A 72,089-nucleotide genomic window follows, 5' to 3' on the forward strand; every position below is an offset into this window, starting at 1 on the left:
ATATCAGGTTTAGATCTAAAATATCTAATGTTATCTTAAATTGCAACGCAGTGTAATTTGGGTGTGAAGTTCAGAATAGCTTCCGGTAGTTGCTTTGTCACTACTTTGTGAGTAAAGTGGAACCACGTGATGATCAGTAACTCTAACTAAGATCGTCAATCTTAAATGCGAATGTGCGTGAGATTATAACGTCTCGTCTTGACAATATTTTTCAATATAGCAACTTTTCTATATTTTCAACCCACGTGGGGTGTACTTTGTGAGACCAGTACCACATGCTTATACAATTGTTTGACCCATCATGTTAATAGTAAGACGATATAAACCAGTTCTAGGTTTTCTTTTGTAAATTGCGTTTCGATGTAATTTATTTTAATTAACAAAATTATTGTGGAGTTACGCTCTATGTGTAAGCCAAGTTGACCACGTTGAGCATGTGGTGTAATCATCAACGTAGCGCTCAGGTATTCTTTTCGGGAAGATTTCACAGAGAGTTAGTACGAATGTAGTATACCAGTGAGTGGTAATTTCATGACAGACAGGACTGCGCTACGAGCGTAGCTTCTTTGGGTGAAAACTGAATCGGTTGGTTGCGGTTAATTTCCTCTTGCATATGTTTCAACATTCTTCGTGTGTTATTTTATGAATGCAGTGTTGTACGCAGTCTCCCAATCTTGGCTCCATATTTGATGTGTTTCGTAAGATTACAAACTCACATTTTCACAATCCTAAATGAGGCACCAGTTTAGTTATGAATCAAGTTTAATATGCTGAAATTTTAACGGTACAATGATCAGTGTAAAAATAAATGTCCAGATCTAATCTGATTTATTTCTTTTTATTTAAATTCTCTTTTTATATACAGGGTGAGTCACCTAACGTTACCGCCGGATATATTTCGTAAACCACATCAAATACTGACGAACCGATTCCACAGACCGAACGTGAGGAGAGGGGCTAGTGTAATTGTTTAATACAAACCATACAAAAGTGCACGGAAGTATGTTTTTTAACACAAACCTACGTTTTTTTAAATGGTACCACGTTAGTTTTGTTAGCACATCTGAACATATAAACAAATACGTATTCAGTGCCGTTTGTTGCATTGTAAAATGTTAATTACATCCGGAGATATTGTAACCTAAAGTTGACGCTTGAAACCTCCGACGTTCAGTTGCGTGTTGTAACAAACACTTCACTACAGGGGCCCAAACAGCTGCTACATACATCGCGTTTCTACAGAATGATCTGCCAACGTTGCTCGAAAATTCCCACTGGAAACGCATCGACGTATGTGGTATCAGCATGCTAGTGCACCTGCACATTCCGCAATTAACACTAGGCTGACCCTTGACAGGATGTTCGACGGGCGTTTCATAGGACGTGGAGGACGCATAAGTTGGGCAGCCCGTTCGCCTGATCTTACATCTCTGGACTTCTTTCTGTGGGGTACGTTAAAGGAGAATGTGTACCGTGATGTGCCTACAACCCCAGAGGATATGAAACAACGCATTGTGGCAGCCTGTGGCGACATTACACCAGATGTACTGCGGCGTGTACGACATTCATTACGCCAGAGATTGCAATTGTGTGCAGCAAATGATGGCCACCACATTGAACATCTATTGGCCTGACATGTCGGGACACACTCTATTCCACTCCGTAATTGAAAACGGAAACCACGTGTGTAACTGTACCTCACCCCTCACTGTAATGTACATGTGCGTCAGTGAAAAAGACCAATAAAAAGGTGTTAGCATGTGGACGTAATGTGCTGTTCCAGTCTCTTCTGTACCTAAGGTCCATCACCGTTCCCTTTGGATCCCTACGTAATTCGGTGCTCTCCGATACACACGATCGAACAGCGGAGGAGTGGTACTGAAGCGTCAACTTTAGGTTACAATATCTCCGTATATAATTAACATTTTACAATGCAACAAACGGCACTGATTACGTATTTGTTTATATGTTCAGATGTGCTAAAAAAACTAACGGGGTTCCATTTAAAAAAACGTAGGTTTGTGTTAAAAAACATACTTCCGTGCATTTTTTTATGGTTTGTATTAACCAGTTACACTAGCCCCTCTCCTCACGTTCGGTCTGTGGAATCGATTCGTCAGTATTTGATGTGGTTTACGAAATATATCCAGCGGTAACGTTAGGTGACTCACCCTGTATATATCACCGATTGTCGTAAGATGACTATTAAAAGACTATAATTAATTTTAGTCTGGTTGTGAATTTGGTAAGCTAGACTGGATAACTGGTGAAAGAGTTGCTCAGTAATGCAAGGTTAACTTCCTCAGATAGCTCACAGCTTTTTACCCGCTTTTATTGTCTTGAATATCAGCACCGCTTTCAGAACAACTTAATGCAGCAACTTTACAATATTACGCCGCGATTCTCATTATTTGGAGTCGATTGCCACTTTTCGCACCATACAGTTATCTAATGTAAACTATCTTCCAATTTGTTTTGACCTTGTGATGACTTTACTAGACAATGAATGACTGCATCATCTGCAGACCACATAAGACGGCTGCTAAGACTGTATCCCAAATTGATTATATAGATGACGGACAACGGAGGGCCTATAGCAGGGGTTGCCAAGCTTTCGGCTCAGGAGCCGTGCTTTATTAACATTCACCATAGCTCTCAGTGAGACAGCATACGTGTATGATCCACTACCATGGCACCCACGGCGCGCTGTGTGATAGGGAGGAGTGATAAACGGCGGACGCTCCGATTTTAAATGGCAGTGCAGTCGTGCCGCACACGGTTTGGTTTCATATTTCTCAACCACGTACATCAAAAAAGAAACAAACTTTCAATATTAGTTAATTATTTTTGGTACGCCGAAGACGTAATATAATTATTATATGGTACAAACTGTCGGCACACAAACCGACGGAGAGTATTTCCCGGAATTTCGCTGCCATCATCATGACTTCTTTAGTTTCATAATCGAAAGAAATCTTTTCACACACATAATCTAGTTGACATATTCTATCACATTTGCAAACTCATTATGGAGACGTGTAAACTCTTCCTAAGGAGAACAATGTAGACGTCCTGGGCAGTTTGAACGTGGAAGGATTTGTCTTTAAAACGAGAATTATATTTCTGATCCGTTTCAACTGCACAAGCAAAGGGGAACTTTCAACTGAAACGGCAGTTGGTCTCAAAAATAGTTGGAACGCGGATGCAAGGCTGGCAGTGTCCTCAAAACATTTAGAAAGTATTCTTGTAATTCTCTCAAGGCTACAATGAATTCTTCAAAACTCGCACTTTGCTTAAGGCCTGTGAGCTTAGGGAAGTCCACTGTGTCTTTCGTCAGATTTGGTCCTTTCTACTATTCGAGTTTCTTTTTAGATGCACTCACATCAAATCACTAAATATATTTCTCCAGCTGTAATGTCTTACAATGGGGGGCGCTCAGTTAACTTAAAATGCTTGGTCATCAATCCATTCTGGATGCTCTAATTTTCGTCCCAGGAATATTTTTCTTCATAAGTTCAACGATAGTGGAAGGCATGCCTCTTGATTTCCCATTAAGATATAAAGTCTCTGAACTCTTCGCTCCGTCCATCGAAATCTGTTACAACGAACAGTGGAATGGCTCGTTCGACTTCATAAATTCAGTTCAGTTTCTGCACGAGCTCCATGCCTGCAAGTCCTTCTCGATACACAGCACAATGAACCCCGTCCGTCGATCATTGTAATATTTTCATTGTCAAATGGATCTTTTATTTCATTCTCAATGTTGTAGTGTCGTTTCTTAGCACGTCCAATTATGCGACTCTGTAATAAATATCGAGAATTCTCATCCCTCTTTCCTCTCATTGACATTTGTTTTTGAAGGTTCATGACGATGGATTTCCAGACTGCTTCATTCTGCGTAGACAGTGGACCTGTGAGCGTCCACCATACCACGAAAAAATAGCGAATAGAAAATTGTGCTGTCACCACGATTCTGATTCTGACGAACTGAAGACAGTCGGGCCAGCCAAATTAGCAGTACCGCAATGCTGACAGAAATGTCCCGCTGTACTTGGTACTTCAGGGAAGGAACGAGCAATATTTATTTCGTCCTCTTGGCCCTCTCGCAGCCCGCTCACCACGCGTGCGTGCCGTTTTGCACACCGTGGCCGGCTCTTGCTGTAGCACTTCTTCGGAGCACGCCAGATATCATTCCCGTATTACCCGACGACTTTCCGTCAATTAGCTGGGTGACATTTCAGATAGGAAATCAGGAGCCCAGTCGCACATCTGAGACGATACTCTATCGGCATCCAATTTTATTAGCAGTCTCTAGTGAGGAACGGTGTCAAAAGACTTGTGGAAATCTAGATATATGGAATCAATTTAAGACACGCTGTCGATGGCACACATTACTTCGTGTGGATAAAGAGCTAGTTGTGTATCACAAAAACAGTATTTTCTGAATCCATGCTAGCCGGCCCTTGTGACCGAGAGATTCGAGGCGCTTCATCCAGAACCGCATTGCTGCTACGGCCTCAAGTTAGAATTCTGCCTGGGGCATGGGTGTGTTTGATGTCCTTAGGTTTGTTAGGTTTATGTAGTTCTAAGTCTAGGGGACTGATCACCTCAGATGTTGGGTCCCATAGTGCTTAGAACCACGTGAACCATTTGAAATTGAATCCGTGCTGTTTTTCAATGTATCGTTTTCTTCGAGGTAATTCATAATGTTCTTATACGGTGTATGCTCCAAATTCCTACCACAAATCACTAAACATGGTATGTAATTCAGAGGTTTACTTATATTTCGTTTCTGAGTGTTGGCGTAATCTGTGCAGCCTTCTAGTATTTCACTATGAGTCTTTCATCGAGCTAGAGGTTGTATCTGACTGCTAAGTATGGAGCCATTTTAACAGCATACTCTGAAAGTAACAAACTGATACGGACCGGACCGGACGACATGATCTTATTATGTGATTTAATCTGCTTCTCTACACTGACGACTTCGACTTGTATGTTACTCATGTTGGTAACTAATCTTCATTTTAACTACGGCATACTTACTTCTTTTTCTATAGTGAAGGTATTTCGGAAACTGTGTTTAGTAAAAAAATTGTTCAAATGGCTCTGAGCACTATGGTACTTAACATCTGTGGTCATCAGTCCCCTAGACTTAGAACTACTTAAACCTAACTAACCTAAGGACATCACACACATCCATGCCCGAGGCAGGATTCGAACCTGCTACCGTAGCAGCAGCGCGGCTCTGAAATGAAGCGCCTAGAACCGCTCGCCCACGGCGGCCGGCTGTGTTTAGTATCTCTACTTTAGTGGTACTGTAATCGGTAAGATTACCATTGCTGTATGCTAACACGCAGTGCAGGTAGAGGTCTTTCCGATGTTTTACTTTAATACAATCAGAACCTCTTTGGATTTTCTGCCAGATTACGAGTCAGAGTTTCGTTCTGGATACTGTTAAAAGCATCTCTTATTGAAGTCCCCAATAAATTTTGAGCTTCTGTAAAACATCGAAAATCTTGGATATTTTGCGCCTTTTTCGTTAATTCTGCAACAGTGTTTTGCCTTGTCTTTGTACCGCAGCAGATACGTACCATTTCCTTTTACTGCATTTGGTATATATTTCTCATTTGCGATCTGTACTGTTTCGTTGAATTCAAGTGCCGCCGGTCCATGCTTACATACTTACTGACGAAGAAGCGGAGACTGTATCCTTGGAAGGCATAAAATAATACTTTCTACTTTTTTAAGAGACATAAATTTTGCGCATATTTTTGGTGGATTTCAACGACTTTATTGTCCTAAGTCCCCGTATCCGTTATGATGTCCCCTGCTGACTCAGGCTGATCTCGCGCGAGATTCGGCATAAATACCGTGACTGCACCTGGGCTCTTCGGTAGTTGTGTACTCACCTGATGATGGCCGGACTTCTCTGGGCCGAAGTATCGTGGCAGAATGTCGACGGGATCCGGCTGCAAAACCGGAAATTATTAGAAGATGATAAGATGCTATCTAAAAAGCTTATATTACGTAAATGAACTTCTAAGATACTTCCGTATTCCATAGATAAACTACTTAAAAGCATATTATGTCACTAAGCTAATAATACGCGCAACAATTAATAAATTATTTAAAACCATACGTGTTATTATCCCGTTTCTTGAAAGGCTTGTCATTGTTTATTTACATTAGGCAATAAAAACCTGAAAATTACGAAACCGCCGCTAGAAAAACTCATGTGAATAATACTGTCGCGAAATGTTGCGTCAACCAGTCTGAATTAAGCGTGAGAATGACGGGCTGAAATAAGCAGAAAGACAGCAAAACCACGTATGCAGAACAAAATACTATCAACTTCTGAATCCTTCACGAGAACTGATGAACTTCATGCTGTTTTAACCAAAAATAAATTTTCTACAAGATATGTTTATGAAGAAAACGCAGTAAAACATTTTCTATTAGCTAGGAATACGTGACCTTTCTGCTAAAAATTACCATTACACAAATTTTCGTGGTAGTTTAATCTTCAGTGTCGTCATAGATAGAGCTGTATATGTTCGGTCAAACAGTAGCCTACATCATTTTGCACAGGGCTCGATGTGACTAGGGTCCGTTAGATACATTTTTTTGCACGTCCAAGGATTTTCCAATGAATTTTAGCCACTGGTGAATAAAATCGTCAGTGTATGAGCATCGAAACGATAATCAACTACAACAAGTTTTTTTAGTCATACAAAAATGCGGCTCTTAAAATGCAACATGTTTCTACGAAACACAGTTTCATGTGCAAATACTTGATTTTTTTCATACGTAAAACACGAACGATGAAAATTTTTTCCTAAAGCGGCTCATAATTGCCGTAAGAATAAATTTTTATTATCATCTTTACCGCTTTGAATAGTGTAGCACGTGCCATTCACATAAAACCGGATTTCATTGCAACTTTCGACTGCTATAACGTGACAACGGATAAAACTTACACAGAACAACATGACGACCATTAATTACATGTACTTGGCTGCCTTCTTGCAAAATTTGAACCGATTCACTCAAGTATGAAACACAGAAATGCCGTGATATCCGAGTGAAGCTAGATTTTTGAAAGCGAGCTTTTAATTTTATCGTAAGTTTGTATTTTTTATTTATTTGAATTACTTTGAACCGTTTTACAGCATTCAATTCTCGTAACTGCTACCCTTAGCTCGACTTTAAACCATCGTATCTAGACAAGGGGTAAGATTATTGGGGAAAAAAGACTTTAATTTAGACTATATCCATTTATCTATCTTCGCACGTAGTTTGAGCCGTTTTGTAATAGTTCAAAACGTCGAAGTGGCGCGCTTCAGAAGCCTTCTAGTAAAACGCGTTTATTGCACATAAATTCCAAATGATGCAAGATTTTTTCAAACTTTTAAAACTTACCTTAGACCAAAATCCCATTTACCGTGTGAAAAGGACTGAACAATCAGTCTTTCTCCATGAGATAAGATTATTTCCAGGTGGTTAATACTTACTTTAGACCAAGAACCGATAAACCGGTAGACTGAATTCGAACAACCAGTCTCGCTGCCTTAAATAAGTTTTTAAGAATGTTTTTGTACGTAAATTCCGAACGAGACCGACCGTTTTTTGCATCTAAAACCCGACCAGCGCACATACAGATGGTACCCTTAGTCTGACACTAATTTCTGCCCAATTAAAACATTTAGCAAAAGGATTTCATCGATTCGCACAATTTGGCTGGGCGCCAATTCCAGTTCGTAATTCAAATCCTACTTAATACACTGCTACACAGCTAAATGTTCGAATGGCTATTCAAATGGCCGCTTCTCCATGATAAATCAAAAACGTTTCACGCCGTAGTCCTATTCCTAGTTGCAATACGGGTCGAGTACCGAGGCCCCCCGCCCCAAAACCACGACCCTGGTCACTGCCTTCTCATATATATATATATATATATATATATATATATTTTTGTTTTCAACTTGAGAACTACATGTAAGTATCGCGTGTGTGCGAGCTCGGCACTCGTATGTGTCTGTGGAGTGGAGTGTAGTGTTTGTGTTGTATGATTATGGTGATGATATTGAGACAAGGAAGAGGGTGCAACCTGGTGTCAGCACATAGGCTACTCCTCGTGAATAGCACCAAGAGGGGCACCAAGCTTAACGTGCCCATCCGACGGATGGATTATCGTTAACAGTGTCACTTGCCCCACTTCATGGGAAACTGCAGAGACGTTTGCTATTCAAACAGCGACATTGGGCCAAAATCTGGTGGTCAGGAACTTCAACGGCACTGCTTCTCCTCCACTTGCCAGCCCAATAGTGACAATGTATATATTTTTTCCATTATCATGAGTCAAACTGTCTTATCCCCGGGTCGAGGGCAAACGTACAAGTGTATGCTAGCAACCATGTGATTATATTTTTATTTTCTTTAATACCAAGTTCCTCACATCACTGAACCCTACAAAGAGTAAGCTCAAGTCACCACCACTTTCACTCTGAACTTAAGAAGAAACCCCCCCAAAAACTCCACCACTTCAGGCGTTGGCCGCTGTCAGTAAGGCCCCCAATAAAATCTTCCGCCGGCCGCTGTGACCGAGCGGCTCTAGGCTCTTGAATCTGGAACCGCGCTGTTGCTACTGTCGCAGGTTCGCATCCTGCCTCGGGCATGGATGTGTGTGGTGTCCTTAAGTTAGTTCGGTTTAAGTAGTCTAGGGGACTGATGACTAAAGCTGTTAAGTCCCATAGTGCTTAGAGCCATCTGAACCATTTAAAATCTGCCAAACAAGAAAGCAGGACACAAGGAAGATTTTCTTATTTGTCTTTTTTATTCTTTTCTCATTTCTTAGTCGCACTGTCACATACCCGTAAAGACTGGCGATCGCCTTCGACATCAGTGGAACCATATTCGCATGTATCGAGCCACTAGTAGATAATCGATGCATGTCTTCTGGTAAGTGTGTATGAATGACCGTAAAGAGGATAGGACATGTAAACTGAAGGGGAACAACGTATGTCAGCTGCTCCTAGCATGGATGTTTCAGCTGAGAGGGGGTTGCAGAGATTGCTCCGAAGAAAGTCCGAGGATTATTGTTGGCACTTCGGATTCTTGTCAACTGCACAAAATCGGTCGTTACAGTATTTCCAGATATCCAAGGCTGATTTACGTCGCTGTCAAAGTGGGTCTTATCCCATGGGAAATTGTCCGTGTCTGGAAAGAGAAGCATTTGAACTGTGATGCTGCCAGGAGTTGGCGGTGATCGCCAACATCAAGCGGACCAAAATCATCATATTAGTCGCCTTATCGCAGATAAGTCGATGGCCATAGCCGTCTAGCAAACCACACTTGGTACATAATGGCGATGCCGCCAGCTGTATGCGGTGAAGACTGGACTGGCATACTTGGTTCCCATTGTCCCTCAAGTACCAAGTGGACTGGACATCTTATGCAAGAGTATGGGCGTGCACTGTTCACCACACGGCATTCCACCGGACCATGAATGGTTTTTTTCAATTACATTCGGCAGAAACTTTAACTCAAGCGACGTATACACCGTCTTGGCCGTCGGTAGACGTGGTCCTGAAATAGCTGCACAAAGGAAAGAAGTAGTTCAAGCACAAAAAGGGCGCTGAGGCGTTTGTCAGCGGCACTGAAGCAACGAGTGAGCTTGGGGTAAGGGCCTTATCAGTAGGCTGGTGAGGCACACCACATTATATGTCAAGCATGCTATCAAAGAGTGCTGCTGCTCGATGCTAGACATGACAAAAATGGATGCCTCCTTTGCCCTTTGAGAGGGTGAGAGGCTCTTAGCTGACCTTAAATAATACGCCTGGACTCACAAAGGAACCCTGTGTAACTAACATCCGTCCCGCCATCAGCGGTGGGGTGGGGAAAGTCTGGGCCACGTGCGGGATTCGCGACGTGACGTAAACGTTAGCGTTAACGTTGCAGTATGTCCAAGGTTCGGAGTCGTTCGTCAAGTAGCTCCACCCGGATCCGATGTAATAAGCACCTATTGTAAAGAGCCACATCTCACCACAAGTATGCCGTATAGTCAATGCCCGGACAGCTTATCATGTCGTAGTGGAGCACCACATTCATCGGGCAGCCCACATCCTATAGGTGGCGCGCGAGAATTGCAAATGTTAATGATGCTGTCTGAAGCATCCCCACAGGACTCTGTCCACTCCAACACTGCCAGAATATCGACGCCGCTGGGCAAAGGAGAATCAGATCAGTAGCGTAGGCCATGCAAGAAATAGTGAGGCCGCCAATGGTTATCCCGGTGAGGTGTTGGCCGAGGCCGCAAAATAACGGTTACATGACGAGAGCGTCTATATTCGCGAGAAGAGGGCATACCTGCGCACCGATGGTTGAACCAGGACAGGTGGTGTGCGGCGACTATTGTACAGAATCCTACATCTTACGCCACACAGCAGATGCACTTTTACCCACGAAGCTGCCTGGGAATCCTATATTCCACATCACTGCTGCCAGAAAGATGTGATCAATTCAGTGGAAAGCACGGCTGCGAATCAAGGGATAGTAGTTTAGTCCCTTTTAACAACAAACAAACAAACAAAATGAAGGAAGGTCAATACCCCTGTCACGCGCCGTGTCCGTGCAAGCACGATAGTGCCATTAAATCGACATAAGACAGTCGAGAGTTGTGATCGCCTGCTAAAGACGCCTTATCGTAGGAGACCACGTAGCGGACGACCATTCGGAGCTAAAAGCCAGGTAAAGATTTTATTGCCAGAGTTCAGGAGCGACAGGGGATTTTGTTACTGACGCTGGTTTCACTATTCGGCTTATGGACAGGAACAAGCACCGATTCGAGGAGGACACCAGGACGTTGTACCGTAGAGGACATCAGGTTACAGAATATGTCTGTCCAGGCATGCGTAAGTAACCGGCAGAAGGTAATGTAAAATTGTAATGGGAGGCCGACGGTTCCTGGCGACTTGTGTGGTGCCCCGGCGATTATAGGTGCAGTGACCACCTCCTCCGTCACATCCTCAATTAACTGCATTTGCAGGACCCACGGTAGAGTTCCATATGTAAGGTGAGAGAAAACCTCATTCGAGACTGGGTGATGACGGTGGTCTACGAACAGTTGACTGTAGTGAGCGTGAAGAACATGTCGGATCTCTTGTTCAGTGACACAGCGAACATCGCGCAAAGTTACAGCATAGATCAGCACATGTCACCGACGCCGGCTTTCAGCGATGATGGGATACATCGACGGCCCTTCGTGGCCCATTCTCTCCATGGTGCGCGCTCGAGCAATCGTCCCTTCGATGTGCCCTTTCATGAGTTCCGTGATCCGCACTTCTCTGCGAGCCGTTGCTTGCAGACGGGCACGTGAGTGCGGCATTGCGATACAATGCAGAATGCGGCAATGGAGATCTACATATTTACGCTTCTGACGCCATGGAGAGTGAGCGGCACCCCGCTTGCGTCAGGGAAGAAAGTGACGTCTTCTACCGTCACTTATAAGGATTGCCACAAAACTGCCGGTGGCAGACATGTGGGGGGTACGAGCGATAAATCCGAAAGGGTCGACAAAATCTGCACATAAACCTCGTCTAGGAGGGCTATGTCTGCATCTTCCGCGTACAGAGTATCCTGTAACATCGTCAGTTTATTGGGCTCTCTGATGTTACTGTAAATGAGAGTGGCTAGTCGACGACCGTCCGTGATGGACAGGCTGCAGCATCCATCGCGCTGTCAGTCTATGTGTCGTTGCTGTGCCCGACATCTCCATTGGGGCACTCCCTTCTGCATCATCAGGCGACAGCGCGGTGTCGTCCTCTGCCTCATACCCCGAGGAGCTCGTCAGTACAGATGATATTTCCTTCGGTGGGCCCTATACTGCGCACGCAGGTGGAGCCGGCACCGCTGGAGGGAAACCACCCGTGACACAAGCGGTAGATATCGACGCCGGTGCGTCGTTACGATGTGAAGTGGTCGTGGGCTGAGGTGGTGGAACATTACCGTCCTACAACTGAGTGTCAGACGACTTGGCGTCATTAGGCATTTGGTCATCACAATGTGGCCCCATTCGTCGAAGGTAATCATTCGAGGGCACACGGTGCCGCTTTCTGCACATCCTCGTGGTTTTTTGTTAATATACAAGCTGTTTAGAGTCACAATGGTAGCGGTTGTCCCCCGCCTTCTTGTAGGGTGGAAGGAAGACAGAAAAGTCGTTACAACACCAGTCATCGTTTCTGTGCTGCAGCCATCTGTGGTAGGCAAGCGATTGTCTCCTATCCGGCTTGCAATGATGTGACAAGTGCCTGAACAGTCTTTGCAATCGTTATCATCGACTTTGACGGGTCGGTGCTTCGTGTGAAAGATCGGCAGTTGGTGCGGTGACCGTGCCAAAGGGAGGACAGTGGACGGCGCTGTGAGGTCGGCGTCGTTGAGCGGTGTCTACACAAGCCGACATCGGAGACAGTTTTGGTGGACATGTTCTTCCCGATCACAGCCAGCAAAGGCACAGGGCTGAGCGTCATATATGATGATGACCCTGCGACCTCCTATAGCCAGGTACAATGGCACAAGCTTCACCAATACAATTTTCACTTGACGGACGCCACTGAGAATAAGGTAGGAGAGAAAGGTTTTCCATTTTTTGTCATGGTGACTGAGTACATTGCCATGTGGCTTGAAACCGACAAGGTCAATTACGACGGCACCTACCTCTTAAACCTGAGGTCTCGCCCTTGGCGGCTCAGAATTTCGGTACACAGTTCTTCCTTGAAGACCTTGAAACGTAGGACTTTTCCGATGTTGGAAAAGAGAATGCCTGTTACATCCTGTGATTGCAGAGGATCATTCAGCTTGAAATGCGATCTTGATCGTTGCCAAGCAGTAAGAGTGTGCCATGGCTCTTTTGTGAGAGGGACGCAGCACATGAAACCACTGCGTGCGCACTGCACGGATGCAGGACGCAAGCAGATGTCGGGGCCTCACGGCTTCGTGAGCCGGATTGACTATGTCAGCCACGTAGGCTTCTGCTTTGTCACTTTAACATAGCGGTTCACTTGCTATTCCACAACTATGTTAACGAACTGCAAGTTCTCCGCTCCTTACATCAACTTCTACAAGAAGCTTGTTTCTTTCGTTGACGATGATCTGCAGTTTCCTTTTGCTGTAAGCAATTTTAACGAGTATATTGTACAGTAAATGGAATCTGGAGTATATGGAGGCTATAATCTACCTCCTTCTTTGTGTAACAGAACAGATGCATTATTGTTTCGATTGAGAAAATCTCTTCTTCTGCGCACCTCCTGTACATAATTCTGCTAGTAGCTCTCACAGAAATTTCTCTATTTCACCGTTGTTGTTGAAATTCCATGATCTGTATGAGTCTCTCTTTCTTCGTATGTAAAATGGAGCTATGATCACATTTTGACATTATTTAAGACAGACATTAGTTTCATTATTAACTTGCTGTTTCGCTGATTTATGTGTTGAACTCCACGAACATTAGAAAAAAAGAACCTTCTTGCGGATACGTATTCGAACGAATTTTACTGCAAAATGGATAATGTGCATTGTGCACGTCGTTAATCTCTTCATTAGCTCATCAGTCAGCGTTGTCTGACGATTAATTTATTCCGCCATCTGTTCCCGCATTCGCACAAACTACTTTGGTACACCTTAACTTTATATACAGGATGACTCTCCATGTATATGGGAACGTCGCCTGAAAAATTTACAAACTAAAATATATCCGATGATTTAGCCGATAATGAACATCAAGGTTTTTCTGTTTATGGGAACGAGCTGTAGACATCGTGCGTGGGCGAGGAAGCAGCTGGGCGTGTTATTCGTATGAAATACCAGCGTGGAAGTCATCTTTACTCGTGTACAATTCGTTCCCTCAAGTACCGTGGAATTTATTCCCTAATGCCTTAACGCTGTGACATATTTTCTCGAAGACACTTCGCTCGTAGCGCTACTAGTCGATCCCAGAGAAAGACTAGTGTTAGAAAAGTTGAGACAGTGTTTCGTCTGGGTTGATAGCTGATTCATTTCGCGACCAACAGAATGCATTTAGACAAAACACTGCATAGAAATATTTATAATATAATCTGTTATGATGACAGCGAACGAGTCGTCACCAACGTTGCTGGTGGCCAATGCTAAATACAGACGTATAAATCACAGTAGGTTTGTCAGTAACGTCGATAAGGTGCTGGCTGCATGGTCTAGATCTGCAACGACTAAAGTAATTAGAAGTCGTTGGTAAAAAATAATATATATAGTACTTAACTGGTTGTACAGGATTCTTCTTAGCTGCATACATATAACTATAAACAGATAGCTATTGAGGCCATACGTTACTAAGCGTCTTGTTAGAGGTTGCTTCCTATCAGCTAAAGGACCGCGGTCGATAACTGCAACCCCTAACAAGTGTGGTATCGAACGTTGATACCACATAATCATTTTATCTATGAATTGGTGCTTCATGATCATCTGAACTAGTTTTACTTCTACAGAAGAGTACTCATATCTCAAGTACTATTTCTTTGCATGTAATATGACAGTTTTTGGGTCCCACAGGTATTATCTACCATTTACTTAAATATATATACGCATCTAAAATCGCATAATATAAGCGTGTGATGAGGTTGATCAGTTGTCCGAAAATAATGGCAAGAATGTGGTTGTCGTGCGATTTCCTTACTCCACATACTGGAAAGTGCTCAGTTTGTTTCCAGACAATTTCGAAAATATGTTTTGACATCGATTTCTTTCAGACTTAGATTTCAGTGCCAACATTACTCCCAAGTAGCAGCCTCGTGGCCTCAAAGATTATGGATTTGGGATTAATTATTTCCTTTTATTTTTTATTTTTCTGACATTTGAGGCACTGAGAGCACAAGCGGACTAACCCACACTTTTTGTGAATTTGAGGTATTGACATGTTGTGATAACAGTATACGAGTATTATGCAATGCATGTTGATCTGTTTGTTTATCTGAAGGTTTGTGTAATGTAGCAACGTAAACATTGCTGTTGCACTCAACCGCCGATAGATACCGTTGAGAGCAGGAGTGGACTATGCGTCATAGTCCATTTGCGCTCTATGCTCTCCGTCCACTGCCATTGCGCGTGACGCCGGCGAACGAAAGACTTGTGTATTTAGTGTGGAACAACGTATTGGACCAGTGACCACGTGGACGTGTATTTCAGTTGATCAGCATGGCAGCCCCTGCGAAAAGCGTGGAGGAGCAATTGGAAGGTTAGTTTGTATTGTGTTCCATTCCTTTTTTGCGGATAACATTGTCGATTGTACACTAACGCGTTCATATGCAAACACGTCTAGATGTACCGTATCTCGAATGGTGACTTTGTTCAGAAAATGCAGGTTGTTTTCCATACGAAAACAGAATGACATACAAACAATACTTTATGTATTGCTATTTTGTGTAATCAAGTAACGATCACTTGTAATGTTATGTGTACAACAATGTTTTACCGCCCGCCGAGTTGTGTTGAGCAATTGCTTCGCCTGTGGATACCAATGCACACGTTGACCATTACTGTAGTGTAGTTAATATTACATTGAGGGATGGATATTGTTATTACAGAGATGTTTGCGTCCGATGGGGAAGTGCCGGGAGACGCGAGAGCGAGCACGGCTGCAGCAACAACTGTTCCAGAGGACGTGCCAGAGACGAACGACGATGCCGTGGTACGGAGCCGAGGAAAGAAGCGCCTTAGAAACGAAGATAAATGGCTTCGTAACGTTAGGAAAGAACGGAGAGCTCTAGGTCAAGAGTATGTAAACCGTAAGGGTAACCTTGTACCTCGAAAGGAATTGCGGAAAATCAGCGAGTGTACGTGCCGGTATGAGTGCCACAAACACATCAACGAAGAACAGCAGGAACAAGTGTTCAATGAGTTTTATAATTTAGGCAGCCACGATCTGCAGTCGGCTTTCCTGTTTACCATGATTAAAGTCGTTGATAAAGCACGGTCTTACGTAGGTCAGCAACATTCACGTAGGGAGAAGACGAGATTGTATTACTTGCTCAATTCAAATGGGTCTGAAACGAGGGTGTGCAAAAGATTCTTTCAGAATACTTTAGCCGTATCTGCTGGAAGAATCGATAGGGTACTCAAGAATAAAGGGGAAAAAGCCACCCCTCCTCGTGATGGTAGAGGTAAAGGTGAACCTGGTAATAAAACACCTCGCCACAAAGTTGATGTAGTAAAACGTTTCATAGAAAAATTCCCGGCGTATGAAAGCCATTATGCGTATCATAAAAATAACGGTAGAAAGTATTTAGGACCAGATTTAAATTTATCAGTCATGTATTCACTGTACTGTGCAGAGGAGCAAATGCCCGTTTCTCATTTTATTTTCCGCAAAATTTTTTACGAAAACTTCAATTTGTCATTTCATCCACCAGTGTCCGACTCTTGTCGAACATGTGATGCTTTGCAGGTAAAAATAACAGCTGCCGATAATGATAAGGAGAGGACGGAGTTAATTGCAGAACGTGAATTCCATCAGCAAAAAGCTGAGTATGCACGGGCAGGTTTACATAGTGATACATTGCTTAGCAAATCAGATGGTAACGTTACAGTGATAACATTTGATTTGATGAAAACTTTGCCTACACCGATCATCTCAACTGGAGTTTGCTATTACAAACGTCAGTTGTGGACATATTGCTTTGGCATCCACAATATGCACAATGATGATGTATACATGTTTCTGTGGCATGAATCCATTGCGTCGAGAGGGCCACAAGAAATTGGTTCTTGTTTGCTGTACTTCATACGCAATTTTGTCAGGACTGAAAAACTAATTATGTACTCTGATCAGTGCGGAGGCCAGAATAGAAACATAAAGGTTGCTGTACTGTGCCAATACATTGTCAACAGCTCAGAGTTCTCTGTGAAGGAAATAGACCATAAATTTTTAGTTAGCGGACACTCGTACCTGCCCTGTGATCAGGATTTTGGCTTAGTTCAGAAACGAAAAAAGTATTTTCCTAATATTTACCGTCCTAAACACTGGAATGATGTGGTAGTAAGTGCCAGAAAAAGGAATCCATTCAAGGTAATTAATATGAATGCGGAATGTTTCTTTTCAACAAAACAACTCGAAAGAAACATCACGAATCGAAAAATTTCTTCTGGCAATTGTAAAGTACAATGGTTGAACATACAGTGGCTGCGGTATGAAGCAACCAACAGATTCAAAATATTGTATAAATACTCGAACCAAAACCAAGAGCCATTTCAGGAAATTGATGTGGCCAAACGAACATCCACATGCATCAGCAATCTCGAACTGCTTTATCCTAATGGAAATGTAATTACAGAGGCAAAATAGAAGGATCTGCTAAGTTTGCTTCCGTATGTACCTCCACTTCATCATGATTTCTACAAAACTTTACAAACGTCATCAAATGCTGTAGAAACATTGCCTGTGGATGATTTTGAAATGTAACACAATGCGTAACATTACAGAAACCAATGTAAAATGGTACATGTAATGTGTACAATGTATACTAGTAATGAATACTATTGTCACATGCATCAGCGTACTAACGGACCTGTCATTGAGAATGTTCAACTACTTGGAGCGAAAATGGACTAAGCCACAACAAAACTGCTAATATTCTACTATATAGTACTTTTGTAATTTATCTATGTCAAAATATTGTTCAATAAAACCACAGTTACATCATATGCATGTTACAAGGCTGCAATGTATCACAAACATACATTATTTGTGGGCCCGTATTATGAGACCTGTTTCCTCCATATTGACTTCTCCGGGGTTAGTCCGCTTGTGCTCTCAGTGCCTCATTTAATTTTAATTCTCTTGACTCATCAGTCTTATGACTAATTCGGTGCGGCCCGCCGCGAATTCCTCTGCTATGTCAATCTTTTCATCTCATAGTAGGACTTGCACCCTATGGCCCAATTGATTTGTTGGATGCATGCCAATCACTTTCTTCACCTGTAGTTTGTTCTCTCCACAGCTCCCACAAGTACTGTGGAAGATATTCCCTGATGTCTTAACATATGTCATATCATCCTGTTTATTTTTATTGTCAGTGTTCCCAGTAGGTACCTATCCTCGCCGATTCCGAGGAGAACTTCCTGATTCCTTATCATAGCAGTTTAACTAATTTTCAACGCTCTTCTATTGCACCAAATCTCAAACTCTTTGATTTTCTTCTTTTCCTGTGATCCCACATGCCATATTTCACGGGCGTACTACTCTATGCTGCAAAAGCACAATTTCTGAAACCGTCGGAGGTTCGAGTCCTCCCTCGGGCATGGGTGTGTGGTGTTTTTAGCGTAAGTTAGTTTAGGTTCGAATAAGTAGTGTGTAAGCCTGGGGACTGATGACCTTAGCAGTTTGGTTTTTTAGAAACTTACAACCACCACCACCACACATAACACATTCACTAGAAGCATTATCGTACGCCATGTTAGGTTGCTTTTTTTTTTTTTTCATCTGACTGGTTTGATGCAGCCTACCACCACAAATTGCTCCTGTGTGCCAACTTCTTCATCTTCAGAGTAGCACTTGCAACCTACGTTCTGACATAATTTATGCATGTATTCCAGTCTCTATATTCCTCTACTGTTAGTACCCTCTACATTTCCTTCTGGTACCATGGAAATTATTCCCTGATGCTGTTGTGGAGTTGCCGAGAACAAAAGTGCTTCGATACCAAAGGTGAGCGACCCGTGATCAAACAAAACGAACGGGGAAGGACGGACACGAACAACGAAGGACGACCAAGCAGCACCTAACGAACAACACGCAAATAGCAACGGGGTCACAATCGAAACCTCACGAATCCACAACGTCCACTCCTACACGAAACAATGTAATGTAAACACACAGTCTGTAGGCGAGATGTCGATAGACTTACGCGAATATCAGACTGCCTGCTGAGCTAGAGGCAGGCGCTTAAATACATGATAGAGTACGTCGCTATTGGCCACTTGGACCACGTGCTCCACCGTGGCGCCCTCATATTATACGCGGGCCAAGAGTGCGCGCGCAGCCACAGCTTACGGCGTGGCGGCTTGAGAAACGTCTATTGATAATCGAGGTCGATGCCGTCTGGCACGGATTCGAAACCCGCGGCGCTCGGTACCAGAGATGCCTCAACAGAAGATGATCTGTCATACCACTCCTACTTCTTGTGATGCCATTTTCTTTCCTCGCTGATTATGCGGAGAACCTCCTTATTCTTTACTTTACCAGGACATCTCATTTTCAAAATTCTTCCGTAGCACCACATCTGAAATGCTACGGTTCTCTTCTGTTCTCGTTTCACCACAGTCCATACATTATACGAAAATTCATACATTATACGAAATTTCTTCCTCAAATTAAGGCCTGTGTTTTACGTGTATACTAGGGGACGTAGTGCTAGTTGGCTTTTTATCTCCTTCTTGCTTCCTCCATCGAGGGTTATTTTGCAGCCTAAATACCAGAATTTATCTACTTCATTATCATTTATCCTGATGTTACGTTTCTCGCTGTTACCCTTTCTGCTACTTCTCATTACTTTCGTCTTTCTTCTATTTACGTTCAGTCCATATTCTGTACTCATTAGGCAGTTGATTATATCCAGCGAATCTTGTAACTCTTCTTCACTTTCACTGAGGATAGCAATGTCAGGAACGAATCTTCTCACTGATATCCTTTCACCTTGAGTTTTAATTCCACTCTTGAACCTCTCTTCTATTTTCATCATTCCTTCTTCGATGTGTAGATTTAACAGTAGGGGCGAAAGACTACTTGTTGTCTTACATCATTTTTAATCCGAACACTTGGATCTTTGCCTTCCACTCTTATTGTTCCCTTTTGGCTCTTGTACATGTTGTATATTACCGTCCCTCCCTATAGCTTACCTATATTTTCCTCAGATTTCGAACATGCCATTATAGGTTGTCGGACGCTTCTTCTAGGTCAACAGATCCTATGAACGTATTTTTATTTTTCTTTAGTCTTGCTTCCATTACCAACCGCAATGCCTCTCTGGGCCTTTACCTTTCCCAAAGCAAAACTGCTCGTCATCAAAAACAGTCCTCATTATCTTTTCCATTCTTCTGTATATTATTCTTGTCAGCAACTTGGAATCTTGAGCTGTTAAGATGATCGTGCGATAATTCTCGCACTTGTCAGCTCTTGCAGTACTGGGAAATGTGTGGATGATAGTATTTTAGTTTCCACTTCCCCCAGTGACTTTAGACATTCTCATAGAATTTATTATATTCCTTCCACTTCGTTTGACTTTAAATCTTCGAGAGTTATTTTAAATTCTAATATTGGATACTCTATCTCTTCTAGATCGACTCCTGTTTGTTCTCCTATCCCGTCATCATACAAGTATTCCCATTATAGAGGGCTTCAATGTACTCTTTTCACCTGTTCACTCTCTCCTCTGCATTTAACAGGGTAATTCCCATTGCTCTGTTAATATTACTAACCTTGCTTTTCATTTCACCGAATGTTGTTTTGACTTTCCTATGTCTGAGTCAGTTTTTCCGACAATCATTTCGTTTTTGATTTATTCACGTTTTCCATACAGATGTTTCGTCATATCTTTTCTGCCCTTCTTATTTATTTCATTCCTAAGAGGCTTGCGTTTTTGTACTGCTGAATTTCCCTGGACATTTTTGTACTTACTTCTTTCATCGATCAACTGAAGTGCTTCTTCTGTTACCTACTCCTGTGATTGCCTCTTTTAGAGTTGCCCATTCCTCTTCAACTGAACTGCCTTCTGAGATATTTCTTGTTGCAACACCTTTAGCCTTAGAGCACTTCAAGCGTATCTCTTCAATCTTCTTCACTTTCGTATCCCACTTCTTTGCATAATAATTCTTCTTGGTTAACCTCTTAAATTTCAGTCTACTCTTCATCAGTATTAAATTGTGATCTGTGTGTATATCTGCTCATGAGAACATCTTACAGTCCACTATCTGACTTCGGAATCTCTGCCCAACCATGATGTACAGCTGTTTACAATAAATGTTCGAATAGCCCACCGTGAACTTCAGAGTATGTGTGCACTCTTGGAAGAAAATGCTGTGTTGGTTGTCCCAGTGTTTCCGCTAATTCCCTGATGGGAACATTAGCGTACATGATGCGACCAACCAGTTCATCTCGCGTATTCACCATCATTTGTACAAGTCAGACTATATCCAAGTGTAATGGCGTAAGGTCTGGCGATCTTGGTGGCCAGTTACCTGTACTACCGCGACCAATACAACGATTAGGTTAAGTCCGATTGAGATGTTGCCTCACACGGTTGGTAAAATGAGGAGGGGCTCCGGAATCTTGGAAGAACATTGCAGTCTGTGTAGCGAAAGGAACTTCCTCAAGGCATTCAAGAAAAAAAATAAAAGTTTCCAAAAAATTCAAGTAATTCTGTCCGGTCATCCGCTCTTCTATTATGACTGGAGCTATCAATAAGTTACTGGTCAAGCTACACCGAACACTGATCGAAAACCGAACTCGGAAATTGGTTTCCATTGTAATCGTGTGAATTTTCCTGTAACTATCGACGGTTAATCCATTTCGTTTAAACGTGGCTTCATAAGTGAATGGTATTAATGGAAGCAAATGAGGGCTGTCATTTAACGACTGACAAGTTTCAAGCCGTGAGGCATTGTCGCCAATGTGAAGATTGTGGATGTACTGTATGTGAAATTGGTAGAAGCTTTGCCTGTAATGATCGCCATACACGTCTTCGTGGGACATTCCTACGTGTTGAAAGTTGCCGTGTACTGGGAGTTGTACCACTCTGCAACTCTTCATCTATTTAGCGATGGAAGTTGTGGAACTACTGTACTGTCTCCCTCTCCTCGTGTATGTGCAAAGTTGTGACATCAGTTCCTTTTGACTCTGTTTTTTTTTCAATTTTAACAGTCATACGTTGTTAGATGAAAGGTGAACAGTACAAGAAGTAACAATCCTCTATAAATAATCTCTCCAAATAAAGTTATAGATGGGAAAGAGAGCCCCGTAGTCTGCGCGACTTTACGACGTAATACAAGTAAATCAGATCCACGGACAAAGCTGTGCCACCATCTAATTCTGTCTTTTTATGCTTTCCCCAGTATTTTACATATTTTGGCTAGAACGGTCATTTTCTGTATGTGAACATTTCTTGTGAAAATTACATAGTCTGAAGAGCTTTATGTTGATAATTGCCAACTGGCTCACAAATGAAATCCGAAGCTATTAATTACTTTTCGTGAAAGAAGTTTACACTAACTACTGAAAAACACCTTGTAAGGTCTTTCGAATACTTTCGTCCCACAGTATTAACATAGTTCGCATTGAATAACATTTAAAAGACTGTGCTCTGTTTATCTAACTAGGAATCTCTCAGTCATCAATGGATTAAAGAATTTTTCCCCCTTTTGTATCTTTTCTACTATACTGAAATAGCCGCTGATATCTTGAATCTTTGGCGTTCGCGACTGTCTGAAGGGAAATCGCTTTATTTGGAAACTGATGCACTTTTTGTTGTTGTTGAAACACAGACAAGATCCGAAATACAAAACACAAGACACCAGACACCACAGAGAGGGGGCAAGAAGCAAGAAAGGATGAAACAATTTCTTACATCAGTATATATACTGAAAAACGACACACAAATAATAGCTTCACTTTCTATAGACTTTGCTATTTTCAGTGTTTTTGACACTTTGTGTTTTAATATTAATTTTATGAAGATTAATAAAAAGTTATCTCATGACATACGCTAATTATTCAGATTCGTAATTTCTATTTTCCCTCCGAAATAAAGGAGTGGTTACGCTATACGTTTAGAAGAGAAATGTGAACTAGGAAGAACACTTGTTTCAAGCAATGTGCTGAAAACTCTGGTAAACACTCTACGATCAGAAACTCGATTTTTCGGAAAGCGCCGATGGAATTCTTTGACAGCAGCAGAAGGTAACCATCAGAGATGCCGTAAAAATAGACCGTAGCTCCATATTCTTTATTAGTGTGGATGTGTGACATTTTAGACAGCGCGAGTACAAACACAGTTAACAAGGCATCTCTCTGCTACATCTCGGAAACCTTTCGGGATAGGGTACATTTCCGAATGAAGTTTTTTGTTACAAACGAGCTTTCCTGTCATATCCCAGTGAGCATTCCTCCTGGGACACGGTGTATACTGTTACCACAGGAAATACATCCATTCATGTTCGGTGAAGAGGGAGAAACTATAACAAGGTTGGTTGGTTGTCTTGGGAGGAGGGGACGGAACAGTGACGTCCCATCGGGGGGAGGGAAGGATGGGGAAAGTAGCGGGCTATGCCCTTTCAAAGGAATCATCAAGGCACGTGATTGAAGTGAGTTAGGGAAACCATGGAAAACGTAAATCAATCGTCTCCCGAATGCGAGTCCAGTGCGCTAGCCACCGCGCCACATTGCACCATAAACTACAACAAGAAAAAAGTGTTACGTTGTTCATGTATCCACTGCAAGTTCATATCACTTCATTTCTTAGCGTTTCAACTAGGCACTCATCAGATTCAGAAAGGAATGCAAATCACACTTTAGCATGCAACCACTAACGTTTGTTCACTTAGGGAAGCCACTGGCCACACGCTCGTTATTTGAACACTTTGCAGTGCCGCAGCAGGCTGAGTGAATTATTACGTCAGCCACCAACTTTCACGAATACCTCGCGAAAGTAAAACAGAATTTAGAAATAATTAAGACAAATTACGTAGTGTGCTGAGTGCTAAAAGCCTTTTACACCAAATATGTGTCAAGTGGTCGGTGGGAAAAAGCATTGTGGACGAAAAAGGGCGCAAATGCGGCTGCGAGAGGCCACAGCTTCCGCGCAGGTGGTCGCGTGGAGCGGAGCGGCGGTAATTTGGGTGCAAGCGCGACGTGTGCGGCGCGTAATGGCTGCCCCCCGGCTGCAGGCGCGAGAATTACTTTTTTTTGTGCAAAACGTCACCACTACTGCGTAATGGATTCTCAGTGCTTTGGTGTGCTCTCGTCCAAGCCCCTGCTTTTTGCATTTCGTGCACACTTGTTAAATGACCTCCTCTAGTCGACCATGACAGCAGGGAATTGCCTGCAGCTTGATTGAACGAATGTCTAAATGTAATCAAGTGGCCGAAAGAATTGCAGGTAGCATTCCATCAATTAGAAGTGAATCGAATGCGAGACCCTTTGAGAGTGTGTGTGTAATATCAATCGACTTGGGCTGTTTGCTATACTGCGTTAAATCAGCTAACCTTGCGATCAATTTAGGTAGGAAACATAGGCCTCACAACTCTCTGTGGACACCTACAAATGATACATCACTGCAGCGCTAAGTGTCGATAAATGGGCGCCGAATTTTATTTTTTCGCTTCGTTAGAGGAGATTACATTTGTGACATTACTGGTCAGTCTCAACACTTTTCATTTTGTGAATACCGCCATAAATTTCGCGAGTGTAACTACAGGAATATATTTCTAATAACAGTAAATATGCCTCTTACCTCGTGCGCGTTGACGTAGTCTAACATTGTATTACCGAGTAATCACAGCGGGGAATATACTAGATCGATTTGGTAGATGCCAATTCATTATTCATAAGAAACTTAGTTTTCTTTTTACAAACAACGTGAAACATTAGATCACATATTTCTCTTGATCCAGCATGGTACGAGGGATTTTTCTGTCTCAGAGCCTTATTTTATGCTCATGTTCAACATTTATTTTCTGCAAAAAATTTATTCTTCACACAAATTGACTATCAAAAAAGTCACAACACCAAAAACTAATAAATGTAGTTTAATGAAATTTCGGGAATAAATTTGTCTAGGTTGTGGATTATGCTGGAGATGATGGTGTAAAGCTTTTCTGGCTCATGTCTTTCTGGGAGTTGCATACATTTGGAGGCGAGCATACATTCAAAGGTCAATCATGCTAATTCATCTGTGATCCTCTGGTGTTGATTTATGAATCCCTGGGGATAACCCATCCTTCTGAGTAATCCCTGTCCCCCTCCAAATCCCCCACCACCACTCCTCTGGGAAAAGGGTCACTTTGTCACCCCCTCCCCAGTTCTATTCTGAGCCACTTTACCCCTCCTGGGAAATCCCCCCCCCCCTTCAGCCATCCCATCCCCTAGCCAACTTCCTCACCTCAGAACCCAGAAACTGGCAGGAAAAAGAGTATCTGCTGAGCTGCTGGAGAGGTAGCATATAACGTTGTATCATTATTTGTCTTGAAGTTTGAAAACCGACTACTCTAGTCCACCAGAGGGTGCTCTAAAATTTGTTACAGCTGCCCCCAACTGCCCTCACTTTCTCCTGCCCTTACCCCAAATAGCGAATTATGAAAGGAAAACTTTGTCCATGTTGAACTGCTTGAGAGGGAGGACATAAGGTACTGTCTACATTTATTTAAATGTGGATTGTCATTCAGCTGCCTCCCATCCCCCAACTGTGAAGGGTGGTACATTGAAACATTGTTTATTTATTTAAACATTAATTAAATAAATTAATTAAATTGGTGGGCAATGCTAGGATAAGGTTCTCTTCATTTCAGTGGGAAAAGAATTACAGCACATGATGCAGGGGGGAGTTGGCACAATTGCAGTATCAAATATGCCTGGAAATAGTACTTTATACTACCCCATCAAAATAGCCTGCGCATATAGATGCGCAGCCTAATGTGCTGCTTCCTGAATGGGAAGACGTGTCAGTCCTCAGCAGGAGTCCGCCCGGCAGATTAGTGTCGAGGTGGGGTGGGCAGTCTTTGGAAAGCTTTTCAAGCATTTTTCCATCTGCCTCAGCGAAAGCAGGCTGGTTCCCCTTGTTACACCTCAGTTACACTATGTCAGCGATTGCTGTGCAAACACTGTCTCCATGAATGCATACACCATAATTACTCTACCACGCAAACTACCTTTTGGGGTTAAACTCATGAGACATTCCCGGGTGAAGGGGGTGGGGGGGTCCACTGGAGGCTGAACTGCACAATAACCCTGGGTTCATTATTGTGGGGTGGCAGTGGGGTGAGTTGAATTTTGTAGCCCGATGTGGGGTTGTGAATCACTGAGGGCTACGGTGGGAATGAAGCTTCTCTGTGCTTTCTAGGTCCCCAGTACAATAGACACTCAATATAGATCACATAAAATTAATCCTCTAAAGATTTAGAGGAGTCAAGTAAATCGGTTAAAATATTAAGCAGCACATTAAGATAAAATTTTCACATAAAAACCGAAGAACAGAAACAACACATGCAACTGCTTCTGTTGTTGCTCGGTCACCATACTGGCTAGTTCACTACTGAGCCATCCACAGGGTGCTATGACAGCCACTGTGGGGACTAGGCACCACATCTGTGGGCAAGAGTCGACTAGCTGGAAACATGCCTTGCACCACCAGTCTGGTGTGGCTAAGCTGCAGCTTCTAGATGGCCACTGCTTGCAGACACTCTGAGACAAGTAGGCACAGCTTTGCAATTCTACACTGACTTACACTCCCCAGAATAAAAAATCCATTTTACCCATTCCATAATAGAGGTGTTATTGTCACTACACCTCCAAATTCTCATCCAAAACCTAGATTCCTCTCTTATATACGAATTACTTACAAAGACCGAAAAAATTTGACCTTATATGCTTTTTTGCGCTAACGTATCGTTACATATGTTGAAAATCCATTACAACAGTATGGTATAGGTTATATTTCATTCAGGTATTTTCTCATCTAGTAAGATACTCTGTTCTTACAGCCTAATATCTGTTACATCCTCCATCACAACGACTAGAATATTAAACTCATTTTGGCTCGTGAGCGAGTGCTGAGAGAATGCTCTGTCACAGGATTCTTCCTCACCTTCAAACCCTTTTAACGCTTTGTCATTTAAAGTAGCAGCACAGAGGAGTTGTAAACATCAAGTTAATACTACATACCACTGTATAAATTCGGTAATATAGCTCTCTGTGTGGGTGGGAGATCGAAATTCCATTAAAAGTTCTCGCCACAGCGAGAAAAGCTCCAATTCGTGAAGTCTACCTGTGCTACTCTCGCCCTCACTTCCATTCTCCTGGCAGAACATAATTGGCATCAAATTGATGGACTAATTAATTAAATTAATCTTGAGAATCCCTTTGTATGGTGAGTAATTTTTCCCTGCAGTCGGACTACGTTCGCCAGTAACAATTATAGATGCTTCCGTGACATCTCAAGGGGTTCCCATATGCCAGGTAGTCACTTTCTCCAACGCAAAATGGGTGGCAACAGACATAAAACAGCTGAAGATATTCAACACTAATTACGTTCTTGTTATGCTGGTGGAAGTAAGACATTTAGAAATCCGGCATATTGCTCCAGAACTAATCCTGCTGTGACCTGTCGGTCTGTGGGGTCAGTACCATTAGTTACAAGACTTTATACCTCCACCCATCACTGCCTAGGCAGAGAGCGATCACAATGAGAAAAATAGCACACTAACTTACAAGAGGAAATTCGCAATCATGCAGAGTATACATGGACTGCAGAAAGAAAATCAGAAGCACAACACCTACAACTTATTAATACTGCATGACTGTCTACAAATATCTCCCTGTACACATCCAAACCTCCTTGATTGTATTCTTATGATTACTGCAGTACAAATACAACAGTTTAATGTTGTCAGAGTCTCCATTGACAGTATCTGTCTCTGTGTCTGCTCGTCATTTTAATAAGAGCCAGTGATAAAACTACGATCCATAAAAAATTTGCCAACTTCACCTGGTGGAGAACTGGATGAAAGTTTGTTGCATCTCTGTCATCCGATGTATCGAAAGCAAATACTGTCTAAATGTTGAAATCGAGCATATGTGGTGACTCCACAGACCTGTGTAAAGTATTGTCGCCTCTACTGGAGGAAGGCTATATCCCACAGTCAACAACCATAGATGGATCTTATGTTGTTGTTTCATAATCAGTTTGATCTTTTTTTCTGTAACGTATCAAGCAGTGTATGACTACAGCCCCATATATAACCACTAATTTTGTTTTCCAACCATGACTCTGAACTCTGTATTAGGTTATAATCAACATTAACACGTTTCGACCCATTGGATGTAACAGAACGCTGGACACTGCATGATGTAAGGTAAGTTGCTCCCTCCGCACACAGAATGGTTGAAATAAAAGACAGCGAGTGTTTCTCACTGACAAAAATGGGAAACATTTCAGCATGTGGATACTGGATGCGTTTGGAACATTGTGAAGCATTTCCAAACAGCTGCCTGAATGTGCTGACCTCTGCATTTAATCTCATTTCCCTCAGAGATCCACAGTGATGGGTTAGCAAATGTCTTGGTGTTCCATTCTGAAAGAGACAAAGGGCACTGATTCCTCATGCTGATGGTACATATTGTACCCAGGTATACAATCACTGTTTTGGTGTCCTAGGTGGTTTTCATCCTGACCTCCAAATCCTTGGGCAAGACGTCTTTTATTTTCATGGCTTACAGTGCATATCTGTGTGGAACAGGAGGCTAATCTGCAGGACTTAAACAAAAGAGTGCAGATGGAATGCACCATCAGTTGTCAGTCCCACCGGTGAAGGAATAGTACGATTTTCATACACCTAGGCGATTATATAAGTATACTCATTCCTCCATATTTTGTCGTATTTTCGACAGTTTTGAGTGTTTTCCATCAATATTTTTCTCGAATTTTACCACATTTTCTGTAATTTCAACGTATTTTACCGTTACTTGAGTTCCAAACCATCACTCTCGATGTCTTGTCACGTCACTAAACGTCTCATCACGTCGATCTCGTGATGCTCTTAGCCAGTGACATTGCAGCCAGCATGCTTCTCAGTTTCTGTATCATTGCTAAACCACCCTCTCCATTCCTTTGGGAATACTGTTACACTACCTACATCACCCGACACAAATAATGTTTCATAGTGTACGAAATAGCCATCAAGAGAGTGGAGGTGCAAAAACTACGTTTCTTACCCGAAAATCATTTTAAATTCGGTAAGATTTTACCACAATTTGCTAACTGTCGTTATGTGGATGGAAGTCACAAGGAAGGTGTATAGAGACCATTGTTCATATCACATTATGGTTCAGAAATAATGCTATGCTCACATCAGTCCTGTAAATTGATCTTCAGTAACGTCGATGAAACAACGACATCTTTTGAGGAACTACACAAATGAATAGTAGTGGTGTTTGACATCTGAATTTACACGCCATGCTGCACTAACTCCATGAACAGAACACAGTTTCTTCCACACACAACATCTGTCGAGCAAATGTGTGCACAGGGACTATAGTACCTTACTAACTCCCGTCACTGACTTAGAATAACAGTAGTTATGAAACTGAAGACTCGATTTACGTCCAAGATTTGGTATGGAAATGGAGTACTTCACTTAAATCATTATTTGTCTACAACAGCATTCTGAAATATGTTTTTCATTAGTTTGGTGGTCATGATTAATCACTCACACGTTGGAAATCATCTGCTGATTGTGGCATGTTCTTGTTAGCCATTGCATGCAGATAAACCTCTAAGTTACACAAAGTGAGCTGAACACAGGTTATATCACACTACTGATACAGCCCAAGAGAACAATGAGAAAATTGAAAAGAATTTGCGATAGGTAATATGCCACAATATCTCGCTCTCTAGTAGAGCACACCATCAATCTATCATTGAATTCTCCCTCAATACAGCTCCTCTCAACCGATTAGCACATCTATTTACTATCATCCTTTAACGTTGATGAATGTCAATTCAGAGGCAGATTGTTTTCTTTTCTAGGAAAGGAGCTAAGACAACTATCAAATTGCATACACTCCTATTAACCCAGTAGGCATGTTCTAGAATGACGTTAAAAACATACAGCCATGTTGTGTGAGGTTTTTGTTAGCTGACACCACGTGGTTGTGATTTCTAGAGAGTACAGGGAAGCACATTGTAAATACTGTTTATTAGATTTTAAAACAAACAGTTTTGCACAGGGTGAAACATGCAATCAGTAGTTGTATATTGCAGTTCCCAAGCTGCTAATACAGTGCTCTCTAGCTAATAAGGTTGTAAAATTTATCATAGTCACATGTCTGGACACTTAGAAAAATCTGTAAGTTGGTTTCCGATAACTTTGGGGTCACACCAGGGCTTGTGATCCGACATATACATTACGTTCGGTGTTGTTGACGTCTTCAGTCCAGAGACTGGTTTGATGCAGCTATCGATGGTACTCTAGTCTGTGCAAGCTTCTTCATCTCCGAGTAACTACTGCAACTTACATCCTTCTGAATCAGTTTAGTATATTCATGCCTTGGTCCCCCACTCCGATTTGTATCCTCCACGCTTCCCTCTGATGCTAAATGTATGATCTCTTGATATCTCAGAAAGTGTCTTACCAACCGATATGTTCTTCTAGTCAAATTGTGCCACAAAATCATCTTCTCCGCAGTTCTGCTCAGTACCTCCTCATTAGTTATTTGATCTACCCATCTAATCTACAGCATTCTTCTGTAGCACCACATTTCGAAAGCTTTTATTCTCTTCTTGTCTAAAGGATTTATTGTCCAAGTTTCACTTCCATACATGCCTACACTCCATACAAATACTTTCAGAATAGATTTCTTCACACTTTAATCTATACTCGATGTTAACAAATTTCTCTTCTTCAGAAACGCTTTCCTTGCCATTGCTACTCTAGATTTTCTATCCTCTCTACTTCGACCATCATCAGTTAGTTTAGTCCCCAAATAGCAAAACTCATCTACTACTTTAAGTGTCTCATTTCCTAAGTTAATTCCCTCAGCATCACCTGATTTACTTCGGCTGCATTCCATTATCCTCGCTTTCGTTATGTTGATGTTCATCTTATATCCTCCTTTCAAGACACTGTCCATTCCGTTCAATTGCTCTTCCAGGTCCTTTGCTGTCTCTGGCCGAATTACAATGTCACCGGCAAAACCTCGAAGTTTTTACTTCGCCATCATGGATTTTAATTTCTACTTTTTTTTTAATCCCTTTCCTACTCTCTCAATATACAGATTGAATAAAATCGGAGATAGGCTACACCCCTGTCTCACTTCCTTGTCAATCACTGCTTCGCTTTCGTGCCCCTCGACTCTTATAACTGCCATCTAGTTTCTGTAAAAATTGTAAAAATCCTTACGCTACCTATATTTGACCCCTGCCACCTTCAGAATTTGAACGAGAGTATTCTAATCAACATTGTCAAAAGCTTTCTCTACGTCTGTACATGCTCGAAACGTAGGTTTGCTTTTCCTTAATCTATCTTCTGAGATACGTCGTAGGATCAGTATTACCTCACGTGTTCCAACGTTTCTACAGAATCCAAAGTTTCCCAAGGTCGGCTTCTACCAGATTTCCCATTCGTCTGTAAAAAGTTCGTGCTAGTATTTTGCAGCCACGACTTGGTAAATCGATAGTTCGGTAATTTTCACACCTGTCACACTTGCGTTCTTTGGGAATTACAATTATTACATCTTACTCACCAGATAGTAGAGTTATTCAGCGCTGGCTCTCCCAGGGCTATCAGTGGTCCTAATGGAATGTTGTCTATTCCCTGGGCCTTGTTTCGACTAAGGTCTTACGGTCGGTATAGGGTTAGAAGGTGGATCCACCACACGTTATCACTGGGGTAAGATGGCTGAATAGCAAACTAACCAGTACCCTGGTCGAGCAGTGGCAGAAGCGGACATGAGTGTTGCGTGTATTCACCGATTTTTGAGTGGAAATTTCATTGTAAGGTGATGGTCCGGGTCTTAGGCGATCTATTTGACTCCTATAAGTTGTTAAACAATTAATTTGATCAAGTAGTGGAAATGGATTACTTCCATCCATTTTTGATACCACATTTGTGCCAGCTTCCACCTTTGTCCTGTGGCGTCTTAGGAGTGTGTTATTTTTCCCACCCGTATAAATAGAATCGCAGCCCAGCATTTCCAAAAATTTAATTAATTAATTTTATTAATGCTCCAGTAAATAATAGATATACTGCTCGAAAGTATCTCATATTTCGTGCCATGACGCTTCCCAGTCTGGCAGCTCAACACACGCTGAGCGTTACCCAGAAATTTACAAGTGGGGGGGGGGGGGGGGAGGCAGCTGTAGGACGATCGAAATATGCATAAATAAAGGCTGTACCTTACATCCTCCCTCTCCAGCAGCTCATCACAGACTGAGTCTTTCTCCTGCCAATTGACAAGTTGGGGTGGTGAGGTGGAAAGTGGGACAGGTAGGTACAGGTGAAGGACAGTTTCAAGTATTCTCTTGTGGCGGTATTGTGGGATAGAGCAGTTAGTCTTCTAAATTCGAGGAGAATGTACACAAAGGAATCAGAAATAGTGAGGGAAAGGAGTGGCGGAGAGTGGAAGAGAATCCAACACCCCAAAAATAATAAAATACTTTATGTCCTTCCTCTCCAGCATCTGCGCACAGACGGAGTCTTCTTCCCACTAATTTCAAGAGTGGTGGTGAAAGGGGGGGGGGGGTGAGGGAGGGGAGTGGTGAACAGGGGTGGCGGGATTTCCCAGGACAGGGAAAAGTGGCTGTGATGAGGGTGTGACAGAAAACTGTCCATTTTCCAGGAGGGGTAGTGACGGACGAGGTGGAGGGGAAGGGTGGGTGGCTTCTCAGAGACAGATCATCCCCAAGGGTCATAAATTATCCCCAGCGTATCACAAATTAATGAGCATAACTATATGTTAAGAGGTGAGGGAGGGGAATGATTTTCCTCTGAATCCTTTCTTGTGATTGAACTCAACCTACTCAAACATAAAGTGCCACAACCCACACTACTGCAATAGTTTTGTCGTCTGATGATGCTCCATAAGTGCTCGATTGGAGGCAAGTCTGGTAAGCGAGAAGGGCAGCGTTATCATTATGGAGAACACCCCCAGTTATGCGGTTCATGTATGGCAGCACAGCAGGTCGAATCACCAGACTGACATACAAATTTTTCACTCATGTGCGTGGGATAACCATGAGAGTACTTCTGCTATGATATAAAATCACAACCCAGACTATAGCTCAGAGTGTACATCCAGTGTGTCTAGCACGCAGACAAGTTTGTTGTTGGCCCTCAACCGGCCTCCTTCTAACCAACACAGGTCCATCGTTGCCACCGAGGTAGAAACAGCTCACATCAAAAAGCTCTAAAGACCTCCAGCCTGCCGTCCAATGATCTCTCGGTAGACATGACTGTTGTCTTAAATGGCGGTGTCTAGAGTCAGTAGAATGCACGCTACAGCACGTCTGGCTCGGTGTTGTCCTTAAAGTAATTGATTTTATAACAGTTTCTTGTGTCACTGTGGTGCCAGTTGCTGCACAAATTGCCGCAGTAGATTCTGTACTATACATCAGAGCCATGCTCTGAACACGATGGTCTTTCCTCTCAGTAGCCGTCCGGAGACCAAACTTGTAGTGACCGTACATTATCATGACCACCAGTGCCAGCTATCACGTACAGCGGCAACATTTCTGCCACATCCTTCTGCTGTATCGCAGAAGGAATATCCAGGTCCTCGGAGTAGTATTACACGATCTCGTTCAAAATGTTGATAATGGCATTCTTCACTGACGTCAACGCACCTCGTCTCGTCTCAAACTAGCGGTCACGACCGATACATCGTGTACTTCCTGCCAACCTTATTTGCACGCTCATAGTGGCCCTACTGGCGCCACTCTTACGCAACTGTCACGAAATGTTAATAGATATCTCTTTCACATATATAAATACACTTAAGAACATTCGTTTATGTCGCACAACTCCTTGGTGTTGGATATACTTTTTCGCATGTTTAACTTTTTGCATACAAAAGTACACAGTGTAAATACAATATTAATTACTTTTGACCGGTAAACTCATATGCATATGGCGAAGAAGACTGTTGCCTGAATACCTGTGCGCGGGTTACGCAACTAAACGTTTCGCACGATTGAATGTGAAGTATAGATTTGCAATCAAAATTAAACATATTTGTATTATCAGAATTAAATTCTGTATCCTGTGAACGTAAAAACTAAAATTTACTGTAGTGCATTTGAAACTGGCGGCAACTTGAAAACGTAGGCACGGGAAATAGATCTATCTTTTTCCCTTTAAATATAAATAGATAACAAACATTTTGAAAAATGATTTTGAAGGGTCAAGCCAAAATCATAAGTACCTGCTTTATTAAATCCTAAACGGCATGCAACTTAACCGACCAATTTTTTGTAATCATGCAGACCACTTCAACAAACTTTAATTTATCCATTTTAGTGGCTGCTGAGTTCCGTGTCTGTGGATGAAATACAGCAACCAGGCACTTTGCGATTGTCTCTTTGATTTATTTATTAAAATCATTAACAAACGTTTATCCAGAAATATGCATGAGGTTTTAAGTTCGATTTTTATTTATACAACTTTAAAATTTTTCAACTTACCATTAGTATGCTATTTCTGGGCCGTACAGTAGGATCATAGTTTCTAAAATCGCGGGTGAGCCTAAGCGGCAATTGTACCCTCGACGCTGTTCTGCAAGGAACGCCGATCCGAACGCTTGAGGCGATTGTCGACCCTTTTCGAGGCGAATGAGTAAGTTGTGGGCCAGATAACGACTCCTATCACTTACATGTTACGCAGGTCACCCTTCAATCCGCCGTTAGAACTGAAGCACATTTGATCGTTAGTAATATAAACGACTTTTAGAGCTGAAAACTTTTGTTGTGAGGCATAAAGCCAAATTAACGAATTCGTTACTTCAGTGTTGTCTGTGTACCGACTCTAAGGCGTATCTGAATCAAACTGTTGTCAACATGATATTTGTACACATCAGCAATAACTTAAATAACGTTACTTGACAGTTGTGGCTTGCGGTCAAAAATATCCAGTGTACCGTTCATCACAGCTTCCTACTATTTAGACCAACTTCTAGAACAGTAATCGTACTGCGGCTTGTCATTCAACTCTTCTGATAAAGTGTGGCCATAACTGGTTTTTCATCTCGCATTTACCTAAAACATATACTTGAGACATCTGGTGGGCAAATGCAACAGTTACATCGATATATTCTTCGGCCTAGAACGTTACGATAGCTTTACGGAGAAAGAGATATCGATCGGAAGCGCAAACCACCCAGGCGCCAAGAGTGGCGATAGGGAGCACATGCTCTCTTCCATTGAAACATGGTTTTCAGGTGTAAAGAATACTTTCCCTAGAAAATCCCTTTGATCACATATTCGTAAGACTATAAGAAGTCAAAATAGGCAAAGAAAACGATTTTTTGAAACCTCGAGACCGGAAATCCCGCTTAAGAGCTACGAGCACTTGCTCATCTTCGCTATTGTGAAAGTCATCTACTGAACAAGAACTCATAGCTCTTAAGATATACATTTTAGAGGCCATGTTTAACGGACAATTTTTCTTCTTTTCGTCCGTACTACCTTCCCCGAATATACAGAAAGCAGAAACCTTGCCCTATAACATATTTGTTTCACAATATCGAAGTGCTGCTCTTATGCTGACGCCATATCGTGACAATTTTAAAGTGGGTAGTGTTTTTAGCTATGGTTGCGCAACATACCAGCAGATGTCGGACGTGAACTACCACTACCAACTATAGCGAACAATTGCGCTACAGACGTTACCAAATGCTTTGTGTACTACAATTTTCTTTGTGTTGTGAATTTCTTTTTGTGCTTATTTAGAAATGAGTGAAGAGGCTAATATGCTAATATTGGCGCATTAAAGGACTCGAATGCGACTCTCACCTCATCAAAAGAAACCAGCGACCTCTATTATCGCTATGTCAGTTCTGCTTTCGTGGAAACACAGAACGCGGACTAGGATGGCACCCCTACCAGAGGGTGGCGGGGCTTATTCCTCCGCGCATCGCTCCTTCCCCTCATTTGTGCATTTTAGAGCTCATGTTTACTGGAGTTTTTCCCTTCAAATGATCGTTCGCGACATATCCCTGAATACTGAAAATTCCCCCTGGAACACGCTGTATTACAAACGTATTTTGCTTAAGAAGGTTACTTACAGTTTACTTACGGATTTTGCTGCTGCTTTTTGCAAAATTTGTACACAACATGATTTTCTTCATCTCTATGTAACAACCATAGGCAGTGAATCTTGTCAATTAACAGTGATAAAGGATCAAAGACATGAGTGGAATAAAACTTCATCTGCGATATTAATACTTTTCAATGACGTTTAAAATTTCTCGCTTAGTTTTTTTTTTTTTTATATAGAACAAATGAGATTCTTATAGACTACAATATCGCTCTATCGCATTCTGGCATTAAAGCAGACTGATCCAAGTGTATGCTCTAGAGCTAAGTGGTTCATTGTTATTGTAAAGCTGAATCCTTCAAATTAATAAGGTGTTAGTATAAAGTTGTATTTATTAATCATGTGTAAGACGGATCATGACCCAAACTAAATTCAGTAGTCCTAAAGCTTTAATTTATTTTATTTATTGCTAATTTAGCCTCACCAGATTACTGATTTAAGGTCCTCTTTTAGTGTCAGAACAGGAACAACACCTACCAAAAACATTACGTACAGTTATTATAATAAAACTTTATATTATTAACAAATTGTAACCGACAATAATAGTAATTATAATAACAGTAATAAAATAATAACAACAGAGGACATTAAGAACGATATTAAATATTGTAGAACAAAAGCAAACAAAAGCAAAATCGTGCTTTTCATTTATTTATGATATTAAATAGCTTAACACATTTTAAGCCTTGTTTGATACTATCAGAAGTGGACAGAATAATGAAAGCGGAGAACATTGACATGAAAATGTTAATAGCTGTTAGGAAAGAACAGGATTTCAATAGAGAACTCTGTAGATTAAGGGGAGGGAAAAGCGTTTGAGGGGAGGGATGCTTGGCGAGTATAAGCTGCAGATAATTATATGAAAGTTAGACTACGAGCTGTCTTTTGCAGATTGTAGGGTTTTAATTTCTCCTATTTGTTGAGGGATATTGTTCCGTAGTCGGATTCCCGATACAGAAAATGATTTACAGAACATGGCAGTGTTACATAGTTTTACAGAGAGGATTTTACTTCACTCAGAATGAGTATTTGTGTTCAAACAGCTGTGCAAGAGTTGAAGAAAGATAAGAGGGAGTGCAATGATTAAGGAGACGACAGAGAAAACAGTGGATATGATAATCTGTACGCGTAAGGCCACGTAGCCGTGAAAATAGTTCGTAGACAGGAATGATACAATTAAAATACCACACATTACAAATATATCGAAAATAAGCATTCATTACCAATCCAGCCCTCGTGAGCTCTCATACGAAAGTATCACTATAGTCTGTAGTGGGAAGTATTAGTGGCTCCGCGAGATTCCTTTTAAGGTCGAGAGAAAATATTTTTTACTTTACTGTTTGGAATGACGTTTTAGCGCCACTAAAGTGCAGAACATGTCCGAATATTTCCTGCCAAGAAGGAAGCAACGACAAAGAGACATGAAGTAGAACAATTATTTATTTCCAGCGAAGTCCGATTGTTTTCATCCTGAATGTTAAATCAGAGACCACGACAAGAAGAACATGATACTTAACTGTGTTAGTATTCGAAAGTGCCTTGCGTCGTTCTCACCATTTGCGTTTTTTCCCGACTTTCAACAACTAGTTTTCTCCATTACCTGTGTTTGATATCTTTGTTCTCTACTTTATATCTGTAAGATTCAACACAAAACTCTTCAGGAAGTTTTGTTGTGTCTTCACTTTTATTTTACTTTCTTTGCATTCACTTCGATAAACTGAAGCCACAGCGTGATCCATGTCATTCCAGATAAGTAACACGACTGAGTTGTCTTACTGGTGCGTTGTTAACCACTCTTTCCATGCTTAAGGGGTACTGTCTCACACAAATCACAGCTTTTTGTGTCTTTGTCTTAAGAGTCACGGTTGTCCTACTTACAAAAAAATTTACTAACAAGATTAATTTATTTCTTCTAAGTCATACTCCTTTTTTATTATGATTAGACGAAATCTGCATGCTGAAAAACAATGACAGCAGTCTCCACGTCTATTCAGACACCTACAGCAAATTTAATATTTTATTCACACAATTAATGGCGTATTGTACCATTTTCCAAGAACGAGAAAATATTTCTAGTTAGGCAGTCAATTCCCAGCCTACAATGACTTTATATAGGGTGTAATGCATTTCGGTTTTCGTTCTGATGCGTAGGCTTGGATGAAATCTCCACTACTCTCAACTGTATTGAAACCCACAGAACACTTTAAACTAGTATTGTCATAAAAAATAAATAAAAATCATTTCCTCTTATAGTCTTAGCCTTTTTAAATGCGTGTAATATTCATAACATTTTCAGGAACCAATTCACAACCTTCATATTTCTCTCGTGATAATCGCGTGGGCTATGCTTTCAAATCTGTGATTCGTATCTCCTGTCCATTTAATTATTGTCCCGAAAAGTTGCTTCGAAGCAACGAAGTTGGAGACTTACGTTCATTTGCACAAACGTCTCCCCTGTGTTAGTTGTTTTTTGTTTAGTGTACTGTCCCGCTAAGGCCTGGACAAGGTAACTTACGCTAAAGCGCCATTAATACCTAATTTCGTTATCATCTGTGGACCATTTCAGCACGATTCTCAGCTTCTTGTTTCAATTTAAATTAAGGTATCATACCACCTCAAAATAAGACTTATATTGTTGCTAAACACAATAATTAGTGATGTACGAGGTACTGTTCAAAATTTCCGAGAATTTGAGCATTGCTTCCAAACAAAATCAGTATAAACTTCCGTTGCTAGGCACCTATGGTGGTGTCAAAAGCCAGTGTGTCAGGTGGTGTCATTCTGAACACATCGGTGTGAACAATACAGCTGATATCTTTACACCATGTTTTGCTGTCTCAACGAATGTTAACATGGCTAACTTTAATAAATAAAGAATCAACAGTAAATTTTATTTTAAGCTCCACAAAACTGCATTTGAAACACGCTGCATGCTAAGAAAGGCTCCTGGTGAGCAATCTTTGTGCTAAGCAAGAACATGTGTGCGGTTTAAGTGATTTAAATATGGCCATAAATCTGTAGGGGATTAGAAACACTCGTCTCGATCTTAGTTATGCACAACGCCCAGACGGAGAGGCAGTGTGCGAAATTTTGCAAAGACTGAAGAGAAGACTGCCAATAATGTATATGAAATAGTTGAAATTTCGTTCAGAATATGTCAACACATTCTAGGAGATGAATTACATATGGGACGAATTGTAACTTTTTAACTCTGACGAAACGGACCGTCAGGTTCAGACATGCAGTGAACTGCAAACAATAGTTCAAGATTATCCAAATTTACTCTACAGATGAATCATGCCTATGCAGGTATGACGCTGAAACAAAAAGGCAGTCCCTGCAGTGCAATCATCCTTCCCGCGTGGTACACCAGCGAGAAAAGTTCCAGCGAAATCAAGTCAGTGATAACGATTTTTATCTTTGGCCATGGAACTGTCCAGAAGGAATTTATTCGACAAGGTCACTCACAGGGAAATTCTGGTGCGTTTTTTGGAGAAGAGTGAGGCTGGAGTTTAGACGCAAGCAGCTTCAGAGATGGAAAACCGAATCTCGTAGCTACATCATCACAATGCACCTGCACACAGGTATCTCATTGGAACAGAATTGCCAGCAAAACACATCATGACAACTGTCCCTCACACGCCTTACACGCCTGACCTAGCACATTGCGATCTCTTCCTCTTCCTGAAGATGAAGTTGAAAGAGCGGCCTTTTGACAGCACAGAGGAGAGAAAATAAGAATTGAACAATATATAGGCAGCAGTATTTCGAACTAAGGAAGAAAGGCTGGACGCGTTGCGTACAAGACCAAGGGGACTTATTTCAAGATCAGAGTAGAAATTAGGATGAGAGGCATGTTTTATGATCATTTCGGAAATGATGGATAACATCGCGGATACACATAACCCATACATGAAGAATTACAAATGGGCCATACTACTCGACTGAGGTTGGTGAATAAGACGTGGTGCCTTATAGAAAGAAACGGAAATTTTTATATTAAACTTTGATCATGTGCTCCAAAATAAACTACCTTGTACTCTAAAATAGTTACTTTTTATTATCCATTTTTATTTTCTACCTTTTTCCGTACGGTGTCTCACCAAAAGTACGCTAAGAATAGGAGTGGCATTCACGAAAAATAAATCGACTCACTAATACCTGGCACACCTCACTAATGGTAATAAATATTTTGCGCGTTATGCTGTATTAAATCAGTAGAAAGACACAACAATCTCACTAGCTGAAAGGGCAACTGCTTTGGAATAGGTCCGACGACATTCCGAGTGGAGGACACGGTGCTGCTGCGCGATAACCTTACGTTGGTCGCATTTTTACACATTTAGTGGACTCCTAGCCATAGCCATCCAACACAGTATGGTATGACCAAGCGGGACGTACTGTGGTGGTTTAGCCTGTGAAAAGCTCTTTGTGTCGCTACTACTAAAATTTAATGTCGTGTGACTAGGGCCTCCCTCCGGGTAGACAGTTCGCAGGTGCAAGTCTTTCGATGTGACGCCACTTCAGAGACTTGCGCATAGGTTGGGATGAAATGATGATAGGACAACTGGGAATCGAACCCTGTCCCTTAGGATTGACGTTCTGTTACGCTGACCACTTTTTCTTTCTCATTCTTGTTCGTTGTTGATCGTTGTGTGTTGTCGTTGCGGACGTCACATGACATCCGTTAAAGTTCGTTTGTTGATCCTTCCACTCAGTTTTTTATTACAGAGGCCAACCAGTTCTCTGATAGAAACCGCTGAGCTACCGTGCAGGCTTCCACTCAGCTACCGGGGGTGCAATGTCGCTACTACTGACTTCGTTTCAATGTAAAGCTGTACCATACGGACACGGTACGTAACGTTCCATTTCTCCATCGTAACTGAATTTCCCACTCGGCTGAAATACCGCTAGAACACCACCGACTACCTGTGCGCGCCCCTACAGTCACAATAGCCAACTGAAAATGTTCTTTCTGACTGACCCTGCAATAGCCAATACTTATAACTCCATGATATTACCAGTGCGGTTTCCTCTCTCATCTGCATCTCTCGTACGATATACTTGATAGCGAGGCAGGTTCTGCTTCCAGTGTTAGTGCGTGCTTTGCACATATGAGGCTGAATTTGGGTTACGGTGGCAAGCGAGCAGCAGCTCCGTCGCAAACGGTGCGGCCTGCTCTGTATTCGGCTGCTGTCTGTAGCTCTCTCATGAATATGAATATCGTCATTAGTGTGGCGTACCAGCGTGCTAAAATATTCAATGGAACGTGGCTAGACACTTAAGACGGCAGACAACTCCATCACACACACGCGCACGCGCTGCGAAATCTCTTTTTGTCTTGCGTTCTACGCGCTTGTCTCGCACATGGCCCTCGTTAGTCTTCTTCGGTTGCAGTAGTAGATCACTTATTGAGGGTAAAGGCTGCGAAAGCTAAAAGGGAAAACTGCATACAACCTGAACTCTCTTCCTAGAACGGTTTCTGTGGCCGCGAGAGCATTTCATTTGGTAACACGATTACTGCCGTGATAATCGTTTATTCCTAAGATATATATGAATTTCCATATGTGAGAGTAAATTAGGACTGATGTCGCTAATCTACGGATCCACTCATCCAGCCTCTGCTTTCTGGATTTTTCATCAAACAACTGCTCTGAATTTGGGAGCAATCGAGAGATGAATCGTATCACACAGTTTAAATTCACTGTACGATAGTAAATCGAGAAGCATAATAGGGTCAAAAAAGAAACTCAAACTAGTTCGGAAACTCTGTAACAACAACCTCTGAATGGAAGTATAATTACAAACTCATCAATAGTAATAGTAATTATCTTGATATAAGATCGTTCGCAAGTATGTTATTAGATTGCTAACAAATACACTGAGGGCAAAAAAAATCGCAGTACCATCGAGAAGCAGGATAGGGTCAAAACGGAAACTCAAACTAATTCGTAATCTCTGTAACAACGATCTCCGAATGAAAGTATAATTACAATTTACCTTCATATAAGATCGTTCGCAAATATGTTTCAGATTCCTAACAAATACACTGACGAAACAAGAAATTGCAGTACCATCGAGAAGCAGGATAGGGTCAAAACCGAAACTCAAACTAGTTCGGAAACTCTGTAACAACGATCTCCGAATGAACGTATAATTACAAACTCATCAACAATAATAGTAATTACCTTGATATAAGATCGTTCGCAACTATGTTATTAGATTCCTAACAAATACACTGAAGGAAAAAAATCGCAATACCAACAAATAAATAAGCAGAGTAATGAAATTACTGGAATACATTTGTCTATGTAACATATTTCAGTGATTAACGTTGCGAGGTACCACGTCAATGTAAGAACGAGAAAACTCATCGCAAACGTGAAATCCTGGTGCATTAATAAGCGAAGTAACTGCTAAAATGCAATCATACAAGCGTGCATGTACGTGGTAGTACAGGCACCGTATGTCAGTTTGTGGGACGGACTCCCATACCTGTTACACTTGGCCAGCCAACACAGGTACGGTTAATGCTGGTCGTGTATCAAGCTAGAGTTGTCTCCCGATGATGTCACAAGTCGTTCTTAATTGGAGACAGACGTGCAGATCGACAGGCAAAGGCAACGCGTCGACACTCTGTAGCGCGTGTTGGGCTACAAAAGCGGTAGGCGGACGAGCATTATCGTGTTGGAAAACATTCCACGGAACACTATTCACGAATTTCTGCAAAGCAGATCGAATAACTACACTAACGTACAAATTTGGAATCCGGTTGCATGGGATAACCACGACAGTTCTTCTGCTGTGATATGAAATTGCACACCCAACCATTACCCCACGTGCAGGTCCAATGTGTCGAATAAGCAGACAGGTTGAATGCAGGTAGCCCCATTTTAACTAACACACGGCCATCAGTGTAGGCAGAACCGGATTTCATCATTGAACAGAACAGTTCTTCACTCCACCCTTCAATGAGCTCTCGGGTAACATCATTGACGTCGTGAACTGTTGCGGTTTGGGGTTAGTGGAATGCACGCTAGATGGCGTCTGTCCTTGAAGTAACCCATTTATAAAAGTTCGTTGTGTCACAGAGTTGCCACATGCTGCTCGAATTGCTATTGCTGACGCAGTACGTTGCGCTACAGCTATATGGTGAACACGACAGTCTTCCCTCTCGGTACTGCCACGTGAATGTCCGGAGTCCGGTTATCTTGTAACCATACCTTCCCGTGACCACCTCTGCCAGCAATCATCTACAGTTGTTACATTCCTGCTAAGTCTTTCTGTAATATCGCAGAAGGATCATCCAGCTTCTAGTAGCCCCATTCACACCTCGACCAAACTAAATGAGCTGCTGATAATAACGTCATCGTTATCTTAAAGGCATCCTTCACCATTATTAGTTCACTACCGCCCACCTAAAAGGAAACTAACGCTCACAACTGTTACAGCACGCATTTAAATCCAACCATAATAAGACCCTCACAGGGCGCCACTCACGCCAATCTTATCCGACTGACGCCAGGTTTCAATAGACGTCATATTTTGGATGTAGAAACACGCCTACCAACTGCAGTGTTCTCTCCGTCAGTATGTAACTGGTTTAATTTGGGCTAAGACGTCAGTATGGTGCACGATGAGAAAATAATGTTTGTGTAAATGTCAGCCAACGGCCCTGCCACAGAGGTAACACCGGTTCCCGTCAGATCACCTAAGTTAAGTGCTTTCTGGCTGGGCTAGTACTAGGATGGGTGACCGTCCGTTCTGCCGAGCGCTGTTGGCAAGCGGGGTGCACTCAGCCCTTGTACGGCAAACTGAGGAGCTACTTGATTGAGAAGTAGCGGCTCTGGTCTCGTAAATTGACATACGGCCGGGAGAGCTGTGTGGTGACCACATGACTCCCCATATCCGCATCGAGTGACGTCTGTGTGCTGAGGATGACATGGCGGCCGGTTGTCCCGTTTGGCCTTCCAAGGCCAGTTTTGACGGAGTTTTCTTTCTTTCTTTTTTTTAAATCAATGTCACAGTCAGACGTTAAGCCTTATGTGGCTTGATATAAGGAAGGAAGAAGTGTTTAATAGTGACCAGTGCATTTTTGTGCTAAAATGATGCAAAATTTTCACAATAGTGGTAATGCTTCTAAAGTATAAATTAGCACCTGTAATGTTAAATATTTAAGATCAAGACACTACTAACAGATGCGAAAGTATCCCGCTCAGCACTGTTGCTCTCAAAATAATTTGCAGACGTAAGGGCGATTGAATTGTCACATGTGGTTAGAAGATGAAATAAGTTAGTCTACATGAGCAGTTACTGCCAAAATGGGCGCTACTTAGTTACCTCTTGCTTCAGTTTACAACCTATTTTACTGAATTACACTTCCTTGCAAAATATCTTACTATGACTATATCATTATTACTATTTAAAAAAATCAACGACTGCCAGTATTTATTGAATTACTTTCTTTTCCTGGACTACATGCATTAATCTAAAGACGCCTCACTATTCACAGAGAGTAGCAGTATATTATTAATTATTTCTATTACAGTTTACATGATCAACGAGAGAACCAGTTGCTTCCTATTTCATATGCTGTCAGCTAACTCAAACGTTTGCGGAAACCTTGTTTCTATTTCCGCTAATTTACACGGTCCCATTTGTGTCGGCCAACATCCGATCACTGGTATTTACTAGTTATTATTCCACTGTTACAGACTAATAATCATTGTTTACCGTATCTGCATTCGGAAACCTGTTTACCGAAGTACAGTTTGCCTGTAATGACAATATATTTACGCTGCATTTTAGCTTTAGTTGGTACGCCCTATCACCCCTAATTAGGTCGACTGGGTAATAACATTTCTCATTTAGTACAAAAGAGCCGTTTGTCTGAAGTTCACTCAAGCACTCTGTTTCACTGCATGCGTTCCAACAATTAACAAATATTCAATATCGCCCTGTTTGGCATTGCTATTTTGTCGGAATGTATAACACAGTGTTGACAGCTATTAAACTGAAGCTCACACTGTACGTTTGTAATACGCTATGAGCTCCTGATCTGGTCGACATGACCTAGCGGGTAAAGCAACAGACTCTGCTGACAGAGGTCCCGGGTTCAATCTCGAGCGGTAGCGAGTATTACTCCTCCACTCCAGCCTGCTTTTATGGTATCATGGATATTTATCGGGGCTAAAAGCCGAACAGAGTAAGGGAATCTCCATCCCTTCTCCCTCCTAGTGCCATGGTGGTTAGAGGGGCTGCTCCCTTACTGCAGTCCACAGATTTTACCGTAAGAGCGAATGTTCCTGCATAGGGCATTTCTCACAAAAGCTCTTCGCAAGGAAGGAGATTTGCAATGAGGGGATAGTCCACAATGAAAATTTCAACCCATTTTTGTCTTCCTTGGCCGGCCGCGGTGGTCTCGCGGTTCTAGGCGCTCAGTCCGGAACCGCGAGACTGCTACGGTCGCAGGTTCGAATCCTGCCTCGGGCATGGATGTGTGTGATGTCCTTAGGTTAGTTAGGTTTAAGTAGTTCTAAGTTCTAGGGGACTGATGACCACAGCTGTTAAGTCCCATAGTGCTCAGAGCCATTTGAACCATTTTGTCTTCCTTGTTTGTTCTCTGGGATGTCTGATTTATTCTATAGTACACCCCAAGTTCGGCAGGAACTCCATCAACGGGCTACGAGAAGATTTGTGAGAAAATGTCTCCGAAATCCACAGTGGGAAAAGAATGACCGATATCGCACCCAGAGTCGGAGAATGTAATCTCAATGGCGGCCTAAGAGACGTTATGGGAACTATAAACGTACTGAAACTTGAGCTTAGACCAGCCTGTTACATCTCTGCACAAAAGCGGACGACAACTTATTGACCGAGCAGAGCAGCAGACAACACAAGCTGCCAAAGGGGCCACGGATAAAATGGAGGAGGTCATGTTTTTGAATCTGAAAGTAATGCTACATGGCACAGGAATCGCTGACAGGAGTAATGTTCAACTTAAACACAAAAAAACGTAACCCAAAACTTCAAAAGCGTTTTTCTCCAAACCGCATTTTTGAAATTAGCGGGTAACATTGACTTGAGTATGGAGCATACGATTTTGATCGGAATTCAGTGCTGGCATTCCGAACTGATTTCTCCATCAACAACTGTAGCCATATTGTGATATCTTCAAAAGTCTGTTTTCGGTGCATGCTTATGACTCGAAGAAAATTACATTTGCTTCAGCACGTCACCATTTTGTTCGAACTTAATACTTTTAAATTGATCTCTGTATGCTGGTAGAAGACATATTGAAAATAACTTAAAAACAGGATTCTTTTGTTACGGTTTTGTGGTGTGCGTACTATAAGACCTTCGGTACACACACCGTCAGATTATTTGACTTGTCGCTCTAATGACGTAGGCGAGTGTCAGCAATATGTCTCGTGGTCTTATCGTAGCGTGTTTATCTTCAGCCGTTAGGTCAGACGATAGAAATGCCACTTGCACGCTTAGAGTAGCAGATTGACGGTGACCAACTTTAAACAGAACTTGATTAATTTTCACACACATTTATTAAATTAATAACAAGCATAAAAATAACTTTACTTGGTTCTGGATGCTATTTAAGATTGAGAATCTGAAGTTCCTTTGGTCTTGGTATGTTAATCTCTTTCCCACATATCTTTGATACTTGACAAAGTGTCTATACATTTCTCTTGGTGGCTGTGTAAAGGAATATGATAATCTTATTAGGCGCAGACTGAAACTTAACTACAGACTAATGCAGACTAGTGCAGACTGACTATAAGGAGGTCTGTACACTCGTTATAATACATCGAGCGTTCAGGTATCACTGTGCGAGTATGATCCGCGAGGAGAAAAGGTTCTACCTTAGCAGCAAGAAGGATTATAAAGAGAGATTCTAGCTGTGTGTTGCTATTTATACACTATTTACAATGGCAGCGACTCTTATTTGTCTGGGTGACTCCACACATTTTCGATTGTATTTCATTATTATTATCTAACTCAACTACATGAACTATCCCTGCATCAGAAAGAAATGGTTCAAATGGCTCTGAACGCTATGGGACTTAACATCTGAGTCCCCTAGACTTAGAACTACGTAATGCTAACCAACCTAAGGACATCAAACACATCCATGCCCGACGCACGATACGAACCAGCGACTGTAACAGCAGCACGGTTCCGGAGTGAAGCGCCTAGAACCGCTCGGTCACAGTGGCCGGACCTACATCAGAGTTTGTACGTTTTTATACGTGTAAAAATATTGTTAGTTAATCCACAATGTCACTTTTTCTATACCTTATGTACGACTCATCTAATTCACTACTCAAGGGACGCAACAACCCGTTCTCATCTGTCCCACTCCTTAGTTCAGCCACTTTCCCGAAGCCGTTTCCAGTAGTAGGAACCTCAGTCAGGAATAGCCTTCGGCAATGCTTTAGGAAACTGAATAATATCCCCATCTTCAGAAGACAGTTAAGGAAATGTCTGCTGATGCATCAGTAACAAGTATCCTTGTCCCTCTACACACTCGTTGCTCCAGCACCCTTCTTCTTTCCAACCGGAAGTTCCTCATTTCGCAGTACTCTTAGCTGGTGCATTTCCTTACATTTCCTTCCCCAGCACCTGCAATACCATAAAACATCTATTTTCCACACTTATAAATTCTGTTTGTTTCTGCTACTATCATTATTGTTACTGTAGTCGTTATTATTATTAGTGTTATTATTAACAGCAGCATAAACAGCAGCAGTAGTAGAAGTACTTTCAGTATTAACATATTCAGTAATGTTTACCCGCATTGTCTCTGTATACACTCTAATCCTTACTACACCATTTTTCATATTAAAAATTGTAATGTCTTAGATAACTATGATGTTGAAACGTGTTCTGTAAGTCTGAAATCCTAGTCCGTTGTAAGAGAGTACCTGATGGCTCCGATTAGATAACGTTAGATAAATAAAAAACATACTCTTTCTTTCAATTATGGATTCATCCTTAGTTTCTTAGCAGAAAGTGAATTTATTGATTTATACGCTACTCTATCTACGCCTTTGTGTAATGCGAAGATCTTTTCACTGCTGATCAACTGCCATTTATACGATGAATGGGAGTCCTCCCAATATATCTGGAAAATTACCCCTGCGTAAAGTACCTAAAGAGGTCTGGAATCTTGCTCTAATAATCATTATTATAAAAGGAGCCGGTTACCTCCAGTGGAACGAAAGGATATAGCAATTTTCACTGTTACTTTCTGCTTTACTCTCAAGTATAATCTCTGAAGTTCTATCAAGCTGCCAAAACTTCGTATGTGATGGAATTGACTGAACCATACAAGTTTAAGGGGTTTAGGGACGCCGAGTATGATCGCAGTTTACTTTGGTGCCAAGGATGGAATATCTATTGTGGTACATATCGATTTTCTTTTAACACACACAATGCAAACTACGGGTCATATTCCTATCCAGTCTTTAAGTACCATGTGTCCATTTACAAGCATTCCTTACTGCATCCCCTTTATCGATGTTTGAAGCTTGAAGTTGACACAAATCGGGAACAAGGAGACGTATCATCACTGAGGTTAAGTAATACTCGGCCGCAGCGAGCACTACTTTGCAATTTGTATCTGTGTGATTGCCTGAGAGCTCTAGAAAATCTGTTGCTTTCTCAGAAAATGCCATATTGAAAACCTAGAATTTTTATAGATAACAAATGCTATGTTTGCATTGAAAATGTGTAATACAACAATGTTAAGCGTTTTGCATTTAATGAAAGTGCGTAAGACTGAGACAGAGGAAATGTAGTGCAACTGAAAACAAATAAAACCAGTACTGACTCCCTATGCCCTTTTCAACGTTGCTATTGAACAGTGATAGGTAGTAATACATCTTGCTAGTTTAGTCGGTCGAAATTTATTTAGAATGCAGGTGAAGTCTAGATTTGTAATCGAGTATTACTGTGGGAAATGTAACGCCTGTAGCTAAGCAACGCACCTTGCAGTTGTTTTCTCAGCCATATCCATAGCTCATTCAGCGTACTCCCATAGAGTTTATAACACGCCAGACACGACAGACAAGTGAGACAAATAACACTGTTTTCGATGTAATACCGAAAGGCAATAAAAGCGGACAAGCTGCCTGCCATCAGCTAAATAATCTATAGCCCCACTTCATGAACCCCTTACACAGTAGGTGGCGTAATCCCGCGGGATGGAGGCGAATCCATGCTGTCAGTGGGGCTTAGACCAGCGCGGAACCCTCCGCAAAACTTTCGCGTTCTGCTGCTCGCGTTAGTACATGCCTGCCTCGTCAGAGTAGCGTTTTCTGCCGTCGGCCTGCTGTTCTTTGAGCAACTGTACAGTACATACGGACTGCTCATCTACACATTGATAAATTTCTAGTAAAGTGAAATATTGACCAACAGCACTGTGATGTGTTCATCCGACGTGAAGCATGTATTTATATATGGATTTAAAAAACTACGTTCATGAAAACTTCACGTAAATTCGGGACACTCTTAATATTCTCATGTAAATGCCTTCCTTTGTATAAATCTATCCCTGTACTCATATCTGACGCTAATGTACTTCTGTCTTCCGATCAAAAGGAACAGAAGTTTTGTTGTTATAGAATAATTCTGTAGAATCGATTGGAGAGACCAGATAAACAAAGAATAAGTACTGAAACTATGGGACGGAAAGGAGTTAAATGTCATTACTTGACTGTAGTAATAGGCTGGAATGCCGAATACTGAGGAGTCAAGAGATAAATTGGATAACTAAGAAAGTGTTGCGGTGAAACTTATACAGTTGCTTGGCTTGCACAGAATAGACTAGCGTGTAGAGATGAATCCGACCAAACTTCTGTCTGCAGAGCGTAACAATATGAAAATATTGTCACATTATAAATCCTACACACAACTAAGCTTTTTTTGAGTTCTTCCTGGTTTGCGAAAGAAGGACGCATTTTTTTGTAGACTTCAAAGGTACTGTCGCTTTCTGATACCAGACTCATTTTAAAATATCCACCTCAAAAAACTGCTGAATATGGAACGTTTTATTCTGAATACACGAAGTAGTTTTTGGGAAAAACTTTGAACACAGTTTTACTGTAACGTAGCTATTGACATCTGCAGGTTTGCATTTAAAAAGAATGTTATTTAGCGTTAATTTTCAGTGTGCCCTATTGCACACTGTCTTTCTCCTGTTCTACAGGGCGTTAGAGGTATAATGTAGTTATTTTTACTAGTGACTGAGGCCACTGTACGGAACAACATTACTTCATTATTTACTTCGTTTGCAGACTAATAACTATACCTATTACGAGTAGTATATTTTTAGGTTCGTTATTTCCAAGTACACATGTTTAGTTACCCCGGGACGGCAGGTCAGCTGTAGAAGTGTGGAGGTATGAACGCAAGCACGACTCACGCCCCCTCCTCCTCCTTTCTTTCAGGAATGCTAGTTCCGCAAGGTTCGCAAGACGGCTTCTGTAAAGTTTGGAAGGTAGGAGACGAGGTACTGGTGGAAGTAAAGCTGTGAGGACGGGGGTGAGTCGTGCTTGAGTACCTCAGTTGGTAGAGCACTAGCCCGCAAAAGGCAAAGGTCCCGAATTCGAGTCCCGGTCCGGCACACGGTTTTAATCTGCCAGGAAGTTTCATATCAGCGCACACTCCGCTGCAGAGTGAAAATCTCATTCTGGATTAGTCTATAGTAACACACCTAGTCCGCTTAGTGGTGCTGTTACGACGGTGCAGAAAAGAACCTGAAAGTAAATTAAGTGACGTGTTTGCGGGAAGACTGTTAGACGTGTATAAAAACTAAGTAACACACTGAGGTATGCAAATATTAAGGTACTAATGATCACAATACCTGCACTTATACCTTTAACAGCATGCAGGTAGATTACGAGACTAGTTAGTTGCGTTATCCTCGATTAAAGAAAGGCGCTCCAAATTACCAACCTTCTATCGTCACCACTTAGCCCAGATACATAGTACATCCTATTCTAAAGATTTTTACAGTATACATGCTCTTAGACAACTTTACGATAAGCAGTAATTGGTCGTTTTCAAACTGGAGTGTTTGTATGAACCAAATTAATTAACTGCCGTTTCCCTGTAGAACTGTCTCTTTTTTTTTTCTTTTTTGAGACTAGTATTTCCGGAAATTAAAAAAAAAAACTACATTAAAGGGGGAGGAAAATTGCAGGAGTGAAAAGTAGAATTATATTTAATTACAATGTGCTAACAGGTCAAAAAGTCAACTATTCCTATTATGTCTCCCGAATTACGTCCAAATCGTCGTTTTACTTCACGGCCTTTGATTCACATTCGTAACAGTCATCTTTCCTTGCTGAAGTGTGAGCGGGAAATATGGTATTTACGTTTGATTAAACATATTTTACCATACTTGTTTGGGTACATCAGGAGAACACACCCTTGCCCTGGTACTTTTCTATTGTTATTGTTACAGGAAGTATAATTTTGAAAGATATTTTGAAGTACGATTAATTTTGCATGAAAAGAGTGTTTGCCCCTTAGCTTCCTTTAATGGGAGTAGAAGAGATGTGTGTGGTTTATCTCTGTCATATGGTAAACGTGGTTTCGATTCGTCGTGTTTTTTAGCATCTATAACACAAAACAGGACCACTTGATGCTTTCAGACGACCGTTAGCCGCGTCTGAAGGCCATTAATCTTGAAGCCGTTCATCGAAGTCTGAGAGGCATGCTTTCTCGGGCGAGAACCGAAAAGCTTAGACGAAGGGAAAATGGGGTATGGTCCGTAAAAGGAGTGGGTGAAATGGAAGAATGTAAGAGAGGAAAGTGCGTTGTCGTATGTGAAAGAGCGCAAAATATCGGTGGAAAGGATAAGGTGAAACGGAGCAGGAAGTCTGGTATCCTGAGCCGATGAGTTTGAAAGTCTGCCGAAACGCATGGACCTAGACTGCAGTCGGTAGACGGTGCTCCAAGTATTTGCGAACGCTACTGTCGCCGCATCAGCGCTAACTGCTGGCAACGTCTCGCGCGCTAGCATATAGGCGCTCGTGACAGCACGATAAAACCTAGCGGCGCAGGGGTGCAGGCATGCACATATTTCAGTTTTTTAACTGTCCGTAATTTAAAACAGAAAATAGCTCAACATTTTGTTTGTATTTCTCACTGTAATTTTCCTTTTTTTTTTTTTTTTTTTTTTTTAATTCGCTTGGCGGAAGAGCGGAGAATTGTACCGTTGACAGCCCATCCCCCGCCCCATTTTCCTCGTCCATATGGAGCGAGGGGGATGAAATAACGATAAAGACAAAAAAAGGGCGCAGACCTCAGTCGTATTTCTACTGCGTTCTCGTGTTGTTTGTTGCAATCATCGTTATTTTGTTCATGATATTGCTTCGTCTAGCCTCTCCATTTGGTTCACTCTCCGGAATTGTCATCCTGACGAGTTGTCTTTGTTTTCTGTCCAATGATGTTGTTCTTGTAACTGATACGTGTGAAAGTTCCGGAGAGTGAACCAAATGGAGAGAATTTGGTTCACTCTCCGGAATTGTCTTTGTCATACGTCCAGTGTTGTTGTTGTATTTCCGTGTTCATCAGCGACTCAATATTGTCACCTGTAATGGCACAAAATCGACTTAAGAGATAAGAAATGTTCTAATTTTAAGGTGCATGACTGAGGGTATCCTGAAGCAGTACTAGTGATTTTCTTTGCTGTTCCTCTCGCCAACCGAGCGAGGGAAGAACTTTACATACACCTCGTTACGATCCATAATCTCCCTAATCTTATCTTTAGGGTCCCTACGCGAAATGTATACCGGCTGGAGTAGAATCACTCTGCAGTCAGAATAAAATGGTTTTCTAAATTTTCGCAAATAGTGCTCCTCTAAAAAAACGTCGTCTTCTCTCCAGTCACACTCATTTGAGTTTCCGAAACATCTTCGTTATGCTTGCGTGTACAGATAACAAACCTTGCAGCCCGCTTCTGAATGGCTTCGATGACTTCCTTTAGTCCAACCTGGTGCGGACCCCTACCACACCAACAGTACTCAAGAATGGGTCGCTAACGTATATGCAGTGTACTTTACAGATGGAACACACTTTCCTAAAATTCTCTCAATAAATCAAAGTCGACCATTCATCTTCCCCACCACAGTTTTCACATGCTCGTTCCATCTCATATTTCTGCGCAACGTAACGCCTAGATATGTAATAGGCGTGACTCTGTCAAGGAACAAATTAAAACTACTGCATTAGAAAATTATCAGTTTGTTTTTCCTATTCATCTGAATTTGCTTACATTTAGAACTAGCTGCCATTCACTACATCAACTAGAAATTTGCTATAAGTCATCTTCTACAATTACTCAACGACGATGCCTTCCCATACACCACAGCATCGTGTGCAAACAGCCGCAAACTTCTGCCAGATCATATACAGGGTGTCCCATTCATCTTGACAACCCTAAATAACTGACTGCCCAAATAACAAAAATGTTTCAAGCAAATGTTCATGAGCCGTCAGCGGCACGTCAATCAGCATGATTGCCTTCGATGTAGCTTTTTTTCTTAGAAAGACATGAACAACCGTATGACATTTTTAAACGGCACACTGTATTTTTTATTCGGTAATTCATTTCCTCTCCTAAACACCTATTCAAAAATGTATCACAGTGTACCATTAACTGAAACACAATGATATTAATTACCTAAGATAACACTGACGTTGACGCTCCCAGCACTTAGTGCAGGTAGTCGGATTAATGGAACATATCCACATGCTGTCGTCGACGGAGAAAAAACGTAAACATAAGTAGAATGCTCACCCGTCATACCGTCAAATATCGTCAGTTAAAGAGCTGCGTGAGTAGAATGTACTCCAACGAAGAGACTGTAGAAATGCTACTCATCTATGGGGAATGCAATTTAGCAGAATAGTAATTGCAATACTGTTTTCTTGTGCACGGGTACATTTAGTACAGTAGTTTAGTTTTTTTAAATACTGTTGCGTACAGTAGGCATACCGTGAAGGCTGTCCCTCCTACAAACTGCATCGACATAACGTTTGTTTTATTGTCGTCGTTGTTGTTGGTGGTGTTAAAGGTTGGTGAAACGCTACGCAGGCACCGAACTGTACAGAGAGCGGTATCCTCACAAGAACTATCCTTCCCGACGGACGTTTTCTCGTCTTGTTGCGACGCTTCAGGAAACGGTATGTTTCAACCCATGACAACGCAATCGTCGTAGTACTCGCACAGACGAAGCTTCCGAAGTTACTGTTCTCGCTTCCGTTGGTATGAATCCACAGAGTACACGACAGCTTGAACACGATATGGGCATTCCTAAAACCAGTGTACATCGTATTCTAACACGTCACCGGTTCCATCCTTACCCTGTACACCTACATCAAGCACTGCATGGGAATGATTTCCAGAATCGTGTACAGTTCTGTCAGTGGGCACAGCAGCAAATCCTCGCCAACCCGAACTCCTTCTGCAATGTTCTAATTTACCGACGAGTAATCCTTCTCAAACAAAGGACACGTAAATACAAGGGACATGCATTATTAATCCAGCGACAACCCACGATGGCTTAGACAGGTGGAACATCAACGTCAATGGAGAGTTAACGTCTGGTGTGGGATGCTCGGTACTACAATTAATGGCTCTTATTTCATCAATGGTAGTCTAAACGGCACAGCGTATGCCAACTTCCTCAGACTAATCCTTCCTCCTCTTCTGGATGAAGTGCTGCCAAGAACTAGAATGCTTATGTGGTACCAACACGAAGGATGTACAGCATATAATACCTTGCTTGCACGTCGTGTTCTGAACCGAAGGTATCCTGCCGGATGTATTCATCGAGGACGAACAGTTACTTGGCCTGCTAGGTCTCCTGATTTAAATGCTCTGGACTTTTTTCTTTGGGGATACATTAAAGACGTTGTGTATCGCGATATTCCAAAAACTCCAGAGGACATGCAGGAATGTATCGTGCTTGTTTGTAATTTTCTTCAGCAGGCAACACTGGAAGCAGTAACTAACTCTTTCACTCAACGAGTGCAGCAGTGAATCGGTGTCCAGGGCACCACTTTGAGCACTTTTGAATGTTCTACTCCTGGGCATTGGTACAGGAGGGGCAAAGTCAATTTTTTGTTACGTTTTTACTTGGTTTTCGTTTGTTTTCTGTCAACTCCAGCAAGTGGACGTGTCTGTCATCCCGGGCTCAAAGTCAATGTTGTGATATGTAATCAATAACGTTGTGTTTCAGTGAATGGTAAGCTGTGGTAAAATTTTGAATAGGTGTTTAGGAGAGGAAGTGAATTACCGAATAAAACATGCAGGGTGCAACTTAAAAAGTCATACCACTGATCATATCTTCCTAAAAAATAAAACTACAACGAAGGCAATCATGCTGATAAATTTCGCCCTGACGGCAAAAGAACATTTGCTCGAAACATTTTGTAATTTGCAACTGGACAAACAGTTATTTAGGGTCGTCAAGATATATGGGGTATCCTGTATAACGAACATAATAGCGCTCCTGTCACACTTCCCTGGGGCACTCCTGTCGATAACATTGTGTCTGAAAAACTCTCGCCGTCGGGGACAGCACAATGGGTTCTGTTACGTAACAAGTCTTCGAACGGCTCACATACTTAGGAACGTATTTTGTATGATACTACTTACCTTAATAGTTGGCAGGGTGGCACCATGTCAAATGCTTTATGGAATAGGAATACAGAATACACCTGTTGCCCTTCATCCATGGTTCGGAGGGCCTCATGTGAGAAAAGGGGATGCTGAGTATTACACGAGCGATGTTTTCTATAACCGTACTGATTTGTGAACAGGACCTTTCGCTCTCGACGAATTATTATATTCAACAGAGAATATGTTCAAGGATTGTGCAGCAAAACGATGTTAAAGATATTGGTCTGTAATTTTACAGGTCGGTTCTTTTGCCCTTATTGTACAAGGGAGTCACTTACTCTATTTTCTTGTCACTTGGGACTTCTCGCTGGTCGAGAGATTCACAATAAATGGAAGGTATGGTAGAGGGTCACATGACCGCTTGCGAGCAATTTGCAGTAGCTTGGAGTCAAATAAATTGTCCATCTCGACCAACCTTTCGAGGTCCAAAATTCGGCTCTTTCACGTTGCGTCGTGATAGTCTCGGCTGTGAACTGCGTTATGTACTCACAAGCCATTATGTTGAAACACATGCATATTGAGCTCCATATTTTTCATGATTTCTACAAAGGTTTCTTGCAAGGAATACAATAAGGTAAGGTATTTTAGATAGTGAAATAGGAAACATGGTTCAATCAACTCATCATTAATGATAAGTGCAGTTTTTAAACGATGACCTACTTGACATTAGACAGTCATATTGTGCAAGCGTTGGGTATGGAAATCGCTTGAAATACTGCGTACAAAAGCTAGAAGATTGACTCATTTTTCTCCCTGAAACATGAAATAGGATAATTTCAATATGTATGTTCCAATGTAAATCTTTTACGTGACATTTTGTCTTCAACCTCTAGAAGGTTGTTACAGGAATTGTGGAACCTCTTTTGTGCCGTAGCAGGTGATTCCAGAATAGTATTTATTTATACGCAGGATGAATTTCTACTCGTGCGGAAATGTCATCTGCAGAAACTTAAAATTAGAGACTAAAATATATTTTAATTTTGTTTTGTTTCGCAAATAGTTTAGTTTATATGGATAACAAACGGAAACCGCCTATGAGAGGAACAATGAATCAAACGGAATAACAAGAAGCTTGCGGAAATCCGACGATCAAGAGAAGCTGTAGCGATGGCAACGTATCTCAAAATGGGTGAGGTGTTTCGAAAGTCAAGACCTTCTCGGTACACGACTGAACTTTTCGGGAGTATTTGGACCAACATGGTACGTTCAGACGAAGCAGTTGCATGGATATTTATAACCTGATCTTGTAAATTTCATGTTCTTCTACAGTGTTGTATTTGAACCGGATAATTAACAGTAGCTCTGTAAATGGATTGTCGTTGAGAATTGTTACATGAATTATTTGTAAGATGAACATTTTATGTTCTCTTGCCCTATTGTGCGTGAACTAGAGAATTAACGGTAGCTCTGTAAATATGGATTATGTTTGAGAACAATAACTAACTTTGCATTTTCACTCAACATTAAATGTACATAGTTTGATTCCCTGTATACGTTGAAAGTCAAACAGCATACAGTCTCTTAATACGAAATCTGTAAGATACTGGAGAGGCTGCTTTTATAGTCTACCGGTTAGAACAGATTTTTACGAATGCGATCATGAAATGGTTTGCTTAGCACGTAAGCAAGAGTCCTTGAGAATTCCAGATATACACGTAGTCTTATAGTGGGCAAAGATGTTTTTCAAGGGAACCCACCATGCTGAAAATTTTTTTTTTAAAAGGCTATAGACATTTTGTCTTCCGCAGATCTAGTATCTAGACAATTAATACCGCCAATCAATATCGCTAGCACAAACATTGGCTTAACGCTTGTCCGTTGATGTTATGTAGAAATGAGCGACCTACAGTACATTCTACCCAGTAAAAATACATAAAATATTCATGAAATTTGAATAATGTCATGTGCGGGACCGGAAGAAGTTAAAGTAGTCCCCTCTATCCACGAGAGAGTGCAAGGCAGAATATTCGCAAATTCTGTATAACATTCGCACATACGAGCTGATCTGCGAGTTTGTCCTCCCCACAGAAGGAAGTTTGTTCAACATAATTTTGGGCAGATTACACATGCCATTCAAGTAATTGACTGGATACAATAAAGATTTGTGTGCAGGGAAGAAACACAAATATGGGACATGGGAAAAAAAGAGATAGACCTTTAATAACTAGACAAAATGAATCACAATTACTGCTACATTCTCCTTTGAAGATCCGTCCATAGCAGATATGGCACATATGTTACGCAATTAATATTTTACATTCTAAATACTTAAACACAAAATACGATCACAGAGTTTTCTTAAGATTGTGTTCCAGGGAGCTATGAAAAGAATATACAACTTCATATTTATAATCTGCAAACAAGTGCGAAGTACATAGCATGATGTACTTAACAGTGTACCACGTGTTAATGTCTATTGCTGTTACATGCACGTGTCGAGCGCGGGAAGAATAATCGCTTAGATACCTCTGTGAACTCTGTAATCCCTCCAATCTTGTCTTCTCCTGCAGATAAGCATATAGGAGAGAACAGGATGGGGAAAGTTTATGCTGAAATTAACTTACGTATTGAGCTTCGAAAGTCCTATTATAACATCAGCTTCTTGGCATTGAAAAGGCATTTTTTCCTAGAATAAATACGTGTTTCCTGCTAATATCCTTTTAACCCACTGGAACTTGATATGAGATGGACATGCAACTAAATACAAAGAGTCAGCAGGCCAGTAGTCAATGCGGAAAGAATTGATGGCGGTTAATGAATGTACATGCTGGAGAAGGAAAAAAAAACGAATGTTTGTTTCGCCATCTCGATTCCTGGTGATTACCTTAGACTTCTCTTCCGTGTAACAGTTTGTACCGGGATCCACTTACCCTACGGAAGGCAAACGAGAATCTGATTCGTTATATAGTGAGCGGACGTGGTACACAAACGGTCTACGTGACGTCAAATCGGAAGTTTTCCAACAGCCTGTGAGCCTCGTAAGATTTAATATACGTTTATTTATGTGGGTATACACTCTGATAATATTTGACAGAAAAGTGCATTGAAGAATCGAAAGTTTCCAGCTATCTCGCGAAACTTAAATAGATTCACTTCACTCGGATACTTACTAGCATCGTTCTTCCCGCGAACTATTTCTGACTCCAACAGGAAAACGGGAAAGTCACAGTGATACTCAAAGTTCCCTCCTCCACAAACTTTAAGGCTGCTTGCGTAGTACAGATGTAGAGATGTAGATGTAGATCATGTCGTGAAGACTACTTAAGATATCCTTGTATTGCAGCTCGAAAATTTGCCAGGCGGTCTGTGCAGACTCTGGAGTTATATTTTTGAGAGGAGAGGGGCAGGTCAATACACTTACCAGTAATAGAAATTAATTAGTTTTACTTGTCTATGGTAAGTGTCTATATCATCAGAATTTACTTTTTCAATATAAAATTGGAATCCAAATTAAGCTTTACATCATTTGACTGCCGGTTTACGCCATATTTCCTGACGTGAACCAATAAATCGTACCGCCCGAAAATCGGTGCGAATAAAAAACGTGAAAACATAAAATTGGCCATAAAAATGCTTTATAGCTCATTTCTCTCGGGTTATTGAAATGTGGCTTATAATAACTCGCTTACGCTGCGTCGCCTGCGTTTTCCTATTCTCTTAGCGAGGCCGTTTCTGCAGCACTCTCATTAATGTTGTCAATCCATTAAATCAACTTAACTCACAGTGCACGTAATCTTAAATGAAGTAGCGGTACTGCGAACATTGCCACAACATAATTCGGAACAACATTATCGCATTATCAAATGCTGTAAAACATGGCAACAAATCAATATATCGCAATACTATACGTACTGACAAACATATAAATATATATTTATATTGTCCTGTTATATAACATACATAAAAAGTTCTATGTCATTAGTCATAGTCAAAAATAAATACCCAGCCACATACATGCATTATAAAAAGTAAAACTGTTCCTAAGATACCTCTTGTTGACGTATTATACTCTCAAGGGTCAGTTGTAAATTAAAGGCAGCCGCTTTCGCTTCCTAAAGATAATACTTACCTACAAGTCCAATCTCACAGCCCCCAGCGATGCTACTGTCTATCGTAAAAGCTATGAGCACTGTAAGTCAAGTCCCATTATGTACTAAAGATCAATGCTACACCTCTGTTGCAACATGAACATCCTTATAGAATGAGCACCCGAAAACGTTTATCCGAACGCCGTTAAGATTTGTGATGAGGTGGAGTTTTACAACTGTCAAATAATTGTGAAACTTCATTGTAGATGACCATTAACTGTTTATTTTTATGCTCACTGCTACTGGCTTCGATCAGTAGACCATTGTGATGCCGAAACCTGATGGACTCACAAAACCTTTAAAGTGCACGGGTCACCATATACTGACAAAAGAAAAATGTATGGCGTTAAATAACGTAGAAATTACTTACACAGTGTAACCAGCTTGTCACTACAACATTTCAAGCGAACATCTTCGGTGTAGCTAGAAAAACGTAGCTTCTGTTACAATAAATGATCTCCAAACGACACAGATAAGTAGGAGATGCACAAAGACAAACACACATTTCCAACTGAAGAAAATAGTAACGGACATGTAGTAAGAAAAATTGTGTTAAGGCGACCCGCTCATCGGGCGGGGGAGGGGAAGGGGTTTCGCCGACTCTTCCGTCTGTGGATGGGTAGCCTAAGGTCATTTGGCATGAATGGCTGAGACATCTCGAAGGGCAGGTTCAGCTGCCAAATTGGAAAGGCTTTCCCTTTCCTCTGCACCTGCAGGTCCTCTTTCTGTCGCGAAGTATGAGCCGTGTATGTAAGAGTAACTATTAAATAAAGGTGGCTGTAATGGGTGTATACGTGTGTAATGTAGCATCGGGTTCGCGTTGAAGATGGTGAGAGAAGGGAGAGGGTGAAACCTGGTGCCGACTCATATCCAACTCCTGGCGAGTAGACTGCGGTTTGTTGGCGGAACATATAGAAGATGCGACAAGCCACTAAAGAGACAGCCTACATTACACTTCTCCGTCCTCTGCTGGAATATTGCTGAGTGGTATGCGATCCTTACCAGGTAGGATTGACGGAGGACATCGTAAAAGTGCAATGAAGGGCAGCTCGTTTCGTGTTATCAGGCAATAGGGGTGAGAGTGTCACTGATATGGGACGCGAGTTGGGGTGGCAGTCACTGAAACAAGGGCAGTTTTCTTTGCGGCGAGATCTATTTACTTTCTCTTCCAAATGCGAAAATGTGTTGTTGGCACCTACCAACGCAGGGAGAAATGATCATCATAATAAAATAAGAGAAATCAGAGACTGAACGGAAAGATATAGGTGTTCCTTTTTCCCACGCGCCATTCGAGAGTGGAATGGCAGAGAAGTAGTATGAAAATGGTTCGATGAACCCTCTGCCAGACACTTAAGTATGAACTGCAGACTAACCATGTAGATGTAGATGCAGATGTAGATGTAGATGTAGTGTGCCGCCGAGCTTAAGTCCCCATCTGTCGGATCACCATCACCAGTGACACATTCCCTCACTACATAAGCCACTGAGGAGAGGTTTGGAATTTAATAGAGGCCATTGCCACAAGGGCTGGTGACCACGAATGCTACCACCTCTCCTTCTCTTCCTGGCCAAATACTGGAAGAGAAAATTTCATCCGAGCAAGCGCCACTGCACAAGCATGCGTTAGCGACCTCGGCCTTGGAGGCAAGTTGAACGGGTACATAAAGAGAGAAAGTGACCATCTAAGGTACATAACGTTAAACCAAAGCAAGCCGCTTGCATACAATTACGTCCATCTCTAAGATTCCATTGAAAGCGATGGCAGTTTCAAACCGAACGACTTAGGTGAGATGATCACGCCCAGCGTCGTTTGTGAGCATTTGGAGATATCTCCACGAATAAAGCCAGGATGCGTTCTCCTATGTGCGAAACTGTGGTCGGTCAGACTTATCGGCTTCACGTACAACCCAGCCTGGACTGAGATCGAGGAAGAATTGATCGACAGGTAGAAACCGACAGACCTCCATGATTTCATAGCGCGAAATTATAACATTAAACAGCAGAAGCTGGTGGCTCTCCTCACGAAAGTGTATATTTTTTGCTGAAGCGCAGTGTTCCTTGTGTTCCGTTAGGTGATAGAAACGCGGTTTGCCACGCGTGCCCTTGAAACTACGGTATAAAGAGAAACTGTGACTGAAACAAATCGATTAGTAATGTCAGCTGAGCTGCCCAACCTCATCGTAGGGCAGTTACATGACACGGTAACTAAGAGCATGAACAACTGCCCTTATTGAGGTCTGAACCCCATGTTCCCTTGCATGAAGGACTCGAAATGCGCCATAAACTATCCCCTGGCACTGTTGAAGAACACCCAAACGGACAAGAATGGATGTCGTACAGACACAGAGTGCCCGAGCACAGCTATTGTACGGTCTTAATTAAAGTGAGGGGTGGCGTGCAAGACGTCGTAATGGACGGCAGTTGGGTGGAGTTGTACTCACCGCTTCTTTCCAAATTTCTAATGCCCACATTAATGTGGAGTATTGTAAGTCGGTTCAGGCAGCTAGACATATTTGCAAGTACATTAACGAAGGGATACGCTAAGATTTTTCCTAGAGACGAAGTGCAGATGTTGAGAGCGGGTCGGGTCAACATGTGATCGGCAACCAAGCCGCTTGGCGGATGTGGCCGCCTCACGGGAGGCGGTCACATGTCTTGCGATGCGCCTTCCCAACGGCGAGCGCGTGTAATTCACGGAGGTCAACTTACGCGATAGAATAGCGACACCGCCCATTGCCGCCCTCACAGCATTTTTCAGTCTGCGTCAGACAGACGACTTTGTTCGAACTTCGCTGTACCCAACAGACCCAAAATACTACCCATGAAACGAGTTATGCAAGATCTGGGGTCTTGCCCAGTCGCCTCGTATAGGGGGAATAAAAGATGCTTCGTTTTCGGAATGCCAAACAACAAAATGGTTCAAATGGCTTTGAGCACTATGGGACTTAGCTTCTGACGTCATCAGTCCACTAGAACGTTGAACTAACGTAAGGACATCACACACATCCATGCCCGAGACAGGATTCGAACCTGCGACCGTAGCGGTCGTGCGGTTCCAGACTGTAGCGCCTAGAACCGCTCGGCCACTCCGGCCAGGGCCAAACAACAATTCAAGCAGAGTCACATTAATAGTTTTTATTACAAATAAGAAGATTGACAATACTTAACTTCCAATTTACAACGGTGTCGCAAACGGTGGGCGACATGCAGCGTATGATCAGAGTCCTTTGTTTTATACAGTTTTCATGAAAGTTAGACACCCTGTTCGTGGATCACTAAAAACCGCTATCGTAGCGTTCCCTGCTGGGCCTGTCGGTATACTGTCCGAATACTGAGCGGCCGAGGCTGGCAGGAGCGGCGCTTATATTCTCCTCTTGTAGAGGTCACTCCTGTCGTGGTGCGGTCCTGAACAGCTCACCATTGGCTGGCGTCGTTTCGCTGCCTGCTCTTTCTTGCGTTCTTCATCTTCGTTCCGGCGCTTGTGGTTACGCCAGAACATTACTCCTGCACAAAGCGACGGACTGTCGTCGTGTGGGGAGTGCGTCCACGACGGGGGAGGCAGGAGTGTGGGCGCATCGCCGGGCCGGAAGCCGTGGCTGCAGTGGACGTCCTTCGGCGGTTTCGTGAGGACAACCTTTGGCAGCTGCTGTGGCCGCGATGTCCTCTGGACCCGTGAATCTGGGGAAAGAGAGACTGAAAGATCATCGTGTACATGAAAGAGGTGAAGTTGATTCTGATGGCGGCGCTGCAAGCCATCTCGACTGGAAAGAAGATGCATGCAAGAGCCAAGTCGACGGACGATCTCACCTCACTCCCACCGTCTGCTGCCGCTAAAATACCTGTGAAAGAGAATTTCACACAGAGCGAAGCGACACTTGCGGCCTTCCTTCTGAACTGGATGCTAAGGAGAGTGGAGCGCGTGGAGCAGTGTCCGATGGCGGCGGCCGTGAAGCAATTCCGCCGGCGATGGTCCATCTCGTAGGTGCGAACGTTATGAGGCGAGAAACAGTTGCAGTGCTTGATCTCTGGCGTGAGCGTACCGAAGTTGGCCATCTGCTGCTTGAAGGTTCTTGCAGAATGTTCTGCTTCACCGTTCGACTGTGGAAGGAACGGTACACTAGTTAGATGCTGTATGCCATTGCATTCACAGAAGGTTTCAAATTCATTTGACGTGAACTGAGGTCCATTGTCTGACACTATTACTTCAGGTAAACCTTCAAGGCAAAAAGTCGATGACAAGTACTGAACTCTTCTACGTGATGTTGTCGAGGTCATTCGCACTACAATCAACTCACGGGTGTTCCAAAAAGGCCTCCTAAGTGTATGTGCACACATAGCCATGGCGATTGCGACTTAGACCAAGGAGAGATTTTTTGTGGTGGAGCGAACTGATTTTCCGCACATGTGTGGCACTGTGACGTCATCTGTTCTATTTGGGCGTCCATACCCTGCCAAGTACAGTGTCGACGCGCTAATTGTTTCGTACGAACAATTCCCAAGTGTCATTGGTGAAATAACTGCAATACTTCTTTTTGCAAAGCTTTAGGGATCAACACCCGTGACTGTCCACTGTTATTCTGAACAAGAATCACAACCTTCTGTACAGCGAGGCTATGCCGACGTGCAAAGGATCGTCGCACTACAGCTTTCTTCATGCTATGCAAGGAACGATGCCAAGATGTGCGAATGTATATTAGCAAACTGTTCAAATCTGAATCAGCTTCCGTAGCGTGTGCAATTTTCTTATAGTTCAGAGGATACGACTGAGGCAATTCAGAATCCTGAGCATCGATGTGATAAAAAGACGCAGCAGAAGCGTCAATGTTTGTATGAGGGTTAATCGGAAAAGGAGAAAGTGAGCCCACACTATCTCGAACTGGTATTGAGACAACAACAAAGCCTATCTGTGCAATTTTTGGCCAGTTCGTACAGGAACCGGTTTCATCGGATGAAACAAGGACTGCAAAGGCTTGTGATTCGTTACTATGTAGAATTTTCTGCCATACAAATAGTAGTGGAATTTGGTGATACCGTACACAATAGCCAAAGCCTCTTTCGCGATTTATGAATAATTACACTGAGCTTTGGACAACGATGCGAAAGCAATAGGCCTGTCTTTATCACCAGTTGTGTGCAAAAGCACTGCATCGATTCCGTAAGAGGAAGGGTCAACCTGCAATATAACTGGTTTGTCAGGATAAAAGTGAACTAAGCAGCGATCACTGAACAATGCATCTTAATGTTTCTGGAAAGCTACTTGGCACTCATCTGTCCAAACCAAAGGGACATTCTTGCAACGCAATCGATGCAATGCAGCAGCGATTTGTGCAGCATTCAGTATGAACCGAATATAATAGATGCATTTTTCCTAAGACTTACGGCAATTGTGTTACATTTAGAAGAACTGGCAAGTCCAAATGGTTAACTTTGACTGTTTATGACATGACCAAGATACTGCAACTCAGGTTTTAAAAAAATCGCTTATATCCAGTCCACACTTCAGTCTTGCCCCTGATAACACACGAAACAAAGCACGCAAATTTCCACGTATACGACCTGCTAAGACAATATCGTCCACATACCATTGGAAAATGGCGGTTGCGAAAGCACTGTAAAAGGTCAAGGCAAATACTTGAACAAACCCAAATGAATATCTACGACACACACTTTTTGAGATGATACATCGAGCGGTATTTGAAGATAGGCATCGCGGAAATCAATTTTTAAAAAGTAGCGTCCAGCACCAAATCTATCCATGAGGTCTTCTGGGCGTGGCAACAGAAAAGTATCAATGACAGTTTTGGGTTGACTGTAGACTTAAAAGTCAACAGAGAGACAAATCCGACATGAAGGGTTGGGGAGCAAAACTAATGGACTTGCCCATTGACTAGCTGCAATAGCTCCACGATCTTGCAATTCTTTAAGTTCAGCAGTGACTTTGTACCGTAATGCAATGGGAACAACTCCGATGCGCTAAAATTTCGGCTGAGCATTGTCATTCAGAGTAATGTGTAAATTGTTAGTTTTGCCTAAACCTTCTGAAAAGTGTTCTGGGAATTCTTTTAGCAAGCTAACTACACTGTCTTCTGCATTGAAGGCAGACAATGACAACACATTGTCCTGAATGGTGAAGCCAAACAAACCAAAGGAATCAGGCCAAATATGTTCTCCTAATCGCGTGGTTAGAGCCTTGTAAAGTCACTGTTCGCCTATGCAAGCGATACATGGCAGGAAAAGTACATGTTCCGAGAACGGGAACGTCTTGTCCATTATAGGCCGTCGATTGCGTGCTAATTTTAGACAGGCGTGGAGCGCCTAGCAGTTCGTATGTGTGACTATTAAGCAATGTGACAGAGGCACCTGTGTCCAACTGAAATTTCACACTTTCCCACAAATAGGTAAATGAATAAAAAGTTTGTTTGACTGAAATGTCACTGAGTAAACTGCATACTTGCTCGGTTTGCTACCGCCTGTTGCAGACTTTGAATATACTGCGTTAATGACAAGAGCCTTGTGACTAGATTTTTGTGAGTGGGCCGAATTCTTACGTTTGTTCCATTGTAAACATATGGATTGTACATGTCCTTTCCTACAACAAGCGTAACACTGAACTTGTGGGGAGGGGCAGTCGTGGCGTTTGTGTTCAGAATAATATCTAGGGCAAGACAGTTCTGTTCGCCTGTGTAGTCATCAGTTTGGCGAACTGTTTATGTGGCGTGGAACGTTGTTTACTCGGCGTAGATAGCGGAAGCAGCCGGTGCGGAATGGGGCGATCGCAAGCAAGGGACTCAACACGACAAATAGCTGGCTGGTCAAATGTCTGAATATAAAGCACTGCAAGCACATTTGGATCTTCATTTCCCTGTCATACCCTGCAAATCTGTTACCCATTCGCGATGAAGTTTGTTCTGATCGTTTCTTGCAACTAAGGAAATTGATACACAGCTGCTACCACATTCACTTGTTGGTCATAATAGTGTGTTACGACGCTACCACGTCGTTTTAAGCAAGTTCACTCGGAGTGGCGTTAGGGAACGGCTTATTTAGGAGCGTAAACACTATACTTTCTACTGTTTATAGTCGATAGGAAAATTTCACAGTACCTGGAACAATGTGGGCTATGACGTGGGCTTCAAATGGTGTCAATCACTCTACCCAGTCCTCGTCTTGTTCCCTAACTGTCGAAAAGGTTGGTATAACTGCTGTAGTAGGCGGTGCTTGTTCCGGCAGACGCGCGGCGTTGGCCAGTAGCAGCTGCACCATGTTGAGCAACGTGGAGACTTGTTGAGTCTGGAACTGAAACATCTACGTTGGCTGTGTGGCATCTAAGGCTTGCAGCTGTGGCGCCTGAGCACTGGGTGGGGAAGGTGGAAGGTGGGGTGGGCATGTTGAAGACAGAAACGCAAAAAAAAAAAAAAAAAAAAAAAAAGGCAAGCAAGTAAAATTAGTACACTAGAAATTTCTACGATGCCCACCTGAAAACACGAATTAACATAAACTACAAGAAACTATTAAAGCAAAAAACGCCCCTGCAAGGTACAGACAAGAGAGAATTAAGGCGCCGGCAAAAGATTTCGTGGCCGTCTGGAACGGGTTTCGGCGGATACTCGTCGCCAAATGTGGAGTCTTTCCAATTCGTCTCGTATAGGGTGTCTAAAGGATGCTGCGTTCTCGGAATGCTACACAACAATTCAACCAAAGTCCCATTAATAGTTTTTATTACAAATAAGAAGATTGGCAATACTTAACTTTTAATTTACAACGGTGTCGCAAGAGATGGGCGACATGCAACTTAAATCGGAGACCTTTGCTTCATACAATGTTCATACAAGTTTGACACACACTTTGTGGACCACCAAAAACCGCTATCGTAGTGTTCTCTGCTAGGCCTGTCCGTATGCTTTCCGATTGCTGAGCGACCGAGGCTGGCAGGAGCAGCGCTTATATTCTCCTCTTGTAGAGGCCGCTCCTGTCGTGGTGCACTCCTAAACAGCGCACCATTGGCAGACGTCGTTTCACCGCCTTCTCTGGTCTTGCGTTCTTCATCTTCGTCCTGGAGCTTCTGGTTACACCAGAACAGAAACAGTGGAATCAGCTGGCGTGTACTGGTTACCCCTGTCGAAGTCTGGCAATATGTGAGTGCATCAGATGCCCTTTGTAGAAGTTAAACTGTGCGCGTAAAACAATTTATACGGTTGCTGCTGACCGGCGTCCGATCCCTCATCAGTTCTTGGAGTCTCGGAACAGTCGGTGGACAGGAAAATTCCACGCTCCAGGAAGCACGTGAGGCCATAGGATGAGTCCGAAATCAACTCAAGTTAGTCAAACCGTGTTTAGGGGCATAAATACTACTATGTGAAGTGAGTATCTCAATATCACCTGTGAAACAGTTGTACCGTAGATTTTATCACCTTGACCGAAAACATCGTTTGCCTTTCGAGAAACAACTTCCGATTACTAGTCAGTAACATTATACGTCCTTTTATGACACCTTCCAGTTGTATTACATAATCTATTATGATTCTACAAGCTTTATTTCTTACCATAGGCGTCACTGGATGCGGATATGGAAGAGCCTGAGGTCAGCACACCGCTCTCCCGGTCTTTAGTTTTCGTGACCGGAGCCGCTACTTCCCTACCACGGAGCTCCTCAATTTGGCACTCAAGAGCTGAGTGCATCTCGCTTGCCAACAGCGCTCAGCAGATCGGACAGTCACCCATCGAAGTGTTAGCCAAACCCGACATCGCTTGACTTCGGTGATCTGACAAAACCGGTGTTGCCAATGCGACATGGCCACTGACCACCCGACGTACTATCATCATTCATACTGATTTATACCTAAATTAATTGGCTTCTTATCAGCTTTTCTGATTGGGTATCCTGCCGTTGCTTCGAAGAGAAGAGATACGTAAGGTAAATACGAACATTCTCTATGGTTTTTTTTTAAAGGGATGGACTCCATGAAGATTTAAACCAAGTGTCAATAGATGTGGACGAATGGCGGATAGCAGCAATGGACAGAATACAGTGGAGGAGGAAACTTGTAGATGCGTGCGGTCCACTGGGCCTAATCACGTAGTAGTAGTAATAGTATATATTCGAAAAACTGTGAAAATAAGCGACGAGAAGCGCATATGAATTATTAAATAATTATCAGTGAAATTTGACGCACTGCATCAATCATCTAACTATAACGGAAAACTAGTTTTTGACCTACATACACTCCTGGAAATTGAAATAAGAACACCGTGAATTCATTGTCCCAGGAAGGGGAAACTTTATTGACACATTCCTGGGGTCAGATACATCACATGATCACACTGACAGAACCACAGGCACATAGACACAGGCAACAGAGCATGCACAATGTCGGCACTAGTACAGTGTATATCCACCTTTCGCAGCAATGCAGGCTGCTATTCTCCCATGGAGACGATCGTAGAGATGCTGGATGTAGTCCTGTGGAACGGCTTGCCATGCCATTTCGACCTGGCGCCTCAGTTGGACCAGCGTTCGTGCTGGACGTGCAGACCGCGTGAGACGACGCTTCATCCAGTCCCAAACATGCTCAATGCCGGACAGATCCGGAGATCTTGCTGGCCAGGGTAGTTGACTTACACCTTCTAGAGCACGTTGGGTGGCACGGGATACATGCGGACGTGCATTTTCCTGTTGGAACAGCAAGTTCCCTTGCCGGTCTAGGAATGGTAGAACGATGGGTTCGATGACGGTTTGGATGTACCGTGCACTATTCAGTGTCCCCTCGACGATCACCAGTGGTGTACGGCCAGTGTAGGAGATCGCTCCCCACACCATGATGCCGGGTGTTGGCCCTGTGTGCCTCGGTCGTATGCAGTCCTGATTGTGGCGCTCACCTGCACGGCGCCAAACACGCATACGACCATCATTGGCACCAAGGCAGAAGCGACTCTCATCGCTGAAGACGACACGTCTCCATTCGTCCCTCCATTCACGCCTGTCGCGACACCACTGGAGGCGGGCTGCACGATGTTGGGGCGTGAGCGGAAGACGGCCTAACGGTGTGCGGGACCGTAGCCCAGCTTCATGGAGACGGTTGCGAATGGTCCTCGCCGATACCCCAGGAGCAAGTGTCCCTAATTTGCTGGGAAGTGGCGGTGCGGTCCCCTACGGCACTGCGTAGGATCCTACGGTCTTGGCGTGCATCCGTGCGTCGCTACGGTCCGGTCCCAGGTCGACGGGCACGTGCACCTTCCGCCGACCACTGGCGACAACATCGATGTACTGTGGAGACCTCACGCCCCACGTGTTGAGCAATTCGGCGGTACGTCCACCCGGCCTCCCGCATGCCCACTATACGCCCTCGCTCAAAGTCCGTCAACTGCACATACGGTTCACGTCCACGCTGTCGCGGCATGCTACCAGTGTTAAAGACTGCGATGGAGCTCCGTATGCCACGGCAAACTGGCTGACACTGACGGCGGCGGTGCACAAATGCTGCGCAGCTAGCGCCATTCGACGGCCAACACCGCGGTTCCTGGTGTGTCCGCTGTGCCGTGCGTGTGATCATTGCTTGTACCGCCCTCTCGCAGTGTCCGGAGAAAGTATGGTGGGTCTGACACACCGGTGTCAATGTGTTCTTTTTTTCCATTTCCAGGAGTGTAGTACTAAACTACAAACTTAAGTGTTTTCTAGGAATCCTTATTTAAATTCGTTGTGGTCTGTATCATTTAAGATAGAGGAGGGCAAATAAGTCTGACTTTAAATATACTATTGCTGTGGGATTTGACACCATGGCTACAGTTTTCGTATAAAGAATTTGAACATTCTCTCACTGGTGTAGTACACACTAAGATAGAGAGAAGCGACTTAGATATTTATTTTATGTTTAGCTTAACATGCCTTCCCGGGTTCGATTCCCGGCGGGGTCAGGGATTTTCTCTGCCTCGTGATGACTAGGTGTTGTGTGATGTCCTTAGGTTAGTTAGGTTTAAGTAGTTCTGAGTTCTAGGGGACTGATGACCATAGATGTTAAGTCCCATAGTGCTCAGGGCCATTTGAACCATTTCTTAACATGCAGGTACGCATTTAAGGCATGTTTTTCTCATCATCAGCTCTTATACGTACAGAAAACTGTTACGTAAGGACAAATTATTTTAAACTAACTGAACGTATAACTGTTTTGTTCGCTGCTGGTGCAGCAGTTGGACTATCTGGGGAGGGAGTGTCAGTGGGTGGCCAGAAATAAATGGCTAATGGTGCCTTTTAACCATAACGAATAAATAACATATATCGTACTTTTAGTATTTGTGGACTAAATGACAGTTTTATTCTAGAATGACTTATTCTAGACATCACTGTCCAGGTTTTATGCTCCTAGTTCCACTTTCCGATAACAACTGCTCCTCCTTTCATGATAGTGAAGCTGGAATCGAAGTTACGCTGCATACTTCTACGTCTACACCTACATCTACATTTATATCTGCAAGCCACCCAACGGTGTGTGGCAGAAGGCAATTTACGTGCCACTGTCATTACCTCCCTTTCCAGTTCCAGCTGCGTATGGTTCGCGGGAAGAACGACTTCCGGAAAGCCTCTGTGCGCGCTCGAATCAAACTTTACATTCGTGATCTCCTCGGGAGGTATAAGTAGGGGGAAGCAATATATTCAATACCTCATCCAGAAACGCACCCTCTCGAAACCTGGACGGCAAGCTACACCACCATGCAGAGCGCCTCTCTTGCAGAGCCTGCCACTTGAGTTTGCCAAACATCTTCGTAACGCTACCACGCTTACCATATAATCCTCTGACAAAACGCACCGCTTTTCTTTGGATCTTCTCTATCTTTGGTTTAATTTTCAACGCAATTTTTAGCCTGGATTTTCTGTCATTTCTTATAGTTTCCTCCATAATAGCCTTTCTTCATTCGGATCCTGACTTTATACTTAGCTTACGAAGCCTGTCTGTGGACGCTACGTGTTGCAATCAAAGCTGTGTTATCGTCTCTTCATTGTGTGCTTGTCTTTCATGGATAGTGTCATTGACATCGATTTAAAGAAAAATATTTTCCAGTTCTTTCATTATAAAAGAGGTGCGTTGCCTACCCATAATGTTTACAATATAGCTACTGGACATGTTTCAGAAATGTGAAACATGTCTGGTGATGAGCTTTTTTTTTCAGTTCGCTTCAGACAGAAAAAACACAAATAATTG

At 42.4% G+C, this 72,089-nt stretch overlaps 1 protein-coding gene across 1 annotated transcript; it reads left to right on the forward strand.

Moving 5' to 3' along the window:
* The first annotated feature begins 15,140 nt into the window (after positions 1 to 15,140).
* Positions 15,141 to 38,458, forward strand: LOC124796119. Its single transcript, XM_047260209.1, has 3 exons — positions 15,141 to 15,262; positions 15,612 to 17,092; positions 38,393 to 38,458. The coding sequence occupies exons 1-3, from the start codon at positions 15,223 to 15,225 to the stop codon at positions 38,456 to 38,458; spliced, it is 1,587 nt and encodes a 528-aa protein (XP_047116165.1). The 5' UTR covers positions 15,141 to 15,222.
* Positions 38,459 to 72,089: the final 33,631 nt, after the last annotated feature.

Source organism: Schistocerca piceifrons, chromosome 4 (genome assembly GCF_021461385.2).
Source record: "Schistocerca piceifrons isolate TAMUIC-IGC-003096 chromosome 4, iqSchPice1.1, whole genome shotgun sequence".
In the NCBI taxonomy this organism is placed as follows: domain Eukaryota; kingdom Metazoa; phylum Arthropoda; class Insecta; order Orthoptera; family Acrididae; genus Schistocerca; species Schistocerca piceifrons.

Coding starts and splice junctions, on each gene's coding strand:
- LOC124796119 (XM_047260209.1), top strand. CDS start 15,223: ATGGCAGCCCCTGCGAAAAGCGTGGAGGAGCAATTGGAAG. Junction 15,263..15,611: donor CGTGGAGGAGCAATTGGAAG/GTTAGTTTGTAT, acceptor TTGTTATTACAG/AGATGTTTGCGTCCGATGGG. Junction 17,093..38,392: donor GAAAAAGGAATCCATTCAAG/GTAATTAATATG, acceptor TAACATTTTCAG/GAACCAATTCACAACCTTCA.